The sequence below is a fragment of the Dermacentor silvarum genome, chromosome 1, assembly GCF_013339745.2.
Source record: "Dermacentor silvarum isolate Dsil-2018 chromosome 1, BIME_Dsil_1.4, whole genome shotgun sequence".
Taxonomy (NCBI): domain Eukaryota; kingdom Metazoa; phylum Arthropoda; class Arachnida; order Ixodida; family Ixodidae; genus Dermacentor; species Dermacentor silvarum.
In genome coordinates, this window is record NC_051154.1 from 209737656 (window position 1) to 209808303 (window position 70648).

At 45.5% G+C, this 70648-nt stretch overlaps 2 protein-coding genes across 3 annotated transcripts in view; both read right to left on the reverse strand.

The window, feature by feature from the left end:
• LOC119436715 (uncharacterized) overlaps nt 1-707 on the reverse strand; it is a 25221-nt gene extending 24514 nt beyond the window's left edge. For both annotated transcript variants that reach the window (XM_037703684.2, XM_037703685.2), the window contains exon 1: nt 545-707. The gene's annotated coding sequence lies outside the window, so the exon portion shown is untranslated. The remainder of the gene's footprint in view (nt 1-544) is intronic.
• Nucleotides 708-11310: 10603 nt separating this feature from the next.
• LOC119436735 (nose resistant to fluoxetine protein 6-like) lies at nt 11311-56817 on the reverse strand. The gene is made up of 15 exons (XM_037703721.2): nt 56685-56817; nt 48518-48729; nt 47575-47686; nt 44195-44279; nt 43240-43328; nt 38543-38719; nt 36576-36669; nt 34677-34763; nt 32341-32506; nt 31375-31457; nt 30943-31065; nt 23979-24099; nt 15697-15886; nt 13187-13329; nt 11311-12568 (listed from the first exon to the last, which is right to left on the reverse strand). The coding sequence occupies exons 1-15, from the start codon at nt 56815-56817 to the stop codon at nt 12317-12319; spliced, it is 2067 nt and encodes a 688-aa protein (XP_037559649.2). The 3' UTR covers nt 11311-12316.
• Between the last annotated feature and the right edge of the window lie 13831 nt (nt 56818-70648).

Sequence of the window (70648 nt, forward strand, 5' to 3'; positions counted from 1 at the left end):
GACCCAGTGTTCTTATCTTCTTGGTCAAGAACAGGAATGGCTTTCACGAGACGAAGCACAGTTGGCAGAAATTAAGCATCGCTCCCTCGTGCATTGAGAACCATCGATAGGCACAGCACAACGGCGGGATGCACCGAAAGAAAAAGACTGATCAGTTGCACCAATCAAACTAAACAAAACATCCTAACATTCGTAGATGACAAGAAAGTGCACGGCGACACCGCAACCGTACATAAGATCTTTGAAAAAGCGTAGTTTGCTCAGAAACATAGAACACCGAAAACACAATGCCCGACAAGACATAAAGTCGGACTTCAGAGAGTGCTTTCTTTTGGAGCAGGAAAGCAATCTCCTTAACTTATAATATTTTCGCTAGCGAGTAGTAAAACAATCATACTAGTTTTACATTAGAATAAAGCTACCTCTATAGACTTCCTGCTTACTACTTCCTATATAGAGCCAAAATTTAAATATAATATGCTCTCTCTCGATTGCTACAGAAGAAACATCTCTGCCATAGAGTAATGGGTCTACATCTACGCACCATTTAATCCTTGAAAAGTGGGGAGGTCAGTATCCGCCAAAACGACGTTAGGCCCGACGTATGCCAACAACTGTATTCGTCACCACGTTCGTCCGCGAAACCAAACAATGAAGGCAGAACGGACGGCAACATATTTGGTCTCGTTGAGGTTGTTTATGAAGCACGTACCTGCCCTCTCCCGACCCTACTTTATCGCAACGCGCTGTTATACTTCTTATCAGCTCCGCAAGGTGGAAGGGAGCCAAGCGCGACGGGTTGTGCAAAGAGATGCGGTTGGCATACAAGCAAACGTCGCTTCGTCCACAGCACGTGCTCCCGGGTGTTGCGCACAGGCGCGGCTTGTGCCTCATGCGCATCAGAGACAGCTTGATATTTTGACGCACCAAAACGGTAAAAAGTTACCACACGTCTGTGTCTTTGGATGTAGCGAGTTTGGTACTACGATATAGGTCTTCAGGTGCCCGGTCTTCGCACACATCACCAGAGCTCGTGTGAGGCCCCCTTGTTAGTTGGACACGGCTCTTCTAAACTGTGCAGAGCAAGAGCGAATGTTTACTGCAACCATCGGCACTTTCGGCCGTATTAGCGGTCCATATAGATTCATGTAACTGCGAAAGCAGTGACATGTGAGAGCATTTTAAAAACGCGTTATGTGATCTGACTGCGAAGAAATTTCATCGGTGGAATTTTCTGAGGCATGATATTGATAATTATTATGCTTGAAGAACCACGCGGGAGAGAATACTGGGTTTATTTATTAGTTCATCATTTTCAGAAACTTTTCATTTTTATATCGCAAAACATGGCTGCAACCACACCCAAGAACTTCTAAGTACGGTGGTGGTTATAAAAGTGTCGCTCAGGTGTTCAATTGCGGCGATTGTAGGAGAAACACAACTCGAGATATCCATGTGTACATGAGTGTTAAGATGGATCGATCCGGAATGGGGATGGAGATTCCATGAATTGCATTAACCCATATTCCACCAAAAGAGGGCTTGTCTCTAGACTTATGCTTTTCTTTTTAGTTGGAAGGGAGGTAGTTGTAACTGAAGAAAAAGGTCACCTCAGCTTGCAATCAAATCTCTGGTATACTTTTTCCAGTCCAGATATTCGTAGCTGCAGGCGTATCTCAACCGTTAGTGCAATGCGTTCTTCTAGGGTGATGTTCACGAGGTTTAGAATTCTGGGTAATGGAAATGGAAATCGGGAAAAAAAAGCAATTTTCGCAGATTAGTGCTGACGAAGTGGCGGATCTCTTCTCGCCGACGCAGCTTCTATGCTTCCAGAACCCTCGTTCTTAATGAAAAAGCCAAGTCGGCAGCTGCAGTAATTTAATCACTGTCTCTGACATCCTTCGTTTGATATAGTACGCGCGCGTTAACCCTGGCGGTATACTGTTTGAGCAATTGCCCAAACACAAATTCTTCGCATTTTATTTCTTTGGAAAAGTTTATTGACAACCTATGGATCTGGGTTTGACAGTAACTATAGATGTCATTGCATGCGTTACTTCCGAATATAGTCAGCGTATAATTTTACACTTCCACGCCACCGTAATACTTCTGCAAATTCTTTCGATCACAACACCAGAAACAACTAACACCACCAGGGAAAACATGCGCATTGAACACGCGTTTTTGTTCAAGCGTTATTCTCTGTCCTTGTCAGCTCTTTCTTGTGTTTGGCTAAAGAAACACTGCTTGGTAACCCAGAGGCACCTAGCCCAGCTTGCTATTCTTACGCATTCGATCACGTGGATAGAGCCACCGGCACGAGCCAAATCTCGCTGTGGGTGAAAAGTGAGCAATAAACAAACGCAAAATACGAACTTTAGGCGCTGGAAGTGCAGTCGAAAATATTTCAGTAACCACGACATCGAAGGCGATGCAGCTGTTGCGCAACGAAGAAACACGCAATCTATTTTTTGCACCTTGGGAGCTGCGTGGGCGACAAAACTTGTGATACTCTGTTGCTTCCATCTTGGGACGTTGGCTGGGTCGTTGCCTGGGAAACAGCGAGGAGAGACTAGGTGATGGCGTACGTGAGTGCGACGGCTGCAGATCGTAAAAGAGCAGTCGAGGCCGTCTTAACGAGTGCCATAACGAGGACAGTGAAAGCGCAAAGCTTGCACTAAGAACGACATGCCTGTGATCGAGATAAGGCGTCTAGAGCATCACCGTATGCCGAGGTCTAGAGTTCGAGGTGTGCTGCACGGCGCTGCTGTCACAATTTTGCGATGTTATATCGGCGCAAGAGGACCATCTTAAAAACAGCGTAATGTGTCAACAGATCTATGTACAATAAAGTAATATATTTTGATGGTTGTTTATAAAGTTTATATTGTTACTTGGAAGGCACGATGTGAAGGAATAATATTTGGAGCGTAGTTTGTCCCCTTCCTTTAATGTTTTCCACCGAAGGCCTCGCATTTAAAGGATGAGTTGGTAGAAATAAAAAAATGTACCTCCCTTCCTGCAGAATCTTAAGAATTGTTCCAATTTACGCAATAAATTCTCGCCGCTTGTGTAAATTCCGAACATTGAATCTTCACTTCAGGCAAGCGAGTAAACTGCATTGTGCATCTTTAAAAAATGTTTAAATTTACTGAACACTTCCTCACCCATTTGTGAATTCCGCACATTGGAGTCTTCATGCGAAGAATGCGAGAAAACAAAGTGCGCATTTGGGTGAAAAAAGACACTGAATGACATTATCCTAACATAAGACCCGGAATGCGACACTAGCGTCTGTGCTGGATGAACTTCTTTATTGAGATAAAAATAAACGGATCAGTTGTCGTCGTTTGCTGGTGACAGCTATACCCCATCTAACTTGATTATTATTATTGCATAAAATAAAGTATAAATTATTGCAATAAATTATTGAAATAAACTAAAGAACATTTAACACATGAATAATAAAAGTTTGCTTCGAAACGTTCTTGTTGAAACAAAGTGCGCCAATTAAGCAAAAATTACACACGATGCAGTATAGAGCCAATAATCGTCACAAATTATGCCATTGTCTTCAAAGAAAAGGGTACCGACCGGCCCAATTTATAATTCTGTTCCAAAAAGCATTGGAGTGCTTTCATTGCTCTGTGATACACTTTCGATGGACGTGGGCCTAACACTATGACAAATGAAGAAGGCCGATGTGAGTCAAACTTAGTTCTTGTTCTAGGCACCGTCTATGTGTCGTGTGCTTGGGAAAGCCGAGTATTAGGTGGTATACGTCCTGGTCTTGGCCGAACAAACACGTTGGTTAGGACACACTCTTGCATTTATGCATATACCCTAAGGGCCCTTGCAGGCATGGTGTGTGTGTGTGGGGGGGGGGGGGGGGGGGTGACAATACAGTGGGATTATGGTCATTATGGTCACAAACTAAAAAATAAGAAAAGCAAAGTTCGCGTGCAACGTGCATATGAAAATATAATGCAATGCCATGTCACATGAAATACAATACATATGTTGGTACAAGTGTTAGAAGGAGACGGTGTGCCATGACATTATACACGTTAAAACAACATGACTTCAAATAATACAGCTCTTATAAAAGTTGAAAAAAAATTATTACAACTCTACGTTGAACAGGTGCCTAAATGTATTAACAAGTAAGTCGTGATCGCGCTCAGTTACAGCTTCGCTCGGCAGTTTGTTCTAATGAGGAGTTCCAAGAAATAGCGGTAAGTTACGAAGCATGTTAGTACGCGCAAACATGGGCTGTATTTTATATGCGTGATCAAAGCGTCGAAACATGGGATGAGCTGGTGTGACCTGCAAATGTAAGAAAACGACGAATCACTGAAATAAAGCCTGTGGAAGTGAGAGCAGCGCGATAAGCCTTCGCTTTTATAGTCCGGGTAATTTCAAAGAGGATTTGATAGCTGTCACACTATGGAAGCGTGACTTTTTTTCCGTGATTAAGCGGGCTGCTTTATTTCTTGGTGGCCTCAAGTGTGTTAATTACGTATAAATGAGTAGGGTTCCCAATAAGGGCGGCATATGATATTTTCGAGCAAACTAGGATTATGTGTGGAAGAAGTGTAGTAGACTGGTTAGCAGAGTGCAAGTTACGTTTAACTAATCCTAGTGCTTTTGAAGCCTTGCGGGTTAACGCATCAACATCCGCATTCCATGAGAGGTTAGAAGAAAGATGGACGCCTAAGTATTTTAGTGTAGATACATTTTAAACTGCCATATGGTTAATTATGTAACAATGCGAGACCCGCCGTAGTGGCGTAGTGGTTATGGCGTTGCGCTAATAAGCCCGAGGGCGTGGGATCGAGTCTCGGCCGCGGCGGTCGCATTTCGATGGGGGTGAAGTGCAGAAACGCCTGTGTACCATGCATTGGGTGCACGATAAAGAACTCCAGGTGGCCAAAATTAACCGGAAGTCCCCCACTATGGCATGGCTTATAGTCATATCGTGGTTATGGCACGTAAAACTCCAGAATATAATCTTTTAAAGTGAAGCTTTCCATGTCTCACTGATTCGTACGTGAGCGCCGAAAACGCACTGCAGGAAAGCGAACATATACAATGGAACTATCTGCATAAATGCGCACGAAATAGAACAATGGCTGCGCATCTGCGCACACAATAGAACAATGGCGCACGACATACGTATCGTAGAACACTACAGTTTACATTCGCAGTTGTACCGATAAGAACAATGTGAACTGCAACGCCACGCTACCCAGACGAACTCTATATATTTGCATTGCATTACGCCCGTTACGCAATGCATTCCCGGCCGTCACCATGGGTAGGCCGCGGATGCAGCGCACGGCAGAAGAAGCTGCCTTACGCAAACGTAAGCGCGAGCGCGATCTTACCCGTAAGGCCGATCCCGTGTATCGGCGACTGCAGAGCCTCTGACCGTCTACAATCACAAGGCAATACTGTGCAAGTGTAGAGTCGTCCGTGAAATTGTGAATGTGTGCGTGTAATCACCGGCCACATGATCTAAAATAAAGGCTATGCAACTTAACGAAATGTGTCTTCATTCAACTTCAAGGTTCCAAAAAATACAATCCTAAACAAGCAATCAAATCACATATGCATCGCATCGGGTCACTCAGCATTTCTTGGGTTCGTTGCATGGTCGTTGACTTTCGACTTTGACTTTGATTCAATTTGCATGGGAGAAACCTTCGCGTTCAACCATCTTTCTTTAAGAAACGGGCTTTGATTGTTTTATTGCTGCTCGAGGTTAGTAGTTCTTGTAAATTTTATATACTTCGTTTTTGAGACGTTTATTTCCTTTCGCCATTGTTGGCACTAGTGGACTATTTGACTGACCTCAGATTGTAGTGCACTCATATCCTCACTGTCAATAATCTGCCTGTATAGAACGCAATCGCCGGCAAATATTCTAATTGGTAATGACAAATGGTTACTGACATTGTTAACGTAAATTAGAAATAAGGTTGGCCCCAATGCAGTACTTATCGGAACGCCGGATGTCATATCTCCATTAAGGGGTATAAAGCATTATTCACAAAAACAGATTGATAGCGATCGGACAAAACACTAGCAATCCAATTAGAAATCTTAGTGCTAACGTTTAGGGTGGTAAGTTTCATGGACGGTTATGGGGGACCTTGTCCAAGGATTTTGCGAAGTGTATAAATAGACAGAGCATCAATATTTATTTCATTATGAATGGCTTCATGAATCTCGGTTATTAGTTAAAACAATTGAGTTTAGCATGAATGGCCACGCTGAAAACCATGCTGATTTGGTAAGAAGTTGTTAGTTACTTTCTAATTGCAGATGATATAACATGCTCTAGAAGTTTACATAGTATGCTCGTTAGTGAGATTTGTCAGTAATTAGAAAGTACAGAAGGATCGCCTGATTAAAAAATAGGAGCAACGTGGGCAATTTTCAAGGCATCTCGTGCGCTTCCGTATCAATTTATTAAAACAGCTGCTAATATGTTATAAATAACAGGCCTTGTTATCTTTAGCAATTTTGGGCAGATACCATCCGGACCAGGTACCCAGCTATTAGAGAGCCTTTCAATAGCGCATTCCATAACTTGGTGATTTATAACTGTATCGTCCATAACAGACTCAAGAGTCGTAAAGCTAAGTTCGGGGGGGGGGGGGGGGGCTGATTTTTTTATAATACGGAACCAAAAAATGCATTTAATTCATTCGCAATCTCTGATGGTGAAAGGAGTACACCCTCCTTGGATATCGACACTTGGGATGACGAAGATGGTTTGGGGTTAATTACCTTCCAGAATGTTTTAGTATTTCCTTTTAGAAGTGTTATGTCATTGTTAAAAAATTATCATTGGCGGCTTCAATTTCAATTCTGCATGGTTTAGATTGCTCAGGGTAACGTTCCCAATCACCATCAGACGGCGACTATCAGCCTTCGAGTAAAGTCGTTCTTTATTTTTTTGATGGAACATTTGACATGCGAGTCCAACCATGCGCTTTGGATTGACAAGGTTACTTCATTTTTAGGGCTATACTCTTTCTTTAGTTTAGCGAGCTGCTTCTGAACAAGAAGCCAGTTTTCATTAGTGCTGCGAAACGACAAGGTGCGCAAAAATTCCAAAAAAAAGATGATAGGTTATTTATAATAATATCAACATTTGCCCACGTGTAGGCGTTGCTTACTTTCTTTAGCTTTCCTGTTGTTTTTTTGTTTTGTTTTCCAAGGTATACTCGCATTGAAGGACGTTGTGATAACTGATAGTGTCTAAAACATGAACAAGCACATGATTCGGTTCGGCGGTCAGTACATGACCTAAAATAGCATCGCCACGTGTCGGTAAAGAATCAACTTGCGTCAAATTGAACAAAGCCAGCACATCGAGAAATTCCGGGGAGTTGATCATTCCTGTACTGCCTTCGCGTTACACTTCTGCCAGTTTATTCCCGGGTGATTGAATTAATTCGAATGACTTAATTAGGAATAACAAAAAGTGTTTTGTGTAAGCAGTTCCGAGGCGGAGATGATGTAAGAGGGTGTCGATGCGTCCTGGAGCCTGAGTGTCTAGCCGCTCATGGTGTGGGTCAGCTGCTTACAAAATTCATTCCTCTGTGTTTTCTGTGAACCATTTTAACACTCGTAGTTCTGTCTTTTAAGGCCTCGTAAGATCTGACATGTGCCGGACTGGGACGTGTGAATAAGGTGAGTTTCAGAATTGTCATGAGCGGCTTGTGCTGTTGTAACCCTGCAGCTTGAATAAGTTCTTTTGGGAGAGCATAAGACTTACGGGCGTCTATTTGTCGCGTACTGGTATATTGATTACACGTGAGAGCCTCCAAAATATAGGGGATGACAATCCATCTTTGAAACCCACTAAAATACCACATGTTTTAACCCTGCCGCTTGAAAAAACTCTTGGGAGAGCATAGCTCACAGGGGCGTCTACTTGTCCCGGAGGGGTATTTTCGTTACACGTGAGCACCTCCAAGAAATCGGGGATGACGACCCATTTCCTTTGTGTCTTTGACAGTTTGATGACGCCGATGGCTAGTAAAATGGGCTAAAAGCTCCAATGCCATTGAAGAATAAAGATGACCCAACCGAGGCGCACATTATTTGTGCAACTCTGGGATGACAAATGCCGATGTTGAACTTTCCTTGGTAATTAACGGATGCATCGTGTACACATGAATAAACTTTTGACATATTTCAAATGTGAAATTAACTGCAAACCTGCAACGGCTGGTCCTTCATTTTTGCTGCAAGTGTTTTCTATTGGTCATTAATTTGTTTTTAGGTAGTTCCAGAAGCCAAGGAGGTTAGTTTAAATAAGGATGTTCAAAAGTCGGCGTGGTAAGCTGCGGAACGTACTGTTGGGACACACCATGAACTTGTGTAGTATGAAACAGACCCGCAGTGGTGGCTTAGTGGCTACGGCGCTGCACTGCTATGCATATGCCGGCCACGGCGGCATCATTTCGATGGGGGTAAAATGCAAAAACACCCGTGTACCGTCAGTTGGGTGCACGTTAGAGACCCCAGGTGATCAAAATTAATCTAGAGTGCCCCACTACGCCATGTCTCATAAGGAGATCGTGCTTTCGGCACGTAATTAAAACCCCAGAACTTCATTTTCATATGGAACGGACTCACAACGCGTAACGACCTGTTCGATCCACTGCTTGCTCAATAGAAGCAGATCTTCTAAAAGAGCTCGTTCTCTCCGCCCGACCCCCTACGCGTTTTTTTTTTTTTTTGGTGCCATTACGCATTGCACTTCCTGTACATCCAGAAAACATTTCCATTAATGGCCGCGGAGCCGCAATACTTATAAGGAATACTTATGGTGGGACCTGTTCTCCACTGAGGCGGAAACGAGCGCACACGTACTCGCACTTAAGTTCTGTTCAGCAAACTTTTTGTCGTTCTCGATCACAACAGATGCTATGGGCAAACGTAATACCCAGTCACATACACACTTAATTTTTTTCCACAATGGATCTGCCTAAGCGGATAAACAAGGCAATGTCGACTGCATCCCAGTGTATGGGAGCAAGTCCCCGCATGCGTCGCATTGATGGGACCTAGAGCACCCAATTTCACCTTGTGTGGGACAAACGTTGCATAAATATGTGGTTGTGTGCAATGTTTGTCGTCACTTATGGTTTCAGAACAGCGAGAAGCCGCCTGATACAATGCATTCTCAAGATTGCGCACGAATTTTCGGACATAGGGGGTCGGAGGCTCATACCTACTGTTCGCGGTAAGGAGTAATGGAATCTAACAGTCCATCGAATCGGCATGTTTTACTGCGCTAAGACGTTATTATCTAGGAATCAGCCAATCTCTAATATCACGCTCGAACACATCAACAAAGTAAATGAAATGAAAAAAATGTTCGCAATTAGTAGGATTTGAACTAAGAAACAAGGCGTTGTGATAGGGGCCACTTTAACGCAAAACCAAAATAAACCAAAAAATCATTGCGCAATCGTGTTGCATTGTCCGTACATCAAGTTGCACTGTTGCAAAAAGAAATTACAGCAATGTTACAAAATTGTTATAGCGGGCCACATTAAAGGTATACATCACCAGAGAATATGAAATCGCTTCTTTTGTGAAGTAAATGAAACCTCACAAGTATTGGCAAATGAACGAGTGTGCTGAAGGGCATTAGCCAATTCGATGGCCTCGGACGATACTGCGCTCTATGATGCCTGTATACAGCGATAATTCACCTGCCATGGTGGAACCTTGCATGTGCAGTTTATAGATTCGGCGAAACAAATAGACTCTATGAGCATGTTCTATCAATAACCGACTTGTTTCAGTGTTTAGTAACAGAATTTCAGATCAATGTTACGCTACAGTATGTAGACCTCTATGTTCAGTACTATGGCTTTCCTGTTTGTGTAGGCTTAGTCTGTTTGAGGGTGTAAGGGGAAGGGGTAGGGTTGATATTGTTTGCTGTCTTGGGCTAGTCAGCTTTAATGCAGCCTATCTTATGCAATATCTTTGTGCTGTTAAGGCGCAATAAATGAAAGGAAATGAAATGTTCCCATTTATCGGCAGTTACAGAACAACGACAATGACAAAGACAGTATACAACAAAAACTGCACCCTTAATCTTGCTCCACCTATAGGTGCCGATGAAGAAAGTGGAACAATATTGCAAATGCATTGGACTTAGAAGAACCTACGTGGAACGATATTAGGAGTAGTAGTAGCAGAGGCAAGAAGCTCGACCGAAGTAAAAGGCGACGCTCAAGGACATTCTTTTCACATTGATTTCAATTAGTAAGTAGGAACATTTCTTCAAATATGTTCAGCCTACCCGCCGCGGTGGCTCAGTTAGCTAAGGCGTTGCACTGCTGAGCACGAGTTCGTGGGATCGAATCCCGGCTGCGGCGGCCACATTTTGATGGAGACGAATATAAGAACGCGCGTCGTGCTTGCGTTGTAATGCATGTTAAAGAACCCCAGGTGGTCAAAATTAATCCGGAGCCCTCTACTACGGCGTGCCTCATAATCAGAACTGGTTTTGGCTCGTAAAACCCCAGAAAGAAGAAAAGCATGTTCAGTCTAGTTAGTATAACTCATGTGCGACGACATTTGTAATGTGTCTTTTTATATGTCCTGTATGTTTATATGGTTATGTATTTGTGTGCGTGTGTGTGCAACGTTTTGAGCGAGCCCACACATTTCACAGGCAAGAGAACGGCATGGCAGCTCCGATGATATGACAACGTGGCACGTTGCCAGGAAATAAAAAGATGTGGCATATGAAAACAAAGGAAGAACGTTTATTCAAGGAACTCGGCTTGTGCGTATGCGCGAGGTATGCGCACTACGTGACAGCTCAAAAAGAGTTTAGGCACAGCGTAATTACAAAGCTACGTTTAGCAATATTACAAAGATAATTACATACCTACGCACAACTTTGCATTATTCTGTGTTTGGAAGACATGGCGTCACGTGTAGGCATGACATCACGTGTAACATAGTTGCTAATGGTGTATACCTGGTGCGGCGCACTTGCGCATGCACAGCGAAATTGCTTTCCCACGATCGAAAAGTCAAGTGTTCGTGCAGGTATATTTTTGATCATTTGGCCAGGTGTGGTCTTTGGCAAAGGTTGATCGCGTGGCATCTAAGCTACCACACCGGTGGCCACGGCTCTCCAAACCACCGTGATGTGCGTCTTGAAAGGCTAGAAAGATCTTGAAAGGCTAGAAAATCAAGTGACAGTCTCGAAAATTACGGTGGCAGTGAAATAATTGCTATCCCCCCCCCCCCCCTTCAGGCGTGCGCTCTCATGTGAAACTTGTAGCCGATCTTTACTGACTACGCAAACCATTTTGACAAGAATCGTTTCAACATGTGAATGTTATATATCAAGATGTCGAGGGAGCTCGATATCGTCGGAAATAAAGAAATTAAATATTTGCTTTCAGAGCCAAGGAAGCTTAACGCACAACCCACATGTTTTGTGAACAGACGCACTTCAAGATATTCTATCTAGTGTGGTCTAAAGTTGGTGCAAACAGGCGAAAGTAACCCGACGAGTCTGCTTCTCTTCCTGGGTACTTACGGTATTGGTAAAAATGCATCTGACCTGAATGATGCGACCGCTAACCTCAACTTGTGTCGTGGAGGGCAGTATGGGTAGGAGGGTGTAGAATTACTTGTCATGGGGCTAATACTGCACTGCCAGTCTCGAGTAACTGTATTCGCAGGCATTCTGGCCACTGTGACTCGACCGACAACTTTCTCTTCCCCGAGCTCCTCTATCACTTCTCTTGCCCCCTGCCCGTTTCCCTGTCATGCTTCCTGAGCAAGCCTCGCAGCACTGATTTGAAATGTCAAAGAAAAAGAGGAGCATCAAATGAAAAAATGGGCAATATTTAGGGATGAGGCATTCGTAAGATGCTGCATGGCACACTGTTAGGAAACGATACCAAGTATAATTTTAGCCTGTTATCAGAGGAAATAAGCGATAATGTCTCTCAATATGCTGCCGGTTTATGAGATCATCGACGTTGCTGGACAAAGCCCACCGATAGCGCGATATTTATCGAATTGCGCTCGCTTTTAATACTCAGTTGAAGTATGAGCGAACTTGTTGTATGAAAAGCAATTTAACCTTTTTCTGATAGAATACCATCATTATTCGTTTGAATGAACGGAATTGCATACCTATGACGTGATGGTTGTAGGCACCATTCACTACGCCTTTAGCTGCATTACACGCTGTTGCTTCAGGTTCGGCATTTCTGAACTCCGCGATTTCCGCTCAAGTTTCCTCATCATCTAATTATTTATGTCTTATAACTTTCAAATCTTCCTCATTTTTGCGGAAGATACCTTCGCTGGTGATCAAAAACAGGTTGTGCCTCTTGTCTTGCGTATCTGCGCTGTCCATTTGTTTGCATTCAATGCTTTGGCCAGGTTTTCTGCGCCCACTGAACAAGAGCCTATCGAGGTGGCCCAGTGGTGCTTCGCATGAGATGTACAGCAAGTAACCGAGGAAGTAGCTCCAGAGAAAAACGCTGAAGAACTGCGTCACCTGCATGGACAAAAATTCAAAAGTGCCTCTTTAATATAACATAACATGGGCCGAGTGGAAAATGCGAAGGCTCAAATTAGTTGACATCAGGACGCTGAGAATGACCGCGAGTTGAATGTGCGCAGTAAGGAGGAAAGATAGTTTTGAACGCCCACATTCAAGCTACGTTGAAGGTGATGAACATGGCATGTCATATTACAAGAGGGAGGTCTGAGAGGCTTTGGCCCCAAACTCATCAGTGGCGAAACGTTCGGCAGGCATGCAATGAGCTACAAAGGAAAGGGATCAACGCAGAAAAAGGAAGTTTTGCCTGAGAAAATACGGTAAGATATCGTCGAAGTTAACCTCGAAAACAATAAACGGAGAAAAGAGTGAGCATAGTAAAGTAAAAAATAATTACCATACGTAGCAAAGATGCGCAGCTAATATAGAAATGAAAGATGGGCATCATGGCTTGATAGCTCACTCTATACGTTTGTTACCGTTAATCACGCGGTCTTTCTCGGTTGCACCACTCTTAAGTTTTTACATTTTTCCTGAGCAGGCCACTTGTTGAAAACGTCTGCGGGATTTTTAAGTCCCTGTGCCATTATTAAAGTGCAGGTCATCCTAACTTACCAGGCTGAAGTGTGAGAAGTATGTGCGCTCCCTGCAGAGATGGTTCATGAGATCGTAGAGAGGCATGTGCACCAGGTAAACAGCAAAGGCTAACTTGCTCAATGGACCAAAACCCTTCCAGCTCAAGAAAGAGTTCATTATTCCTGTAAAAGCATGTACATCATGAACTATTTAAACTGGTACACCACTGTTACTTTCATTGCTACATGAACTTAACCACTGTAACAGACAATAAACCTTGAAATTTCTCTATCTTCTCTCTGACAAGTTGTCAATTAATCAATCAAATCTATCTGTCAATATATATATATATATATATATATATATATTGAACTAGAAGAAAGTATTTTCCCCTATGTTGTCCTAGGTGTCTTTGTTTATTCGCTTCTTATATGATTAAAACATATAGGGCACCTCGGTTCCCTTTCTTCTCGTTCATTATATAACGAGGGTCTCGAATATGGCAACACTGATGCCTTTAGGTAGTATGTGTGGATTTATTGACCAGTTGCCTTCACCCAAAAAGATCACGTACTCGTGACGCCTGCGGCAGAATGGATGCTCCACATCCGCCGCCAAGGTTTGTGAGTGGTGGCGCTGGCTAACACTCCCAGGGTTAGTTCCAGTCGTAAAACATAAATACCCCAGAAAGTGGATGGGAAAGCGGCGCCGCGATAGCTCAATGGTGAGAGCATCGCACGCGTAATGCGAAGACGTCGGTTCGTTCCCCACCTCCGACCAGTTGCTTTTTCATCTATTTTCATTTCCATTCATTTATCATTCCTTTCATTCAAATTTAAGTACAAGTAACTTCCCATATGTTGTCCTTGGCGTCTTTGTTTGTTGGCTTCTCATATGATATATCATTTGGCACTAGTTAAATCTGTGCTTCATTGTGCACGGAGGCTACCAATCGGAAGAAACATCCGTACAGTAGGGCGAAAAAATGTACATTGATTTTGAGGTGACAAGATTATGAGAGCCCGGACAACCCTCCTATAGAGACACTGAGACTTGCTGAAGGTATACTTCAGGAGAATATTTTACCTGAAATGTTAAATAATAATACAAAAAAAGCTTTAGCGCGTTAACCACCCCTCCAAAGAACATTCCATCCCGTTAGTGAATCAACGATCCGTGACGACAAATGTACTCGTGTGCTTAGCTCCATATTCTGTAGAATTGTGGTTATTTCGCCTTATCCTGTACTTCCAACTTTTGAAGGTTGCATTTACTCTCCTACGGATTTCAATGTCGGAGCCACTTGGGGTAGAAAATTCGATCAAAGGCCTGAAGATGTCACAAAGCCCTAGTGCTGACCTAGCTAACGTGAAGTTTTGAAAAATAACGGCTCTCTATACGTGTCTCATTCTTGCAATACTTCAGCAATCATTGGACATCCACGAGCTATCTGCAGAATGAGATGACATGATAGTAGTCCCACTTCACAAGTGAGAGCAACAGAGGTTCTCTGAATTATAGCCCCATATCCCTTACCAGCATTTCTTGCAAAATACCCTAGTATATTTTCATTTTAGATAGTTAGTAAATCATATAGAAAACAAATTTTTCCCGTGAGCTCATCATCCTTTTCGGGAGGGCTTGTCATGCGAAACTCAATTAACTTCTTTTCATGACTTGATTTTTCCTAAACCCTTCAACAAATTGTGTCATAAATTGCTCTTTTTTAGGCCTTGTAAACTGAACCTGGATCCTCGCTTGTTTTTATGGCTTCCGCACTTCTTTGTGAAACGGTCACAGTTCCGTTGCATCAAACAACCACTTCTCTCCATTTAGCCCCGTTAAATCTAGTGCTCCCCAAATATACGTTTCAGACCTCCTATTTCTAATTTTTATTCATCATCATCATCACCAGCCTATATTTAGGTCCATTGCAGAACGAAGGCCACTCCCTGCGATCTCCAATTACCCCTGTCTTGCGCTAACTGATTCCAACTTGCGCCTGCAAATTTCTTAACTTCCTCACTCCACCTAGCTAGTGTAGGAATTTCGCAATAGTATTAGAGCTTGTACTGAGTCTTTCATTGCCAGGACTTCAACAAAATATAATCACCATCCCAGTGCGACTGTTGCGATTGAAGACCTCCTACATTGTCGGATGACCATTGCCGACATCACCCCAAACTTCACATGACCTAAACTTGCCTTCTGCTGCATTTTAACCATCGTTTTTTCGATGTTCTTACCGGAATTTGGTCGTGGGGTTAAATAAAATAAATAAATAAATAAATAATTAAATAATTATTTAAAATGAAGGGAACAGCATGTTGTAGGAATACCCAGTGCTGTCTCTTTTGCTGTAGTATTATTAAAGACAAACATCTTTATTGCCGATTCCTGAAATATATATATAAAGAAGAACTATGAAAATCTGGGAACCTCAGCCATACTGAAGCAGGTCACATCACTATGGAGTGCAGACACCACACGTCAATAAATACTGCAGCATCCCGCAGAAAGTTGATGGAATGTTTAAAACAAGTTCCTACCTCCACGCCCTGTAGAACATGTCAAAGTAATCCAGGACAAACAGAGGGACCACAGTATTCTATCGAAGAATGCTGTGGAGAGTTTTCCCCCTTCGCTTGTCGGCTCTTTCGCGCCATACCACGGGAACTTGATGAAGACGCACGTGATGCCACAACCTATACTCATGAGCCAGCAGAGTGCGGTTACAGCCTGCATATGGAAACAAAAACAAAGCAAAATACCATGAGGCACGAACGCATAGAACAGTGGTGAGGTATTCCAAAGAGACGAACGTGTGACAGAAGTCCGAAGCAAGGCAGCATCTCAAAGCTTCAGCACAAAGATCTCTAATGAGTGCACTAATGCATTTGTTTGCAGCAAGAATTTTATCGCGATTAGGAATCGTAGCCACTGGTGTGTTGCTGCCTGACCGATATCACATGGCTGGCTTAAAAAAACAAAAAAAAGGCTACATGTCTAACGATTGGTTTGGAACCAGGTTCCCTCAGCCCGATGTCGGCTCATTAGGTATCGACATTTTCTTTCTTTTGTTACCTGCTTTGACCACAATACCCCAAATAAAACCAGAAATACATGTATCAAACACACTTGACTGACATGGTCGCTCATTACACAATCGACACCCGCCTAGAAATCCTACAAAACACCCTTACCAGCTTCAATCGTGCAAACCAGCACTTTGAGATTCTTGGCACGTGAGTCGCGTCGCATGCCAGCAACTTACTGATAAAAGTTAGAGCGCGTGATATTCTAGCTGACAAAGAAAGTTAAAGCTTTACTGCCGAAAAAGAAACATACGCAAACGCGCCGTAGTTGATTCGAAGTCAGATATGCTCAACCTAAATTATATATAGTACGCAGTGGGGCAAAGCTGATTGCGGTTGGGAGGCCGCGTTTTTTTCTTTCTTTTTTTGAAGCTTTCTTTGGGCCATTCGAAGTTTCCGAAGGTCACAAAATACAACATACAACAACTGCACGTTGCCCCCGCTGTGACGTCAATCACGACTATACATCAAACTGGTTACGGAGCCTTCCTTGCAGTTAGAACATGACACTTAAGAGGGCCTTATCAGCTGCCGAACTAGAAGAATAGACCCCTCATAGGTGCAATATGTAACGAACCCGAAGTAATAGAAATATCCGAAAGACCACCTCCAATTCTAAATAAAGGTGTCTTCAGGAATACGGTGTGTCGTTACATTGCTTAAATGCTAATCGCATTGACATCGACAGTAATCATGAGATCGTTTCTATTACAAGTTCCCTTTTCTTTAGAGTAGAAAGTTGTGTATAAGGTTAGAACAATTATGCTTAAAAATTTCAATAAACGTCGTAACCTACAGTTTTTCATAATCACTAAGCAGATCCAGGCTGTAGGTGTTTCTTTTTTTCTCAGAATATCTCACTCAACGCGTAAAGCTTGCAGGCTGAAATACTTGTTCAGTCTATTGCCACTATAGCGTTTATATATATATATATATATATATATATATATATATTGATATGGGGTTTATTGGCGTTAGGTCCAGCTCAAAGAGCACCCGAGCAGTTCCAGCCAAACGCCAGCGCGAGGCAAAACCAGCGACACCGATCCGTTCGTCTTTCTCTTCCTCACTTCAGCAGCCATGCGACCACAGCGACGCTTGTGCTAACTTCGTCATTACAATGGCCCCACGAGAGAAGACTAGCCATCCTGGCGACTCACGGTGACGACACGATAGAGGGATCGTAATACGGTTTAAGCCGGCTGACGTGCACAGTCTCGCGACCACGACGCCGCAGATCGTCAGACAGCGTGAGAGGTTCGACCACATAGTTTACAGCAGATGTACAGGCGACGATCCGGTAGGGTCCGTGGTATTGAGCCAGCAGCTTAGACGAAAGACCGGGAACGTGAGGCGGAATCCACAACCAGACGAGGGAGCCGACACGGAAAGTGGTAGGGCTCAGGTCGGTGTCATGTCGATTCCGCTGGTGGGCTTGACCTTCCGTCGTGAAGGTACGGGCAAGTTGGCGGCATTCTTCAGCGTACCTGGCTACTTCTGATATGGGTCGATATTCAGAGGCGTCAGGTTGGTATGGCAATACTGTATCGAGCGTGCACGAGGGTTCTCGTCCATACAATAAAAAGAATGGTGAAAAGCCTGTGGTTGCTTGAGTCGCGGTATTGTAAGCGTAGGTGACAAAAGGGAGAATCATGTCCCAATTGGAGTGGTCCGACGCGACGTATGCAGTGAGCATGTCGCCAAGAGTGCGATTGAAGCGCTCAGTTAATCCATTGGTTTGCGGATGGTACGCGGTTGATGTACGGTGGACGACGTGGCACTCGGCAAGCAGAGCTTCGACCACTTGGGAAAGAAAGACACGTCCTCTGTCACTGAGAAGTTCTCGAGGAGCGCCATGTCGAAGCACGAAATTGCGCAGGATGAAGAAAGCAACCTCACGTGCTGTAGCGGCAGGAAGGGCGGCAGTCTCAGCATACCGGGTGAGATGGTCAACACCAACGATTATCCACCGGCTTCCAGACGTAGAGCATGGGAGTGGGCCGTAAAGGTCGATGCCGACCCTATCGAAAGGCCGCGCAGGGCAAGGTAAAGGCTGAAGAGCGCCGGTCGAGCGTTGCGGAGGAATCTTGCGTTGTTGGCATGCTTCGCAAGCACGGATATACTTTAGGACAAAGCTGTACATACCGCGCCAGTAGAAGCGTTGGCGCAACCTTGCGTAAGTTTTCAGCACGCCTGCGTGAGCACTCTGTGGGTCGGCATGAAAAGCAGCGCAGATGTCAGAGCGCATGTGACGAGGTATTACGAGAAGCCACTTGCGACCACCCGGTATATAGTTGCGGCGGTAGAGCAGGTTGTCTCGCACGGTAAAATGAGAGGCTTGACGGCGGAGCGCGCGGGAGGGCTGATTGGCGGTGGAATCCGACAGAAGGTCGAGAAGGGCAACAATCCACGGATCCTTCCGTTGCTCCGAATGCATGGACTCGACGTTGAGCGCTGAGATAGCGGTGTACTGTGCCGAGAGAGACGCTGTATCGGGGGGTAGAGGAGAGCGAGAAAGGGCGTCCGCGTCAGAATGCTTGCGGCCAGACCTGTAGACCACTTGGATATCATACTCTTGAAGCCGCAGGGCCCACCGACCGAGGCGGCCCGAGGGATCTTTCAAAGTCGACAACCAGCAAAGAGCGTGGTGGTCCGTGACGACATAAAACGGGTGGCCATAAAGGTAGGGTCGGAACTTGGCAAGAGCCCAGACTATAGCCAGGCACTCTTTCTCAGTGGTTGAATAGTTGGCCTCGGCCTTTGTGAGGGTTCGGCTCGCGTAGGCGACAACATACTCGTGATAGCCAGGCTTCCGTTGCGCGAGCACCGCACCAAGGCCCACGCCGCTTGCATCAGTGTGCACCTCCGTAGGCGCCCGGGGATCGTAGTGCCGGAGAATCGGAGGAGCTGTGAGCAGCTGGCGTAGCGTCTGGAATGCGTCATCACATTCACGAGACCAGTGAGACATGTCGGTGCCAACGGTGAGAAGTCGCGTCAAAGGTGCGATAACGGTCGCGAAATTGCGCACAAAGCGACGAAAATAAGAACAAAGGCCGATGAAGCTCCGGAGGGTCTTCAGTGACGTCGGCTTAGGGAAGTCGGCGACAGCTCGAAGTTTCGCAGGATCAGGGAGGACGCCGTCTTTGGACACAACGTGGCCCAAGATAGTCAAGGTGCGAGCTGCAAAGCGACACTTTTTGATATTCAGCTGAAGACCAGCGTTCTTAAGACATGTCAAAACTTGGTGGAGACGTGAGAGGTGCGTCGAGAAGTCTGAAGAAAACACGACGATGTCATCCAGGTAGCATAGGCAAATGTTCCATTTGAGACCACGAAGTATGTTGTCCATCATGCGCTCGAAAGTTGCGGGCGCATTACAGAGCCCGAATGGCATGACGGTAAATTCATATAGCCCATCAGGGGTGACAAACGCTGTCTTCGGTCGATCGCATTCGGCCATGGGAACCTGCCAGTAGCCAGATCGTAGGTCCAATGACGAGAAGTACTCAGCGCCTTGTAAACAATCGAGTGCATCGTCAATGCGGGGTAAAGGGTAGACGTCCTTCCGTGTGACTTTGTTTAGGCGGCGGTAATCGACACAGAAACGAATAGAACCATCTTTTTTTCGCACTAGCACAACTGGAGAAGACCACGGACTCTGGGATGGTTGAACGACGCCACGCTCGAGCATGTCATTCACTTGGTCGCTGATTATACGACGCTCCGCCGCTGAAACGCGATAGGGGCGTTGTCTGAGGGGAGAGTGGGACCCGGTGTCGATGTGGTGGGAAACACTGTTCGTACGACCCAAGGCGTGTTCCGTACAGTCGAACGAAGAACGGAAAGTATCTAGGAGAGACAGGAGTTGCTCGCGGTGCTCGAGGGAAAGGTTGGCGTCAACGCATGAATCAAAGACTTCGGTAGCCAATCGGGAGCTTTTCGGAAATGGTGTCATGGCGTCGAGCGAAAGGCCAGAAGAGGAGCCAGGCACGTCCAAACACTCCGACATGTCAATAGGTTCGACACAGCCGAGGCACTCGTCGCGAAGCAGAGTCAGCGGGTATTGGAACGGGTTGTCCACTAGCATAATTGTTGTACCAGCGGCTACGTCAAGAACGGCGAATGGAAGTGGTAGAGATTTGCGGTGAAGAAAAACAGATGAAGGCGTGAACAGTACCGAGGCGTCGGGCGCCGATGGACACAACAAAGCGACTGGTGTTGAAGTGCTTGGTGGCAGATCAGTATCGGCGGCGACAATAATCTTTAAGGGGGCGGGAGAGGCGGCAGGCAGAGTGGTGTTAACGACAGACAGAGCAACTTCGGCACGGGCACAGTCAATGACGGCACGGTGGCGCGACAGAAAGTCCCATCCCAGGATGACATCATGGGAGCAGGAAGGCAGAACAAGGAACTCAATTGTGTAAACTACGTCCTGAATAACGATCCTAGCGGTGCATGCGGCTGAAGGTTCGATGGGCTCCGTGGTGGCAGTACGAAGTACAAGGCCAGAAAGTGATGTGGTGACCTTCCTAATCTTACGGCAAAGAGTCTCACGTATGACGGAAACCGCAGCGCCCGTGTCGATGAGTGCGAATGTAGCGGCTCCTTCAACCTGTATTTCTATAATGTTTTGCGGCGATAGCGGAGGTCTTGGGCATTTCGACAAGCGTGCAGCTCTTGCCTCCGAAGCTGCAGCATTTAGTTTCCCTCGTTGGAAGGCGGGCGACGACGCATCGGCGATATCGAACGGCGACGCGGTGATGGTGAACGACGGGGGCTGAAGTTCTGACGACCGGTCCAGAAGTTCGGCGATGGGTTCGAATCAGCATGCTGGTGGGATGCAGGTACCTGTGGCTCAACGACGACGTCCTGACGCGGCAGGCGACGGCGACAAAAGCGCGCCACATGTCCCGCGATACCGCACGAGAAGCATATCGGCCGATTGTCCCGCGTGCGCCAGGGATCTTGTGGCCGGAAGTACTGAGGGGGCATTTGAGGGACAGGGAGAAGCGCTGGGCGCGGTGGCGGCGCCGAGTAGGGGAGTGTCGTTGGTCTAGGACGCGACACGACTTCAGCGTACGTCAAAGGTGCAGCAATCTGAGCTGGTGCAGCAATCTGTTGGACTGGTGGAAGGGCCTCTGCAACCTGCTCGCGGATGGCCTGCTGCACGGCCGAGGACAAAGGTTGGACAGGCTCCTGGGTGAGAGGGAGCAGCGAGAGCTGGCGGGCCACCTCTTCACGAATGAAGGCTTTGATCTGAGGCAGGAGAGACCCGTCATCAGCCTGTCCGTGAGCAGTCACCAAACTGGAAAGGGAGGCCACTTGAGGAACAGTTTGGCGGGCGAGCGCTCGTTGCCGGCGTAATTCATCGAAGCTTTGGCAATATGTGACTACGGCTGCAACGGTGGTAGGATTCTTGGCCATGAGCATCTGAAAAGCATCGTCTTCAATGCCCTTGAGGATTTCTTTAATCTTATCTTCCTCAGTCATCGTTCGGCTCACGCGGTTGCAGAGATCTATGACGTCCTCGATGTAACTAGTGAAAGTCTCGCCCGGCTGTTGCGCTCGGTGGCGAAGGCGCTGTTCAGCGCGAAGCTTTCGCACCGCAGGACGGCCAAATACTTCCGCGAATGCAGTCTTAAAGTCATTCCATGTCGCAATGGTTGCTTCATGGTTGCGGAACCAGAGGTGGGCGACACCCGCAAGATAAAAAATAACCTTGGTGAGCTTTGTCCGATCGTCCCATTTGTTGTTGTTGCTCACCCGTTCGTACGACGAAAGCCAGTCGTCGACGTCGGTATCAGCGGTGCCACTGAACACAGCCGGGTCTCGTTCACGAACGGCACCACAGGTGACTTGCACAGTTGACGAAGTGGGTCGCTCACCGGCGTCGTCTGGCATGGTCGTGGGGGTAGCGGAGGGCAGAGTGCGGCTGCGGAGTTCCAGGGCGAGTTGGTAGGATAGTTAGTATACCCAGCACTTCCACCAAATGATATGGGGTTTATTGGCGTTAGGTCCAGCTCAAAGAGCACCCGAGCAGTTCCAGCCAAACGCCAGCGCGAGGCAAAACCAGCGACACCGATCCGTTCGTCTTTCTCTTCCTCACTTCAGCAGCCATGCGACCACAGCGACGCTTGTGCTAACTTCGTCATTACAATATATATATATATATATATATATATATATATATATATATATATATATATATATATATATATACTGCAAGCACTATTCGTTCTGATGCTGTCTAACCAAAATGTGGGCTGATCCCGAAAGTAGTGAAGTCTAATTAGCGCACTACACCGGTGCACGTCCGACTGAAAAACTTAAGAACGCCCGTTCTTCTAGTCTACAATGAAAAAAAGTTTTACGCCTGAAGTAGACACTGGTGCAATCACGCTGTAGTTTTTGAACCCTAATTCGTTTATGCTGAACCCTAATTCTACAATACCAGCGGGACGAAGCTGGCTCCTGTTGGGAGGCCCCGTTTAGTGAAGCTTTCTTTGTGGCACCTGAAGGTGTACACGCTGTGGCGCATACGTGTATTACTGCGATTAAAATTCCTTCGCTATTTCCCCAAAACAGATTGTAAATAAATGCGTCTTGAGCAATACGGTTTCATTGCTACATTGCTTGAAAGCGAATCACACTACCGTTGACAGTCAATGTGAGATGGGCTTTGCGGGAATTTTGGTGCTTACTAAAACTGTTTTGTGCCTTACTATACAAAATTGGCTGTCTCATTCACGACAGCAGGTACAGAGATATCAAAACAAAAATAACGATCTCCCTGACAGAATAAACGCGGGTGGAGGTTCTGAATTGCATAAAATAAAAGTGGTTGTATGGAAACAACGCTGTGGGTGACGGTTGATAGGAGAACTAGTTAATGGCTAAAGAGCTGACGGGTGTCTCTAGAGTAAAACTATGTGCGCGACAGTATTGCGCAGACAGCTGGAGCACCTCTGCGATTGTTTACTGAAATTAAAAGTGGAAGAAACACTGCAAGTTTACGTGTCTTTAAAATTACGCTTGCCACTTTCATTTCTTCGAAATTGGGCAAACACTGTATTTTTATTGTTGTTACTTTCTTCTCCTTTTTTTATAATTGCGCAATTCCTTCCAAGATATCAGCATCGAGTAGCGTCAATAGAATCTACTGCCGTCACTCACTTTTGTTCTTTCGATTAACGCATTTAGACTTCCGTGTCATTTCGTAAGGTTTTACAAAACTATGGATTACATGCAGTTGAGAACATTCCCTTATACGTCCGAAGGCCCCGCAAGTTGATATTCCGTATCCATGGTTATGGTACAAAAACAATACCCCACTTGGTGTTGCTTGCATGAACATGTTCAAAAAGAAAACTATGTAGCCGCGCAGCTTAGTCACTAGAGCGGAATTGACAAAATATTCGTCCGTAAGAACATTTTGTCCTTGGCCGAGTGGCTGTTCACGTATACTCAAAACGTACATTTAGGAAGTTATTCGGTAGACTACGCACACTTGTTTTGTCGTTCAATGCGAAACAATCTATAATGCTGCAAAAAGAAAAGCGCACATAGAAAGCATGTTTTCGGCGCATTGGATGCCACCCCCCCCCCCCCCCCCCCGTCTTCTACTAGCCTGCAGATGCCACTTTATTTTCCGTAGACTTTCACGGTTCGCTGCCGTCATGAATCTACACGCGTCATAATGTTGTATGGGAACAGGAGGAAGAAACACGCTTCGTTACCTTCGAGAATGGAGTGCGATTGAAGCTGTCCTTCAGCAACCAAGCAATGCATCCAGCGAAGAAGCATACCGCGTGGTAAAATGGCTGCACGTAGTAAAGGTTCATTACTTTTCTCGCCGTGCTGTGGGAAAAAGGAAACAAAGAGAGGCAGGTCTTGGATGAGAAAATGTAAAAAGAAAACGCAGTTTCTAGGCACAAAAATATTTCACGTTAGGCCGCTTCGAATGCTCTCAACCGCCCGATTACTGATCCTTTGCACACACAGTTTCACACTGTCGTATTATACTTTCTTTTGCAATCTTAGTTTTTTTTACTGCTGCACTCTGGGAACACAAAGCAGAGAATAGTACACAGGCAGAAGGGCGAACTTATAACTGTATTGTTGGGGACAGATAACTTTATATTTATATGAACAGGTATCATCATCATCATCATCATCAGCCTACATTTATGTCCACTGCAGGACGAAGGCCTCTCCCTGCGATCTCCAATTACCCCTGTCTTGCGCTAGCGTATTCCAACTTGCGCCTGCGAATTTCCTAACCTCATCATCCCACCTGACTTTCTGCCGTCCTCGACTGCGCTTCCCTTCTCTTGGTATCCATTCTGTAACCCTAATGGTCCACCGGTTATCCATCCTACGTATTACATGGCCTGCCCAGCTCCATTTCTTCCGCTTAATGTCAACTAGAATATCGTCTACCCCCGTTTGTTCTCTGATCCACACCGCTCTCTTCCTGTCTCTTAACGTTACTCCTAAGATTTTTCGTTCCATTGCTCTTTGTGCGGTCCTTAACTTGTTCTCGAGCTTCTTTGTTAACCTCCAAGTTTCTGCCCCGTATGTTAGCACCGGTAGAATGCAATGATTGTACATTTTTCTTTTCAACGACAGTGGTAAGCTCCCAGTCAGGATTTGGCAATGCCTGCCGTATGCACTCCAACCCAATTTTATTCTTCTGTAAATTTCTTTCTCATGATCAGGGTCCCCTGTGAGTAATTGACCTAGATAAACATATTCCTTTACAGATTCTAGAGGCTGACGGGCGATCCTGAATTCTTGTTCCCTTGCCAGGCTATTGAACATTATCTTTGTCTTCTGCATATTCATCTTCAACCCAATTCTTGCACTTTCACGATGAAGGTCCTCAATCATTTGTTGTAATTCCTCTCCATTGTTGCTCAATAGGACAATGTCATCTGCAAACCGAAGGTTGCTGAGATATTCGCCATCGATCCTCACTCCTACTCCTTCCCAGTCTAAGAGCTTGAATACTTCTTCTAAGCATGCAGTGAATAGCATTGGCGAGATTGTGTCTCCTTGCCTGACCCCTTTCTTGATAGGTATCTTTCTACTTTTCTTGTGGAGAACCAAGGTAGCTGTGGAATCCTTGTAGATATTTGCCAAGATATTCACGTATGCCTCCTCCACTCCTTGATTACGCAATGCCTCTATGACTGCTGATATCTCTACTGAATCGAATGCCTTTTCATAATCTATGAAAGCCATATAGAGAGGTTGATTGTACTCCGCAGATTTCTCGATTACCTGATTGATGGCATGGATATGGTCCATCGTAGAATACCCCTTCCTGAAGCCAGCCTGTTCTCTCGGTTGACTGAAGTGAAGTGTTGTCCTGATTCTATTGGAAATTATCTTGGTGAATATTTTATACAATACTGAAATCAAGCTAATGGGTGTGTAATTCTTCAATTCTTTAACGTCTCCCTTCTTATGGATAAGTATAATGTTGGCGTTCTTCCAGCTCTCTGGTACACTTGAAGTGGTGAGGCATTGCGTATAAAGGGCCGCAAGCTTTTCAAGCATGATATCTCCTCCATCTTTGATTAAATCTACTGTTATTCCATCTTCTCCAGGCGCTTTTCCCCTGGTCATATCTTTCAAGGCCCTTCTAACTTCATCGCTAGTTATAGAAGGAGCTTCTGTATCCGGTTCATCACTATTTCGAATGGAAGAAGCTTGGCTGTTTTGGCTACTGTACAGGTCAGTATAGAATTCTTCTGCTGCTTTTACTATGTCATCGAAATTGCTGATGATATTACCATGCTTATCTTTCAGTGCATACATCTTGCCTTGTCCTATGCCTAGTTTTCTTCTTACTGATTTCATGCTGCGTCCATATTTTACGGCTTCCTCAATTTTTCCCACGTTATAATTTCGAACAGGTATATGTCAGAATAATCCTTACCCCGGAGCATCACACATGTGAGTCGCCATCGCTTTCATTCTCGGAGCCACGCGTTGTTAGATCTATTTCACCTGGGTTTAAGCTAATAGATAAACCACGAAAAGCCTCGACGATCACTCTGTCCATTCTATCACGTGTACCATGCGTCCCAGCTAACGTTAGCCAAGCTGCTCACCGAAAAAAGAAAGATTAAGAAAACACGCAGCAAATACAATTATAAGACCTACGGTGCTCGGTCATCAGAGCTCTGCCGACCAAACACCGTAGGTCTTAAAATTGTATCTTGAACTATGTTTTTTCCGTAACTTTTTTTAACGACCCGCCCTGGTTCCTCATTGGCTATGGTTTTGGGCTGGTGAGCACGAGGTCGTGGGATCGAATCCCGGCCATGGCGGCCGCATTTCGATGTGGGCGAAATGCGAAAACACCCGTGTACTTAGATTTAGGTTCACGTTAAAGAACCCCAGGTGGTCCAAATTTCCGGAGTCCCCCACTACGGCGTGCCTCATAATCAGATCGTGGTTGTGGCACGTAAAACACCAAAATTTATTATTTACATTTTTAACGACTTGAATAAGGCTAGCAGGAACACCATATATATGTGTATTTGGCAATTTAGTACGCGAACTGTGATTTTTTTTAATGTGGCATATACCTATTCATATATATGTGAAACTAACTGTCCAAAATAAAACCGTTGTTAGTTGGTCAACGGATCTAGTTCGGCGAGTTGGTTCAGCATTGCAGTTGCCTAAATGCGCCTAAGAGAAAAGGACGAAAGAAAGGACAAGAAACACGTAGCGCATATTTTCAACTGATTTGTTTGAACCCCTTTTGTCCTGTTATATACGCTCACAAAAGCGACACTTGAGCATGCTCACTGCGCTCATGTGATACATGAGCACATCCACTCATGCTGAGCATTCACACATGATCACTGCACACATGAGTGCAGTGAGCATGATCAAGTGTCGTTTTGTGGGTGTATATACATATATGATGGCAGGAGCTCAAATAAATCAATTGAAGTATGCGCAACGTGTGTCTTGTCCTTTCTTCTGTCCTAGTCACTTAGACCCATTTACACGCCTGCAGCGTTCTTAGGTCGCGCTTCTGCATGTGTCCTGTTCTGTTTTGGGTTCCAAAACAGAGGCGCGGTAAGAAAACTAAGAACATACAACCAAATATCGCCCTAGTCACAGCCCTTATTGTTTTGCAAGTTCTCCAGCAAAGCATTGACTATTCTTTCAAACTATTATGTGACGTACCTGAAGCCTACTCCACCAAAACTTGGTAAGCACAGTAGAGCTCACTAAAGTTTTTGTCGTATATTTTCTTGAAGTGCCAGATGGCTATATGTAGGGTCAGGTTGGTTTTAATACCGATTCCAATACACTTCTCCGCTTCACAGCTGATGCCTACACCAGACGTGCTACTCCATTTGGTTGCTCAATATGCAGCGGCCAGTTACAGCAGATAAGCTTTGACATTTTAGGATAACAAATCTGTTGACGTGTTATGTAAGCATGAAACAGCATTCACCACCAATGCAAAGATTGAAAACATGATGGTAAAGGGTGTTTTTATGACTAACATGCATGCTCACGAGTGTTGCTTCGAATCATCCTTCACAACCGTCTTGCGAAACGGTGAGCACAGCAGTGTTTCCGAGCGCACTAGAATACTGCGCAGTGACTTCACAGCACTCATTGTTAGGCGCAATTGGGATAGAAAGTGTGGCATCATTTATTCGTCTCATAAACAACGTTTCGTGCCTCCAAATCTTGCGAATAACCTGATTTACAAAGCCACCATCAATGCAAGGGGTTCAAGAAAATTTTAACAAAATTTGCTTACCATCACTATCAGAACTGTCTAGCTAGTGAAACGCGATGATGAGTGCACGAGAACGGCTGAGCACTGAGCGATCACCCAAATTCTGGCGGTTGCTTCATGCTTGATCTTCTAAACGTGCGCCTTTCGCAGAAAAAAACGATGACCACCACCTTGACGTTGATGTGCCGAGGTCAGTGTGTGCGTGCAAATAACGCCAGCAACAGATTGCCATTTGAAAAATTTAAGTGCCAAAGTATAACGGTAGTTTTACTTTTTGCTTGCAGGTATGTGATTCTCGGAAGTGACAAGCAAGTTTGTGGTTTCTGTAGCGTAATGATTTCTTTCTTTTCGCTTTAGTTGACGTGTATGTGGGTCATAGATTTCAAAACCTAAGCCTATCTTTGGCGCTCTAGTACAAAAATGCTGGAGAAGGTCGTCGAAAGCAGTTTTGTCTGGGCGTAAAGGATAATGCAGTGACCACCAAGGTCACGTGAATGCTTGCGAGTATGAAAGATAGCACAGGAAGTAGCTGTAGAGAGAGTCAGGCGCAAGGATATGGTAGTTGCCGCTAAGAAGCTTGTTACGTCTCCACCTGGGGCAGCTTATACCTTGGACGTTTCCCACGAGGCAGCCCCTTTCATCAGCGTCGCCCAGACGGCGACAGCGCCCTACACCGACGGGACGGGCAGACAAGCGTCCCAAATCGGCAGTGCGCATCCTTTGGGTGTTGCCCCGAGGCAGCGCCTTTCATCAGCGTCGCCCCGACGGCGCTACCGCCCGACACCGACCATGACGAGTTGACCGGATTGAGGCAGAGAGGCCAACTTCGAGGAATTACTACCGTGGGAACGACAACGATCTCGGTTTCCCAGATGACCACGCAGTGGCAGCAAATGCGAGGGCGAGGATGCAACAGTAGAGGCAGAGTTCGGTGAACAATACAACCCCTCTGATTGGCCGCACCAAGGTCAGCAGATTCCCCAGTCGAGTCTCCTAGGGAAGACGAAGGGATTAAACGCGAAGACCGTTGGTGCAGTGGGTGGTGTCGACGTGGCCTGATACGAACTCAGACGTTGAATATGCTCCTGATGGAGTGGGCTTCCGTGGCCAGGGCCAGTGTACATAATGTAAATTAAATCAGTTTTCTATTCCCTACTACCGGATGTATTCATCGATGGGCTTGGTGAATTCTTGGCCCAAAGGCCACCTCGATCCGCAACAAGCTATAGCAGTCACGGACGAAGCTCAGCGCCACATTCAATGCGCGCAAGGCTGAATGAAGTCCGACGGCAACAAGAGGCCTATTGCATGAAGAAGAGACAAGCTGAAGAGTCAAAAGCGAAACAGTGCGCCGCGGGAAAGCGACAAAAGAATGAATGAATCAATCAATCAATAAATAAATTCGATACAATAAGATAAAATAAGAAGCGGTTAATCGCAAACATTGGCTGTGCTCGGACCGCCTATAACCGTTGTGACTCCATTGGGATATTGTTGCCCCACAGTTCGGGTACACGAATGATGCTGCAAGCGCATCCCGTCTATGATACGCCATTGTATATATGTAAACCAGAACCCGTCGCGGTGGCTTAGGGGCTATGGTGTTGCGCTGTTAAGCACGAGGTCATGGGATCAAATCCCGGCCACGGCGGCCTCATTTCGATGGGGCGAAATGCAAAAACGCCTGTGTCCCGTGGATTGGGTGCATGTTAAAGATCCCCTTGTGGTCAAAATTATTCCGGAGTCCCCCACTACAAGAACTCCTGGCCGTCACCTAGGCGCAACCTTTAGCCCGTCCCACCAACTCGCAGGACTTACAATGAAGCTATTTCTCCTCTCCTCTCCCTCACTACAGCATGCCTTATAATGAAATCGTGGTTTTGGCACGTAAAACCCCAGAATTCCACGGAAACCGGCTGCCTCAGACTACCTTATTGGGCTACAATGTTCCAACGCTTTCAAGGAGCACTGCATATATTCGCACGCTTAATGCATTTCGGAACATCTTCCACCTCTGAATCTCGGCTCACAAATTTCATGAACGTCATACATGTATATACTTGTTATACATGCTGCGGGGTGGAATTCTACATATATGTGTATGCTGGGCGGAATTGTCTGAATCCAAGTTCAGATATAACGCTATCATATGGACGTAAAACTATGACTCACGGGAAAGGGAATTTCTATGCAGGACTGTATCTGCAACTATTATCAGAAAGTTCATGTACACGCTTCCTATGTGGTCCTGTATAAGCTTTCCAACAACCATCTGAATGAAATGGTTTCCAACGAGCACATGCTTAGCGTATGACTAATAAGGCATAGCAATCAGGCTGACGGACAGCGGTCCATGGGTGTGTTCGAGCTTGGGCGATCTCTCACAAGTGAACCGAGCGCTCTTCAATAGTCAGGTAACTAATATGTAACTTGCGTCGACATGTCTAACATGACATAGATCGTGTTAAGAAAGTAATGCTGATGTCAGTGCCAATGCAAAAACCCATGGTTGCTACGTTTCACACATGTTAGTCGTGACTGTTAGGCTAATGTTAGGTGCATGTTAGGTGAATGTCCGTCGTGACAAAGGTCGTGGAAACGTTTCAGATTTGTCCATGATCTAATATTATTTATGATAAATTAGAAAACTAGAAGAAGTAGACTAGACAGCCTCATCAAAGTACATAATTGCCTTCGTTGACTGCATCAGTGGCTTAACAAAGCGGAAACGACTTGAAAAATGGAAATAAATAATATATATATGAAACCAACCAGTGTTGCTTAAGTACATATGCAGTCTAGTAAAATATCCAATTCATAGCACCTCACAGCTGTAAAAAATTTCCACATTTAGCCGATAGCTTTCATGCTGTTACGATGCTTCTGCCTGGAATCTTCAGTAATTCCTTTGAAAACGTTACCTGAACTCCTCAGTCATTCCGATCATAAATGGAGGCAGCTCCGTGTTGTGGATTTGCAGTGTAGACAGGACACAGCTCAGAACAGACAGCACAAAAAATGCCACGCCACACCACAACTTGGACCTGCGTTCAGAGGAAGCAGATCAGAGTCACTGTTGAACACTTCAAGTGGCGTACGCAACGTGCTTGCGATGGGCTGTGTTTCCAGAAAATACTGCAGGCAGAGAACAGGAAGGGGCGAATAATTGTTCAAGAAAGCTCAGATAGCTCGACTAGAGCCGAGTTGTGAGCCTCTCTCTAGCTCGGCGCTAGGGTAAACAAAAAATGGAGAGAAAGAGAGATATATGACTGTGAGGAAGGGTAGAGAAAGGAAAGTTCAAGAATATGTAGGCATTGAAGGCACCCATACCCATGTTACCAATCAATACTTACCATCTGAGCATGAGGATGACGACTAGTGACACCAGGAAAAGCTGGAAGTCCGTAGAAACGTACCATAGGTGAATCAATCCTATCTGTTTCGAGACAGAAAAAAGGGGAAACAAAAAGAGGCGAGGGTAGGAAGGTAAGTTACACACTATAGCAAGCAGAATGCAAATACAACTGTAAATGTGTGGGCCTGACATTTGGGGGCACAAAAGTTACAAACAAACCATCAGTGGACCACCGCCAAAGGTGCTGAGCTTAGGTCCAAAGTTTTGGGTACCCATTTTAGCATGGCCATTGCATGCGCGCACGAATGCTTCCCCTAACGATTAAAAAAAGCGCAAAGGCACCTTCTGAAAATTATTTTTGTGTGATTTTGGTGTTATCTACCATGGTGGCTTGCGTTGCTGAGCGAGGTCGCGGATTTGATTTCGGGGAGCACCGGCCGCATTTGGATAGGGGCAGAATGCAAAGACGCCCGTGTTCTGGGTGCTTTTGGTGCATGTTAAAGAACTTCCGGTAATCTAAATATAATACGCAGCCCTTCCCTATGGCGTCCCTCATCATTCACTGTGCAATTTGGGGACGCTAAACCACGATTTATTTATTTTCATGTGCTTTTTTACATACCTTGTCATGACGTTGCTGGTAAACAAAGAAAATTGTGGACCCTCTAAGAAGAGCTGCCGGTTAATATGAATCTGCCGCTATTGCGTTGGATGGAAGCAAATGGGTACTGTTGCTATAACAGCAGCTGCTGTAACATTTCACACTGAGGCATCTGAACTTATGCTTAGGGATCCCCGTATACATATATATTTGCGTTATCACTTTGTTTACACTGTATCTTGATCCTCTCCACAAAGAAACATTTTACGGCCACGCCACTTCACGCATGGCATTTCCTTCCACGTGCGTCTGAGTGTTCTTTGATCCAAGATCTGACAGCCATTTCAATGAGTGACTTCTTACCGAGAGTATCTCGTGCTTGAAATTGTACACCTGAAGCAGAAAATGTGTCCAGTGAGTGTCGATCATCGTCTGGATATCTCGGTAGTACTTGTTTGTGTTAGGGCCTTGCACGGCTAGCGGTAGAAGCTGCATAGACGCTATGAGGAAAACCACTGGCAATACAACCCTGAAAGAAAAGAAGCGAGAGGCATATAAAACAATGTAAAATGCATGCACTTTTATGAACACAATATTTCTGGGGGTGTTCGAATACCAAAATTTGCGAATCGAATCGAATACAAAAATTTGAGAAAAAGAAGCTTGAAAATGAGAAACGATTGCTTTCATCTATCTGGAGCACCGTGGCATTGACAGTAATGGAGCAAGAGAACAGCCCGTTGCCAATGCACGCAGATTGCTGTGTTTGTTCAGCGAAAGAAGCCCCGATGCTACAACCCCTCACATTGTTCTCTAGGTGTGCAAACCGGGTAAAATTGCTCTTATAATAAATAAAATAATAAGTTGCATTGCGTAAATCGAGCCCACAAATTTGTATATAGGTTACCTAAAAGTGAGGCATGCACCCTTATTGAATGATTGCGAATATTTCGGCTGAAGTTATTGCACACCCTGAACGTTCATTCAGAAAATGAATTAAATTAAATTAAATTATGGGGTTTTACGTGCCAAAACCAGTTCTGATTATGAGGCACGCCGTAGTGGGGGACTCCGGAAATTTGGACCACCTGGGGTTCTTTAACGTGCACCTAAATCTAAGTACACGAGTGTTTTCGCATTTCGCCCCCATCGAAATGCGGCCGCCGTGGCCGGGATTCGATCCCGCGACCTCGTACTCAGCAGCCCAACACCATTCAGAAAATGATCCTCTGTGCAACAACCAAGGCTCTTCTACAGCAAAATCACTCGGAACAGTCATCACTTGCATCCGGCTCGCTCCTTCGAGAGTCCTATGTTTTGTTCCCAATTCATTGCCAATGCCATTGAATTAACACACATCACACATCACTAACTTGAGTGTTAATTGGAATGGCCTAGCTTGTATCGTTATCACGGTGATAGCTATCATGAGTGACAGGCATCCGTGCACAAAAGGAGACGTTCTCACTAAAAAAATTGTAAATGTTGCTCGGCTTCCCGAAATCTAAATCAGCTTCAACGGTTTGTTTAAAGAATTGGTACATCCCTCTTAGATCACTGAAGATTCATGATTTATTGTAATCTTTGAAATTTTTTCTATGTTTAATACTGGTAAGTAAATGTTTTAGCTTGAAAAGCAAGTGAGTTAATATACTTCATGTACACCAGATTTGTTGGTCTGCCATCTGATATTCCTTCATGAAGATCGTGTTCACTTAATTAACATGGCGTGAAGGGTATTATCCCCAACCGTTTCTCATGAAAACATTTTTTTTTCAAAATGCGAAGTGTTTTCAAGGCTTACTGATCTCCGGAAAGCAGGAAGTGATTAAGCAGTATATGGCAAGTAACTTTTGTGCACAAAACTGCAAACATTACTGCTAAATATGCAGAGGTGGTTGATCACGTATTTAACGTTGAAGGAAATTCAAGAGATGAGGAATGTTTTGTCAGTGGAGATACTTTTATTATAACTACGCTAGACTGCCTCAGTAGTGTAGTAACTTAGAAGCATTGCTTTTCAAAGAAGGTTAAAAAGCATCTATTTCCTAGTAAACTTACCAATACACTGAAATCTTCCTTTTGATAATAATTTGCTGTTTCTTGTACTAATGTTTTGGACAACTGTACGTTTTTTGAGGAATAAAATTATGTTACAATACAAGCATAGTATAAAAACTAGATATTATTCCGTTACAGTTATTTGAAATGTGATGTACTATATCCTTCTATAATGGCACCTGGAAGGGCAGGCGCATGGAATGTTGTCCGGTCTACGAATGTTTTATTACAGCCTTAACTAATAAAACAAGTTCTGTGTAGATTATGCCGACAATTTTCTGGTGCTTGGCAAGAAGTCCTTCTTCCTAATTTTGTTATGACCGCCTATATTAAAGCTAAAATTAACTGACCAGAACTTTCTTCGGTTTTCTTTGAATATGCAATAGTCCACCTCTTATAAAAATGAACGAAAAAATATTTTTAAGGGCATAAAGCACAGCAAACAAAAACAGGATGCCCACACACACGCCCGCGAGCGTGCTCTCGTGTGACGGGTCATCTGAATACCTTAAAACATTCATTGCTTTGATAAATAACATCAACAAACAGCTTGCACACTTCTAGTCATATTACACATCGGATGAGGCAGTTGGTGCTTTGATGCAGCGGAAGAACCAAAATGGGCGCTTCGCACCTACCGGATATATCGACGCACGGCTGCAATGGGTGCGATAAACATGGCGTGTCTTTTCTGATTGAAGATGGCGTTGGTAAGAAGAAAACCGCTGAAATTGCGAAAAAAGACGATGTGAAAGTCCTGTGTAGGTGGTACTTCGGCAACATGGTGCATTGTGTTACTTGGCAAGTTTCTCATTCTTCCGAATGAGAACAGTTCTTCTAATAGGTTTTCAATTGAAACAACAATTACGTATTTCCCGCTCTGGCTATCAAAAATGTTGATTATAGTTTCACTCGATTCTACTTTAGCTTGAGCGGATGATTTCCTGATGCTGCTTTAAGTTTCTTCAAGCGACGTCATAGTAACCCTGGGAATAGACGAACATTAATGCTTGTGCCGTTTTCGGTTGTAAGGACACGATGAATATATACTTTAGCTTAAGCAAGCGAAGATTAGAGCTCTATATCACGCAAAGCCTAACCGAGCGCGTTGTTAGAACCGACGATTTGGGGACACTGGTACTCCTGAACGGCGTGTTTCCTGCTTCGCTGCCTGAGGCTGCGTGGTCACTTGAGGCTGCGTGAGGCATTATGACGGTCACTGCACCGTGATCATCTTAGTCGACAGCTTCATTCGTACTTTTTCCACAGAACAAAGTAGGCAACAAAAACTTAAATCTGTGTAAACCCTTTGACTTTTCATTCTTTTCGTCTATTCATTCCCTGAAGCAGAGTATCGCAACCCATAAAGGACATAGATACAATATCCACAAACGCGCGCCGACTCGAAGCTCCTTTTCTTGGCCAGAGACACTACAAGAATGAACGAGCCACTGTGCTGAAAGAATGTTCCTCGCCGATTTATTTCTTCTGGTGAGAAGGGCTCGCTTGAGAAAGACGGCACAACACGATTGCGCGTGAGCGCATGTTGAAACCGCCTAATTATTAAATGACGTTGTGAAGTCGCTGAGAAAACTCACTTTAGCGCGCTGAAGAATTCATTGGAGTATATACTAGAGCATATGTACTAGTACTGGAGCATATATACTGTATACACGCTGCTAAAAATGAAAAAAAAAACACTGAAAAAGTATGGTAATTTTTGTGACGTATATTTTTGTACTCTCCCGTTTTCTGTTAGCTTGTATCTCTGTGATTTCACCAACATATTTTGTTTATCGTTGTTCTGCAATTTCACAGAATTTTTCTTTACATTGTTTGTTCTGTTAGGGGAGTAACTTCCATTCCCCTCATGACTGCAGCGTTCATGTAGCACGACAGAGTGAAATGTTGGAATCGGGTTGCAGCACTTCATACACGTACAAATGAGCAAGCTATATAGAACATATGAGATGTGACCACCCCTGACAAAACATCTGGCGCCAGGACACCCGACACCACAAGACACATCGAAGTATAAACTCTGCTAGTTTATATAGCTATGCTTTGAGCGGCATCACTCGCCCTGATTGTAGCTGTATGTTATTCGGAAATTAAGACCAATTGGCTCGTTCATGTGAGCCCCATCTACCTATACTTGCGGGGCTAGTGAAGCTGCACCCAAATAGTAAATGAGGATAGTAAAGAGGCGAACAAATCTCATTTCACTCCCATATTAATGACAAAATTTCTCCCTTTACCGTATGGAGATCAATTCCGTTAAAATAAAAAAAACCTGTCTTGCACCCTAAACAAAAAACACAATTTTTGAAATAAAATGATCTGTTTCTTCCAATGAAATAAATTTTCTGAAGTAACAATATAAATTTTACTTTATTTCTTTGTTTTCTCACATTTATTCTTTACAGTCTACAACCCATTTAGGGACATTTCTGTAAAGTCCAAGTGGAGTGATGAGTTGAGGTTCGTTTTACACTACAGAGATTACTGTCGAGCTTTTTTCAAGAGGAACAACATACCTTAGAAACATAAATGTGTCTACGGACAGGAAGCCAGCTGGTAAAATTGCAGACGCCCAATTGTCGAAAAAGAACAGCATATTCAGTCTTCCCGCTGGAAAATGGTGTATAAATTGTGGTCAGAAAATGTACTTTCATGATTATCGGATATCAATAGGCACGCATTCGGCTTGAACCGGGAATACGTGCAAGCGGTACTTGTTGGAAGTTTAAGAGTCGGTCTACGTAATTTATTCAATTGTCGTTCTAGTCAAATATATCTATATAAATACATATAAGTACAAAAGCACGTCTGAAGCTGACAGTCCGCGTGGAAACTAGTTCAGATTTGTTGATGAAAGAATCTTATGATCAAAAGAATCCCCGGCAATGTTGACTGGACGGCGATATTCCTTGGCAAAGTGTGAAGGTTGACGTAGGCGCTAGCAGTAAATGAACGCATGAAAGTGGCAATCGCGATCCGCTATAGAGCAATTCTGTCTTGTTACGGACTTTGTGGTGAAAATAAACACATGGCTGATACTGATATCTGCATAGTCGGAACATATATCAAACAATTTTCAGCACTGCAGTGGTGAACCTTGAAAACTACACACGATAATGCTTCTGACAACTAATTTTATTCGTCGTTGTCACGTTAAAGCAAACACTCTGATGATAGGGAGATAACAGCTCACGGAAAGACACAGGACATGATAAAGCCTCCTTGCTTAGTTTCGTGTGCTCTGATTTTCTTTTCCTCATGATTTTACTTTCAAGTGAAGCTTCCGAATTAAATCAGTTATTAGAAGAGATTTCGTCTTTTCGTCTTTCCCTTTGTTTGCTTACACAGTACTCAAGTTCCTCCTTTGCAGCGCTGAAAAATAATTCAAACGACAATGACACACGGAACCCGATAAGCCTAGTGCCGACGCCCCCATCCATCTATACAGCTGCTGTCTCTCTCTCTCTCTCTCTCTCTCTATATATATATATATATATATATATAAGTCATGACCATACAACACCAACAGACAATGAATCACAGGAAAGCATCGGGGAAATAATCTGTGGTTGTAATTGTAATTTAGACAATAATGATGAAAGGGGAAATCAAATTGGACAAAAATATAAATTAGCGCCTGTGGGAACCGGACCCGCAAACTCCTAATTACGCGTGGGTTGCACTACCGATTGTGCTACTGATACGGCTGTCAATCCGTACACTATCTTGGGTATTTATGTTTACTAAATGTAGCCCTGGGTGTGTTAGCCAGCGCTTCTCAGGTGCCATGGCGGGCGGATGTAGAGCATCCCTTCTTGCCTGATGGCGTCACGTAACACAGAACTTTGGAGAGCACACAAGTAGCTAATAAACCTTCTTATGCTACCTAGAGGCACCAAGGCTACCAGATTCAAGCCCCTCGCTATGAATGAACAAATAAGAAGGGAAACCCAGGGGCTCGATTTTTGTTAATCATGACCATGTAAAGCCAACAGACAATGAAGCCAAGGAAAGCATAGGAGAAATTTGCTGTGGTTGCAAATGAAGTATAGAAAATAATGAAGAAGAAAGAAATGAAATTGGACAAAAAGAAGGACTTGCTGCCTGTGGGTACCGAACCCAACCATATATTCGCACTTAATAGAAGGATTGGTAAGTAGTGGCTCACAAAAGCAGGCGCGTCGAAGACCAGCCTGTATCATCGCCTAGATGATGGCATTTTATCTTTGTAGCTGCCACTTTGATGAGATCAGCATCAACGTCTGTAGCATAACGACGTCACGCCTGTTTCTTTCGTTTTGGTTGACAATAAGTAAGTTAATAACGAACGGAACTTTTTCACAACAGTTTTTTTAAACTATTTTTGCTTAGCAGTCATGAAATGAATATAAACCGTTCACGAGTTTCAGGAAAGTAGCTGAAGCATAACTGTAAAATACATAGTTTTCTTTGACTCATGCTTAGAATGTGAAAGAATACCCACCTAGAACGTCTGTCATGCCTCCGTAAACGTGGCCGAGAATAATCCATGCAATGCTTAGGAAACGCATTCCGTTCATGAAACTAAAACATGCATCGCTTGAACTTCTTTCATCCATGGAGACTACATGCTTCGTGTTCTTCAGCACGGAAAACGAGGTCAGAAGACGGACGAGCTGTCCTGCAAGGGAAAGGTGCATTCAAGGCAAAGAAACTGACAGTCTCCCAACAACTACCATTGAAAATGTAAAGAATCTTGCGAACACTTTCAATGCACAGTATTCCACGAGAATCAAAATATACGTAAAGTGATCTTTTTTTTCGGTTTTACTTAAATTTACGTACTTCAATAGCACTAAAAATATATCCAAGAGCTCGAAATTTTGTGCCATTGGAACACGTGCTGCGTCATATACAACGTTAGGATGGATAGTTGGGCGTGTTGGTTAAGCATGATCTGAAGTGAAGGCGCGAAAACGACGACGGACGAAGAGAGAGCACACACACACACACACACACACACACACACACACACACACACACACACACACACACACACACAGGGCGCATGTGTGTGTGCTCTCTCTTCGTCCGTCGTCGTTTTCGCGCCTTCACTTCAGGTCATATACAAGATCTGCAAAGTTAAACTAATAATAATTTTAATAAAAACGCTATGCTAGCTGCTAGGCTAATTGGCTTGCACAAGTAGTTTATGTGCTAAACAAATAACTAATAAAACTTGTGAATTTTTGCTACCACGATTATGCTGTATTTTCATATTTGAAATATTAGGCCATTTCTGTTTGCAAGACAACGTCACTTTGTATGCTTCCCCTGGAGCGTTTCTGTTTTGAGACACCCAGCATCAAATTTTACAGTCAGTCAGTAAATTTCGCATTCAGGGTGGTGGATTTTGCAACAACGTCAAGCCCCCATTGAGAGAGACATCACTGCGTGTGACACATCGTTTGCAAGCTGAGCGAAGCTGATAACAGCTACGCTCTTGCTCTCGGCTGCCGAAAACAAGCAACGACTGACTTTTCCAGTTCTCTCACGTTGACGTTATCTCGCGGCTTTACGTTGTGCCAACGCCCCTGAATGCGAAATTAGCTGACAGTGTTGAATTTGATGTTGGATTATGGACAACACATTATAAGTCACTGTTGCAGTATCTTCATGAAACGGGCCTGCATGCTTACATTTAACTTAAGTGTGACGTTATGCCGCGTGGTAACTCAAGTGAAAAAAAGATCTTGGAACTGACGCACTCCAGAACCAAAATGTTGTCTTCAAGTACGGCTGTATTCACGTTTCAAATATAAACATATACTATAACTGTTACAATAAAAAGTTAATTTGGAATTTTTTTCGTAATTTTCCGTGTCATGACCCCAATTTCTTGCAAAAAGTGTGATCGCCAAAGCGCATAAACTGTCTGTGCAAGCAGATTTCGCGTAGATAGCATAACGGATTTTTAAAACGTGCAGTTAGTTTAACTTTGAGGACCCTGCATATCGAACGTACCGTTTTCATCGCTTTTTGGCAAACCAGTAAATTGACCGTAAGCTGGAGATTGTCTTGTGTCGCCTGCGACTGCATGGGGCCTATGAACGTCTCTTTTTAGGAGGTATTAGAAAGAGGACGTTACCAACTGCTCCGACACCCACGCATGCGATGCTGCTATGGACCACTTTCTTGTGGACTGCATGGTAGTTGATTTACTACGATAGCACTTGCTTGAGAGAATTAAGCACATATACCGATGCCCTATCTCTATATCTACAATACTTGGACCACACACATACACGCTAAAGAAAGACCTAGTAATGTACATATATTTGTGTTTATTCTCGTTCTTGTGACCTGCCCTTTTTTTGCTTGCATATTTCTATGCAAATAAATAAATAATAATACTAATAATAATAGTAGTTGCGGCGCACTTGGGTACACCCATCCGTGCTTCTGACATGTAGTGATCTGAATTTAGGCAAACTTCTTGTGGGTAATGCACACAGTGTCGCTTTCATGTTAGCCTCCTTTATATGCCGTGCATCTGTTCTTTTTTTCTTCTATATACTGCGGCATCTTAGTGTGATGACCTGCCTCTCCTCTTGCTTTTTGTTTTTGCTGGATGTTTACCTTTGAAATCAACGTTAGTCTTTCATTTCATTTCATTTTATTACCTTAAACGCCCCATATAGGCATTACATAAGGGGTGGGCGTACATATGTTTATTGTACATCAGTTTAAGGACAACAGAGCACAAGTTTTAAATACAACACACGTGAAAAATTACGTGTTTCAAAAATTCAACTGTGTTTTGGTGTAGCCGGTATGTGTTGGTACAACAACGTTAACAATAGTAGAGCGATGGGAAAAAGCTCTAGGGCGCTATAAGGTAAAGCTATTGCAAACATTTCAATTCCAATTCTGCAATCAGCCCACCACGATTGGTCAAAACATTTTCGGACCACTCCTAACTTCGCCTGTCTGTCATGCGACGTCACGAAAACCGCGATAGCTCCCCATCTGATATACGGTGTACACACTAATTATGCATGATTAAACCGCACAAAAGAAAAATAATTATTTCTGATTCGACGCCTTTTCACCATTAGCCCTCAGCTTTTGATCCAATGATTTCAGGCTGTATACCCACTTCGCCTGTCTGTCACGCGACCTGACAAAACCACAAAAACTCACCGCGTCAAGGGACATGTACGCGAAAAAAATGCATTATTATGCCGAACAACACTGAAAAATTTTCTGAATAGCCAGAGACTGCCCCGTTCCGAAAGGAATTGAAGATGGCTGCCCACCGATCGCTCAGGCCCTCGCTACTCGCACCTGTCGGTGAGCATGTATTTATTTGCGCATGATAAACCTTTTTGCGTGGCAGTAAAACGTTATCGAGCCCTTTCGGCACGTATACGACATCGCTCTGCCAACTCTTCCTTGCTGAGGATCCGTTTTAGCGGCATTGTTATCCTTCCGTTGTACGCCGCCGCGATTTTGGACCAGCCACCGCCAGCTACGTAAGGCGAAGCGCTTCGGACCAATCGGAGAAGCCCGCACCACCCTCTTGAAGCGGTTATCTATTTTCACTGTGCTGGCTCGGCTCTAGTCGAAACCCTCTCCACTAGAGCATGCTCCTCACCTCTTGTCAGCCAATTAGATAACAAACACCTCTCAGTGCAGGGAATGCTATTCGCTTTGAAAGCGAAGAAAGATGACCTCCTATAAACGAGGAGAGTCTTTGATTGGGTTGTTCAGGCAACGCTACGGGTCACCGCCCGATGCTTCCGTCGGTGGTTTCGTAAATTTGACGCTAGAAGATTGGAATAAAAACGGTTTGGAATAGCTTTACGTTATAGCGCCTCTGGTTCATCACCGCGAGACTGGTCAACCAGCCTGCTTGACCAACTAGATGTAAGAAGCCGTCTTTTTGTTTTAATAACGATGAAGGTCGCTGATGCATTAGTGCGCGTGACTAGGGTGCCTCTATGAGCCTGCTGAGCGCTGGCGCACGCATCGGGACACCCTCGTCACGTGCGCTAGACGCCTCTTTTGGAAACGCCTCAAGCCTCAAAGCACCGTTTATTGCATAGTTGTCGTGGATACGTTTCATGATAACAAAGACTACGCAGTGACCACTGTAGACAGCAGAGAGACGTATAAGCGTTGAAACTTCGAGAAGTTGCCGTCTGTCGGCATGCCATAGACAAGTTTGCTGCCGGCGTTGTATGGCCAGTATTCTGAGTCAGTATTCACAAAAACCAGTCTATGTATATAATGATGTTCTCGATCTAACTGCCTTGACTCTTTCAGTGAGTACTTCAAAGAAAGTGGGAAAAACCTGTATTTTGCATAGTATCTAAAGAGGACTGGAGTGCACGCTGGCAGAAGCACCCTTGCTCTTTGACCGCCGTCAGACATGCTGGCAAGAACTGTTTCTATCAGCGCCTCTCGCCTAGTCAAATACTTCTTTTTCTTTGTCCTTTATTGCCTGATTTGAGAACTTTAACACAAGAGACACAAAACATTTAAATCATTTCAAAAAAAGCTCACAGGACGGTACGGCTCTCGCACGTGCGTACCTGACACTTTTATGAAGTCTTCACAAACAGATCGAACGTTTATATGCCCGTTGTTTTTACCATAATTTGGTTTTCCACCCAGATACATCTACCCATGCAGTATCTTCCATAATAAGACAGGACCTGGACCTGTGACAGGAAGTTCCAGCCAATCCTGACTCTGGACATATTCTTAGTGTAGGTGACCGGCCAATATCAAGGAGCCCTTACCAAGGAAAAGCTTTGTGAATTTGGCCGTCTGTATCACAGGTGTGATACCCTAGTGTTTCCTCAAAATATGTGACAGCCGTCAATTAGAAACAGAAGTGATAAAGCATTAGTTTACGGTGTGTCTCCCAAAAGACAACGAAATGTTCGATAACGCGAGGAATACGTCCAATGCGGATGTCGACAGGTAGATAATGTCATCGAATGGAAGTTCACTAATAATCGATTGTGCAACGAATGCTCTGTGTTTAAATCAGATTTCCTCTATTTCCCTTTTCCGATATATTTTTGATCCCCCAAATAACTACTCCCATTACAGTACTGAATTATTTTAAGATTTAATCAGGCGCAAACAGAACCTGCAGGCGTCCTCTACGAGAATAACTTTTGCTCTTACCTTCATTTGAAGAGCGATTCTTGAGCCACAAATAGAAGTGAAAGCATGTACTTAGAAACATCATTGCCGCTATGCATGCCAGCAGGCAACTGAAAAAAAAAGAGACAAATTACCTTATTTCGCACGTTTTATAACTGTACATAAAACTTAAAGCTGTTGTGATTAGAATTTTCATGATTCGCAAAGTTTTGCCAGTTTGGACCTTATACGCATTACATGTCATACCTTAAGTATAGCTTAGGGTTTTTCAAGCGAAGCTTGTTTAAAGCACAGATTTCGGTGGTGTCCGTGTACGCAAAAAATTATCATCAGCAGCAATGGCTCGAGCATCGTCGTCTTCTTCCACAGCTGGCACGATGGCGCCCCTCGGCGCAACTCGCGAACGCGCTCGTACCATTGCTCTCGCGTTCGTCGTCGTCTTCTACAGCTGGCTCTGTTGCCGCTCATCATTCCAGCGTAGCATTTCACCTTTCTATGGTCGTAATGGGGAGGTCGCGTTTACAGGAGTATGAGCCATTGTTCAAGGGGGTGTGAGCTATTCATTGTCTTATGCGACGGATAAATTTAATTTTGAAGCAATTTAATTTTGAAGAATCACAAGCGGCAATGGCGGGCGGATGCTGCTAACCATGCCGCCGAGCAAACTCGAGACATCGAACGCAAGCGTTTGTGGTTCGACAACAACTTGTCCCTGATCAGTGTGATCCGCTCCGACGACCAGCAATACAAGTATGAATGAATGAATGAATGAACGAATGAAGAGATTCTAAGGCAGGATGAAGAACAAGGTCACATTCCAGTAAACATAAAGTTGATGGCAAAGGGGATGGTTAGGTATACAAAGGGACAAGCTTCGCTTATCATCCATCTACACAGAGTGGAAGGGCCGACAATTTTTCTTTATTCTTACATAAACATGCGAAACATCAAGCTAGTAATTTGCGACTCTACTTACATTATTCCTGCTTGTGTTGAACTCATAGGTGAAAACTCACCATTCACACAATCGCTAACGGTGACATTCAAGTTGTCCGGTAGCACTGAAAAATAACGGAGAATAGTCGGCGTTGTTCATTAGTACTTACTAGAAGGCAAGCCTTCTCACGTACTGAAGTGCTGACAAGTATATGAAGGTTAGTTTACTCATGAGTAGCCAAATGAACAAAATTCCTTTTAGATCAACAACAACAAATAATCGCAGTTTCGCCCACAAGGCGAAGCATTGATAGTGCAATCAAAGTATGAGACAAGTAAAAGTAAGATTCGTAGTTTATGGATTGTATCAATTGCAGCACATATTCGCTTACTAACTGAACAAGCGTGCTGCCACGCGCACACAGACAAACGCAGAACAGGTCAAACTCGATGACCGCGAGCAGTCACTGTGACAACGCTGGTGTCATAAAAGTGTCGGCGGCGGGGAGCGAATGCTTCACGCTGCCGCTTACTTCACACTTTCTCCGAAACTCTGATCACACAACATCCAACACTATATGCGCGCGGGAAGACAGCGCACATGACCACCAGCCATCTCGGCTCTGCCTTAGCTGCCGCAACCGCCGCCGATGACCTACAGCTAGGTCATGTTCTATGTACAATATACCTCCAACATAGGGCGCGTGGTCGCGTATGCGCGGAACCGTGCGGATAGCAATGCGCAGCCACCACCGGGCTTGAGGCGGCATGCAGGAAGTAAAGTCTTCCTGTCTCCATGAGAAGAGGGCACGTGCGCTCTCCTCCCATATCGTGTGCTTGATCATGGGACCTCCAACATTGGGTGCGCAGGAAGACAGCGCGCATGAAGCCATCATGCTCCTCGGCTCATCATCATTCACTTGCCCTCGCAACCACAACATACGGCGCGCGTGCCGCTCATTTTTATCGTACTGGAACACAGCGACGGCGAAAAATCGTCTGGAGTGTCCATATAAATGCCATTGCAATAAGTACTCCGAAGCACGCACAGCATATCTATAGGAATAATTCACGACATTGCATGGAGGCCTGGACGTCATTGGAAACTCCTTAGAATGAAGGGGTATGGGCCTCTCTTACAATAAGACAGCCGGCGGTAAAAAATTTTTCATCTTAATGTTGAACAAAAATCTTTGATGACTGTGGGAAACATCAATTCCGTGGCGTTGCTCTTGACCGACAATTGCCATGGGTTTCACATATCATGGCACTTCAAAGTTTCATTCTGCTCTGTATACGCGCACCTCCCCTGGCCAACCCACCCTGGTACTTTAGAGGCTATGGCGTTGCGCTGATGAGCACGGGGTCGAGGGTTCGATCCCAGCCGCGGAGGCCACATTTCCATGGAGACAAAGTGCAAGATCTCGCATGTGCTTAGATTTAGAGCTCTGTTAAAGAACCACAAGTGGTCACAATTAATACCAAATCCCCAACCACGACGTCCCTCAAAATAATATTGTGGTTCTGACATACAACACCCCATAATTTAATTTCGCTTACCTCTCCTCACATTGCTCCCTTAACGACTCAGAAGACAGCATTAGCCTAAAAGTCATAGCCACATACATGTCCCATACCACGGGGCCACATGAACTTGTGTTTGAATTTAAACAGGAGGTGTAAGCAATCTCATAAATTGGAAGTAAAATGTAACTGCGTGTATTATGTGTCTTTTTGCATAGCATTTAATTGGAATGATTCAAATACTCTTCGCTCAACGTAACTATTAAGTGGGTTGTACCATAGTGACAAGGTCCATATTTTTGTTGGAGGAAGCTGTTTGATTAAGTGAAAGCTTCGTTTTTATTGGTCGCTTATTGAAGTCGTGAAACAGCACACTCTTTCAGCTTCAGACGTCACACCCGAAACATAGCTGACAAGTAGGTAACGTCTACAAACATTTATACGTGCCACATTTCATGGTATCACCAAGAATGACAGAGAACGACGCTCATTCGTTCGACCGTAGCACGCAAGAGATCAATGAATGTGGAGCCGGTCGCAATAAAATTTCGGCTGTCGGCTGTCGCAATAAAATTTTCCTTTTCGCTTGTTGGCTACTCAACCAAGATGAAATTAATACAAAACCAGATTTCACCACTAATAAAATAGGATTTGATGTTTTCCACTAAAAAGTTGCAAGCTGGGCTTCTTAGTAGTGGATCCATTTGAAATTGGAGCAAGGTTTAGACACGGACATGGCTGAAAGTGTTGAGAACTGAAAACACAATGACATGACCAGTGCTGCAAGAAAGTTGCACAGCTCACTGTCCTTGTTTTTTGTTTTTTTCAGGGTGTTTTTCAAGCTTGAAACAGGCCTGCTAGTTGTTCGTCCTTGCGATAATCTTTCCTGGCCTTCTAATGACTTTCCACGACGGCATCAACATAAGACGCAGATATAGCCGTAATTTATGCATTCAAAGATGTGGATTTTTATCTTAGCAAATTAATTATTTGGGAGTAGAGCAAGACTATACCCAAAGTTTTGCAGACTGAAAATCTGTGTAGCTGAAGCTGCACAGATATCTCGAATATTTTTCAAATCCGCACTAGCTTTAGCTAAAATACTTCATCATTTTTAACAATATCAGCAGAGCAATAGATAACCATTAGTAATACTAAATGCTGCTTCTTTAATTTGAATAACCTGTAGAATACGTCGAAAATTGATTTGTCATTGTGAATTTATGAATGTTCACGCAGTCCGGCTTAACTCCAGCGTTTTCAGCCCAAAACTTTGAGCCGCAAGAGCTGTTTTTGTTTGTAGCAACTTTTATTACATCGCCGTTATAAGCCTGAAAGTTTCATCTTCATTTTTTATTAGTTGGTTTGTTAATTAGATTCTTCTTGTGCAGCAACCACGTCTGGCTTTATTGCGCTTTTTGTGGGCGCTGTTTTAAATAAATTAATAGACAGCGTAAAACGCAATACTTCTAACTTCCTTCTTTCATTGTCCTTTTGGGACCTGAAGCTGCTTGCATACACCGTTTATACGTGAATATTAAGCCAAATACCGCATTTAAAAAAACGTATTGGCTTCTCTTATTCCTGGTTAACGCGTGCAAGAATTTTTTTTTTTTTTGCGATTAATGCAAGCTTCTGTTCGGAATAATACAGACAACGATGGGTGCTTTTGATTGTGATTCTGACGCAGAGAAATCGTCCAAGTCAGATCCTTATTTACCCATGCCTGCTAAAAAGCCCGATTCTCTCCTTCTCTCTTCATTCACCTATTTATATGTTGCCTATAAGATGCCCGGGATTTCTGCATTGAACAGATTTTAGAAAAATGTATATGTTTTCGGTTCGCAAAAGAAAGAGAAAGAAAGAAAGAAAAACAAGAGTGCGTTGTTGACTTACGTGTTCTCGCAAGATTTTGAAGGTCTTGTTCACTGCACTTATCCACAATGCAGATTCCGACTCGTGCTCCCGGAGCCTTTGGGTCTACCCAGTAGCTGAGGAACTTTGGTGCCTGTGGGAGATGCGTAATAATTGAAGCCTCATCTTTTAAATATTCTTAAAAGAATTGCCGCCGTACAAATGGAATTGTTCAAATACAGCTTCCTAAATTTATTGATTACGAAAGCTTTGCGCGACTGTTTGTGCATATCATATAATTCTCGATATAAATGAAGGCGAAAATATTGTGTCGCATAAAAAATGCGTACTACATATATATATATATATATATATATATATTATCATTCTTATTTAACCAGATTTCTTAAAACGTTCGCACAAGCAGCATATTGAACTGTTAAGTGTTGGTATACCATGAACATAAGAAGAGAGGCTGTGGTGGTTAGCGGTGGTAAAAGTACAGTGTTGTATTATATTAGGCTCGCAGCACTGCAAAAATTATACAAATAACGTTGAATGCTTCTAATGGTCTCTTTGCTTTGCAACACCTATAGCAAACAAAACGTGGCTCTGTATTTTTAGCTGTTTCTGAGTGCGTACAATCTCTCGCCGCTCCCTTTCTACAGAGCCATGACACATCTACAGAAATTCAACCATAACTACATTGCACGTAATAACTGCGGCCGTGGTCGCAAACAAAAAAAAATCACTTCTGCTCTCCCTGAATATTCCGGCAGCGGGACCAGGGAAGCTGTTGCTTTGAATACCATGGCTGTACTGCCGCTTAGATCTGTCTCTTTTGTGGTGTTACGACTTTCTCGTATTGTTTCTAGAATTACATTCACTATTTTGTAAAGAAGTTATGTCGTGGGGCCTTCTGTCATGCCTTATGACTTCAAAATGCGCATGCAGACTTAATCATAATAATGATAAACTGCGTCACCCTTTTGTGGGTAATGCTGGCGGATGGGATGAGGTGCTGTATGGCTGAGTCGTTACTTGTTAGCTGAATCTGAACCATACAATAGTGGCTCCTAGTCCTTATGTGTCCATGTTGGTCTCGCTCCGCTGTCTCGACGCACTCGTCGTACGCCCCAAGATCCACCGTCGTGCCATGAAGGAAGCCTGTCGGGTACTTGCCGCTTGCGTCAAAAACTGGACACGGGGAAGGAACAGAAAAACGTAAATTTACGGAAACATCTTTATAGAATCGGGGTCGCGTGAATTCCCGGGCAAGTAATCTCAGTAATTTTTTGCAACTGCGGAATAGAACGGCATGTACTGCTGCGGCCCCTCCCGACGAAGCACGGAGCTGTAGCGCTCGCGGCAACCGGTCCTTGACCACGGCGGCGGACTTGCCGAACGTTTCGAAGAAAACGTTCTGCAGCACTTGCTTTGTCTAAAAGCAGCGTCTCGCGGCTCGGATGATGGAGTGATCACCCGAATGTCGCGAGCCTCGTAGTGACACACATACACTTACCTCTATATATACGAACTGGGTCTACGATACGCGGGTAATTTCGTCACACTACAGAGCCATTTGTCGGCTGCTCCTTCACAGCAAAAGTGTAACTGGGCTGATTCATTGAGTGCATTCTTGTAAATGATCTGTGTAGCTGAGAGGACAAATGAAGCCTAGCGGAGCATGCATGAGTGGACGTATGATTGGTCCCACAACGCATTGCATGGAACACCGAAGGCGTCTTTCTGGAAGTACTATTTGAAGTTTTGAAGAATTGATTCAAGCAAGCGCTGTACTTTCAATCTTTTCGTGACATGCTAAGCGTTATAGAGGCATAAAGAAATGTGTGGAAACCATCGACGATGATTTACAATGTCATTTCCCGCATCAAGTAAGTGATAGCCGAACGCTTCTAGAACGCTATTCACTTTAATAAAGAAATGATGCGCTTGAAGGCGTTTATATACAGGGTGTTCATCTTTAAGTTTTACGGAACTATTTAGAAATCGCCTGTGGCAGGTAGCATACTTCTTATCATTGAGCTGGGTTATTCAATGAGGCGGACATTAGTAGCACGAGAGATCGAAACACATATTCCACTAATTAACAAAAAATTCACTACTTAACTTCTTACTAATTACTTTAGGACACATATTGCAATTTACGAAATGTAGCCGGTGAGCTTGTCAGGCGTATCCACTTGAAAAGAATTTCCAGAATTACACCAGTTTGGAGATAGGCGCCATCAAACTCGCCGTAGAAATGCACTGTTGTTCCACTTACTTTTTTACCAAAATGTTGTTTTATACATTGAAGCACAAAAGTAACTGGAACGCCCATGTAATTCGTCCCACACTTTGGAAATATCTTGAAACTTATGTCATCCTGGAAATTCATTTTAAGTGGAAACGTTTCGTCTTGCAAACTCACCAGCTATAATTCGTAAATTGCAATATGTGTCGTAAAGTAATTAAATAAGAAGTGCATTAGTCAATTTTTGTTAATTAGTTGAATATGTGTTTCGATTTACTGTGCTACTAATCTCCGCTTCTTCGAATAACCCAGCTCCATGATAAGAATTATGCTACCTACCACACGCAATTTTTAAAATTTCAGTAAAGCTTAAATTGAACACCAGGTATATATATATATATATATATATATATATACAGTGAAGTAGACGCGCGTATGAAGCGGTTTATTGACGTTTCGACCGGGGTCCGGCCTTCATCAGGCATGCAGGCCGACCCCGGCCGAAACGTCAATAAACCGCTTCATACGCGCGTCTACTTCACTGTGAATATTTACCCGGACCCAGAATCGCTTTTTTCTGGTATATATATATATATATATATATATATATATATATATATATATATATATATTGCCGCGAGGACATAGGCAGTGTTTGTTGTTTCATTGCGTCATTACAAAGAGAACAAAATTATTAACGAGTACACTGGTAGCGTGGTGCTGGAGCCCTCCCGCCTGCAGGCGCCACAGGAGACAGGTTGGCGGGAAAAGTGGAGGGCTTTCCTCCCAGAAAGCTCCACCACAGCATCTAAAGCTACAGAGGCCGCAAAGCTCTCGCTCGACAGCACGCGGCGGCAGGCCCGGCCATTCGCTTACACGCACAACTCTGTTACGTTAAACAGATGATGTTACGAGGGCTCCATATCTCCAATGCTGCCAAATTCTATCCTTCGCATTGTTGCGCATTGCCTAATTTTGCAACCTCCGCGATAACTCTGCGTGTTCAATAAAATGTCACGAAATATTTATTTTGATTTTTCAAATTCTATATCTAGAACTCATAAGTTTGCGAGCAAGTATTTCTTTTTTTAGAAAGTTGTGAGAAGTATTGAAGCTTTTTTTTATCTAATATATTTACTGCTAGCGTTCCGTGACGAACGCACCCGGCTACTAAGCTGCGCGGGAGCCCAGAAGCGCTTCGGCGTCTTCGTATCGGCGATTGAAGTCCGACCAACGAACACAGACCACCAACCAGCGACCAGTGACCCCCAGCCACTAATGACCAACTACGAAAACAGGCGAGAGATCTCGAGAAAGCTAGTCGCTTTAATTTGAAACTTGCGCAGGGACGTTTTTCTTTCAAGGGGTTCACGACGGGGCAGAAGGTCTACGTGATCACTCGACAAACTTGAGTAAGGATTGCAGCGACAGAAAGTGATACCATCAGTGCAGGAAAAGCGTAAACAATTCCGCAGTGCACCAGTGGGTGTTTGAGGATTTTGAACGCGTTTATTGTATATGAAGGGCACAGGAAATCGACGATGACGAGCACAACATAAAGATAATGGTATAATGTCATTGGCTTCTCCTCGACATGGCGAGAAAGCGGGCAAGAAGGTGCAGAAAGATCTCGCGAGAGATGATTTGATATAAGCGGCGCTGCAGGGTAAGCCTACATATTTTTTTTAATAACATGTCGAGAGAACGAGGACGTGATGCTTATCTCCTGCGAGGTCTTTATCCGCGTCATTTCCTCTTCCGTTTATAAAGCACGAAGGCGAAAGTGCGAGTAAAGTGTTAGTAAATACGCAGACTGCAACCGTCCCGATTTTCGACACGAGGAAGTACGCATTCGATTCAGTTCGAACGAGATTCCACCGCAACGAATTCTAAAAGCCATGCCCGGTACTCTATAAGTTATACCACCCATTTCTGCTTAGTTGCAAAATCTGTCTAGGTAGTACTGCTGACATGGAGAACCAATATTTTATGTTTTTGAAACGGGGTTGGGGGCAGATTGGTAGCAGCGAAAGTCGTCAGGAACTAAGCGTTGTGATTTGTAGCCTAATTATCATACCTCTAAATATCGACTCTACAAAGCATATTGCATTTGTGCAAGTGACGGCCGTCACTTACCAAGACATGCTTATTTAGGATAATCTAGGGCCCTTATTTAGGAAACGTTCTTAGGCTAGGATTGTTCGTAAGAGCAAATGCCAGCCAATCCTGATGCTGGACATAGTATTAGCGAAGGCAGTCAACCCATGGCAAAAAGCACTTAACAACGAAAACCTTTGTGAATTCTGTTGCTGAACCCGGATTCACACATAAAGAAGGAACTCTTATGCCAGAATTGTTCGTAAGAGCAAATACCAGGTAATCCTGATAATGAACACTCTATCCGCGAAAACGATCGACCAACTGGCAAAGAGCACTTACGCTCTGATACTTTCGTGAGTTGGACCCGTGGAAACCAGCTCCAGTTTTGTGACATTCATCTCCATGACAAAAATATTGAATAACTTCGGTTATGTTTACCCAAAACTACTTAAGGAAGGGTTTACGAGGAAAGCATGCGTAAAACACCAATTGCACCCCATGTTTCGTGAACAGATATATGGAACTGTAGCCTGCTCAAGGATTGCTGGCGGACGTACGTGACTACACTGACTGTTTTCATTCACGGATTGAAAATACGCCCTATAAATAGCCTTGGTGAACAGACCTTTCTTAAATAATAGCGGAAGAAATTGTCAGTAAACAGTGTTCCTCAGAGTCTTATTGACACGACAACTAATATAGTGTTGCTGGATGATGTGTGTATGTAATGCTTAGTCTTTATGAATGGTTTCTCACTTCGGAATGAACACGCGCACAAGCCAAGCTGTTAGCTATAAATCTGACCACTGAAAAGAAAAGAAAGAAAGAACGTGCGCCGACTGAGTACATCCAACCGGGAAAGTGGCTTATCTTTGTAATAGAAATGGTGGTTTAGTTATTGGAGAATTCTGCGGATGAGAGCGCAGCTGAGGTCGAATTGACAAACCATTCCAATCGCAGGAGCCCCATGCATTGGCGGGTCACCTTCACTAATAATATGTTAGCTATCACGATGGAGCTGGAGAGTTCTCTTACACGAGCTGGCTTGGCGTACGGTCTCATTTGCGAATGCGGGCCGTATTTGTCAGTCACTATAATGTTACCGCGCTCTGATACGCCATAATTTTAGAGTCGCCTTACCGGTATGTTCTATTCTAAAAGGCACAATTGTGTCACCCTTTGTAACGCTTGCATAAGCACCAAGCTATCTATGCCTGGCACAACTAAAGCAGATGATTGCTGACTGAAGCGCACTGTTAGGGAGAACAGGCACAGAGAAGAGCATGGGTGGATGACCGGTGAAACACCGTAGTCGCCAGGTTACACATTAACAAACCAGGGCCCCATCTGTTCTAAGACACACACACACACACACACACACACACACACACACACACACACACACACACACACACACACACACACACACACACAATATATATATATATATATATATATATATATATATATATTGTGTGTGTGTGTGTGTGTCCCAGCTGTCACGCAGCACGATTTAAAACACGACGAACGGCGTTACACGAAGCAAACCTAGTGCGTATTGTTTCCAGTGCAGTGGTGTAGCCGCCAGTGTTTTTTCCCTTACTGAGACTTAATTCATCATCATCATCAGCCTATATTTTATGTACACTGCAGGACGAAGACCTCTCCCTGCGATCTACAATTACCCCTGTCTTGCGCTAGCATATTCCAACTTGCGCCTGCAAATTTCCTAACTTCATCACCCCATCTGGTTTTCTGCCGACCTCGACTGCGCTTCCCTTCTCTTGGTATCCCATTCTGTAACCCTAATGGTCCATCGGTTATCCATCCTACGCATTACATGGCCTTCCCAGCGCCATTTCTTCCGCTTGATGTCAACTGGAATATCGGCTATGCCTGTTTGCTCTCTGATCCACACCGCTCTGTTCCTGTCTCTTAAGTTAGTCCTAAGATTTTTCGTTCCATTGCTCTTTGTGCGCTCCTCAACTTGTTCTAGAGCTTCTTTGTTAACCTGCAAGTTTCTGCCCCATATGTTAGCACCGGTATTAGCACCGGTACTTAATTATTTGTGATTAGTTATCTAACTCGAGAAGTACTGTCCTAATTATGAAAGTGCCAATGAGAAAGTTGTAGAGCATCATGAAAAACTCCCGATACAGCTCTCCGTTGCTCAATACGTGCTACATAAAAGTGTTTTTCCGAGCGTGAAAGAAGCCCGCAAATACACGGAAAGTGCCTCGAGCGGCCAGTCGTGCGGCAATTCTGCGTGTATTCGCGGGCTTCCTTCACACTCTGAGAAACACATTTATGTAGCAAGTATTGAGCAACAGAAACCTGTATCGGGAGTTTTTCATGTTGCTCTACAACTTTCTCATTGACATTTTCATAACTAGGACAGTGCGTCTCGAGTTAGTTTATTAATTACAATAATTAATTAAATATCAGTAACAAAAAAATTACTGGCGGCTACTCCACTGTACTGGAAACAATACGCACTAGGTTGGCTTCGCGTAACGCCATTCCTCTTTTTTTAAATCGTGCTGCGTGATAGCTGGGACACCCTGTATATATGAACGAGAAGAAAGGGAACCTAGGCGCCCGATTATTATTAATCATATCATAAGAAGCCAACAAACAATGACACCAAGGACACCATAGGGGAAATTACTTGCACTTACTCATTGAATTAAAGAAATGATAAATAATGGAAATGACAATGGATGAAAAAACAACTGTCCACAGGAGAGGAACGATCTCACGTCTTCACATTACGCGTGCGATGCTCTTACCATTGAGCTACCACGTAACCGTTTTCCCATCCACCTTCTGAGGTATTTGTGTTTTACAACTAGAACTAACCCTGGGAGTGTTAGTCAGCGCCACCACTCACAAACCATGGCGGCGGATGTGGAACATCCTTTCCGCCGTAGGCGTCACGAGCACGCGATCTTTTTGGGCGATGTCAACTGGTCAATAAACCCACATATGCTACCTGAAGGCATCAATGTTGCCGGATTCGAGTGGCGGCGCTGGCTAACACTCCCAGGATTAGTTCTAGTTCTAATACCCCAGAAGGTGAATGGGAAAACGGCTCCGCGGTAGCTCAAGCGTAAGAGCATCGCACACGTAATTTCAGCTATGTTTTCCTTGGTGTCATTGCTTGTTGGCTTCTTATGATATATATATATATATATATATATATATATATATACATACATCCCGTGGATCCGGTTTGACTGTAGCAGAACAGAAGGAAGTAATTGGCACACGGACAAAAAAGCACCCTTACTAACGCTTTGGCCGTGACTATGAGGAAGGCCATGCCACGTCCGACACATTATAAAATACGGTTTTCCGTACGTGTGCCAATTATTTTCTTCTTGTTTAAATGTATATATGAACAACAAGAAAGGAAACCGAGGGGCCCAATTTTTATTGTCACAACCACATGAAGCCAACAGATAATGAAGCTAAGGAAAGCGTAGGGGAAATTATGTGTTGTTATAATTGAAATGTAGAAATTAGGGATTGGTAAATATTTGAAATTTCGAACTAGAATCGAACTCTACACAATAGCTATTCGCATTCTCATTCGGAAAGGAACCATTCGCTATTTTCGAGTAGTCGAAACTGACCAGTTGTTCACCAAGAGCTGAATGTTAGTCTGGTTACTGTTCTCCACCTGGCTAAACAAAGTACCACAAATTATCGGAAGTGAGGCAACGACAAATGTTTTACAAGCAATGCAGGAACAAAATGGGCAGTGCAAGCTTTGTTATTGGTTTCGCGGGGAAAGCCTACATGACACATGTGATTTGTGCTCTTATTTAGTGTTTCCGAGCAGTTTTATATTGTAGGCTACAGCCTGTGTTGTTTTCCTTGCACCGGGTCCTTTAAAAATGCCTACGGCACTCAAGTATAAGCAGCTTTGTTTTTTTCGCCAACTATTTATTGCACATTTTGGAAAGCTTGTCGCACAACAGACGATCTTGCTCCAAAAGCTTGTGTGGCACCAGGTTCTAAACTTGGTGAGAGGCAGGTCATGCACTTTTTTATGCTAATTAGTAGTATAGTTTGAAACTGGTCCTTTGTCACAGATTGTTAGCATTTTTTTACACTTGTCAGTCCATGAATGGTACCTAAAAATACCGAAATAAATATTCATGCTTGAAATATATGTGTCTCCTTTGACTATTCAATATTCAATTCGATATTTGGTACTTACTGTTCGCATTTGATTCGTATTCCAAAACGTTGATATTCGCCCATCCCTAGTGGAAATGATAAGCTAAAGGGAAATGAAAGGGGAAGAAGAAACAATTCACTGCCGGTGGGAGAAATTCCGCTTTGCTGACGGCTCTCGCTGAAAGGTAACATTAAGTATCTCTATTTATCCACGTGTAGATGTTTCAATTTGAGCTATGCAGGCAGTAGTTATCCCTATAACTTAAATTGCTACTACTTTACTATTATAGCAGTACCGAAGAAAGGCAGCGCTTGCGTGATAGTATGCGCAACATAGATGTGTTGCCCATTACGTCATGCAAGCTGTGGCTTACTTCTAAAGCTACAAGCTACAGTAAAGTCTCTGAGGCCGAATTCACGAAGCTTGTCGTTCGTAAGGGCGCTGCTTCCTATTGGCTGGTTCGCCATCGCTAATAATATGTCCAACGTCACGACTCGCTGGCATCTGTAGCGTAAGTACTTTTTTGTTGTGTGTGTGAGATATGGGGCGCTGGTTTTGCGCGATAAATTATGTCGAGTCTAGACTGAAGTGAGAGGATACGTCACTTACTTCTTATTGCCCACGGTTCCAGGTTTCGTAAACCACGTATCAGCCTCAGGAGGCCTAGGCTGCATGGGAACGACAAGTCTGCCGCCAGGATTTTCTGGGCCAGTGGGTTCGAAGGATCAATCACGGTGTCCATGATCCCTCGCAGAGAATCCTCAATGCTCAGCGGGGGGGCTTCCACCTTGGTATGGCCACCATCATCAGTTATAGTTAAAGCACTACATGAAAGAGCCATGCACACGAGCAACGCGACGCAGATAATCGATCGCGGCGTTGAGAGCGGCATCGTGAACGCAAAATTCCTTTGGTCCAGCGCTAATGGTCACGATCACCGCGAACGCGTTAAGAGTTGGACACGTTATTAAGCGGTATAATAGGGTGGATTACATAAACGGTTATAAACGTATGGCACTCTGGGAGTGCGCAAGTTGACCGGCGGTAAGCCGTGATAGCTCTGAAGCGAGCGGAGACACCCGATGGGAGTCGTCGTGAATATTGTCGAGCGTCCTTTCTGCGCGAAAGTCACCGACTCGAGTGAGTAGCTGAAACAGGCTCGCTCCCTGTTGTAGACTCGATTGGCCACGTGACCGGCGGCGCAAGATTTTCGTAAGGCGTATTATGCACTTGCACTAACAATGATTTGCTTCTTCGGTTCGCGTACTGCTTTCTCTTTATTCATTTCTCACCCCGCCCACCACTCCACATGCTAGCACCCAGCAAGGTGAAAGCGCTGCTAACTGCTAGGCGCAAGCTTGTATCGCATCAATCCCGCTCCGTGACGTAAAGAGCCTGCAAATAGCCACCCGCGTCCCTCAACGTAAAACTCCTGTTTTGAAAAAGATCTACGTTGATGTAGCCTAGCACTCTCTCTCACTCAGGCGCACGTCTTCTAAGGTCAACAGCCCACACACTTGGCGTTTTTGTTTTTCACTTTCATTTTCGCCTCGTACTGGCGGGTTTGTTTGTGCATCCTGTTTATATCAAGGGCGCAGCCGAGTATAGTTCGTAGTATCTTCGTGGGTTGGCGTCAGTCCAAGAGTCATTTCGCGATGCTTTTTTTTATCCTTTCGTCACGATCATGTTTCCTTCTCACCCGCAACGCCCCGGGCAGATTATCGCAGCTGCTCATGCAATAAACATGAGTCGGCAACCTGGAGAGCGCTCAAGACCTTCAGGTATAGTTCAACAACCTAAGGTGTAACCTTGAACGCATTTTCTTTCTCTTGATATCGCTCGCACATGGAAGGAGAACACGCCTGTCTTTTCCGGTGACGCATTGAGCACTAAAGGTCACTTCCGAATTGCAGCTGAATGAGCTGAGTGGCGGCAAATGCTTGCTACATCGAATCCCTTGGCATCTCACGGGCGGCGTGCAATAGTGACATTAAGTGGTAAACAGCTGCGCTGACGAATTTCCATTAAGAATTTGTGAGTAACTTCCATCAAATATTTGGCCTGATAATACTAAAAATACATTGGAATTTCAGTGAAGATCGTCCCAAAATGTCAGAAAGACTCTTTTGGGAAACTGGTGAATGGAATGCCACTGAATTTACGAGCTAATATTGAGGGAGAATTGCTCGAAAGTGGTGCCTTTTTAGGACTTCTGCTAAGCACAGAAAGAGAGAAAGCAAGGAAAGAAAAGGTAGGGAGGTCAACCAGACGAGCTTCTGGTTTGCTACCCAACACTGGAGGTAAGGTAAATGGGGAAGAGAGGGGGAGGAAAAGCGGGAGAGAGTGAACACTGCGGGCACGCAGTAAGATGCCATCGTGGGACTAAACTATAATTTAGGCCGGTGTGCTTCAAGAACTGCACTATAGTGCGCCAATAGCTTTTTGCGCCGGCGATGAATGCGACCACGGACCCTTCTTTTTCTTTCTGGGGTTTTACGTGCCAAAACCAGTTCCGATTATGAGGTACGCGGTATTGGAGGGCTCCAGATTAATATTGACCCCCCTGGGGTTCTTTAACGTATAAGCACACGGATGTTTTTGCATTTCGCCTCCATCGACATGGGGCCGCCACGGCCGGGATTCAATCCCGCGATGTCGTGCTCAGCAGCGCAACGCCTTAGCTGACCATGGACCCAGCATTTTTCTATTCAGAAAGTGGTCTCGAGTCCATCCGGTTTAAGGTTACCCAGAGAGAAAGGCAAAAGACGTCGTAGCGAGGACCGATACACAAGAGGCTCAATGGCTTGTTCGCACCTACAGGAGTCGCACGTCGGGCTATCGGCAATTCCAATTCGATAAGAATAAGCGTTTGCAAGCGCCACTATCACCTATAACGGGTACAGGAATGTTGCTTCACAATGTGAGAGGCTATTGAGAACTTGTAGTAAAGGGCTCAGGTTACGCAGCTGCTAAGCAGACACGACTTCATTAATGCTCGGTTTCCATTTCGCTATTTGCAACATGTGCCGTAAAGTTAATTAAACAAGTTGTAAATTGTGCAAGATGATTTCTAAATTTGTCAATTGTAAGGTAACTTGCGCCTCTTCTAGAAATCCACCTGAAACGGCACAAGAGCGCTGTTCCTCCTGCACGACTTTTGATAGTGCGTGTTGTAGCCGCGAGGGACGAGGCAGAGCCAGAGTGGCCATGAGTGGCGAACAGTATAAACGGTTTTAGTGCGTGAGTGCTGAGCCAGAATAACACGGAGCGCCCGGCTCACAGCGCTTATAAGGCGATGAGCACCGCGCTATCAGCGTGACGTTACACAGGCTTCGCATGACACCACACTCCTTCCACAATGGTTATGGCCTGTACCAGTCGGGAGGTTTCCTTGCGCGAGTACTGTGTCGAAGAGTCTGAGCACCTAGAGGGGATGCAGGTTCTTGCAGAGGGGACGCCGGTGCGGCAGTCTTGGCGTGGACATGGCATTCCGTTGTCCCGAGGGAGCCGAGTCTTAGGGTGGCTCGAAGCTTGGAGGCTCCAGCACAGGAAAGGGGGGCCTCGTTGGAGACGCTTCCGGCAGAGGGTCTGTAATTGAACTGGGCACGAAATAGGGAGGTTCACTGGGGCCTTGTTCGTCACTCTCGAAATAACGTGAACGTAGACTGTAGATGCACGAATCTGTTGTCGAGTCCTACACGCACAATGTAGATAACGGCACTGCACCTTTTTTCGATGACACCTAGCAACCACTTGGGCTCACCTGGACGAAGACCTTAGACCAGAACGCTTTCACCCTGTTTATAAGCTCTCCACAACCCTCTTTTTTCGTTGGCTTTGCCCTTCACTTTGCCAAAACGTTCTTCCATACGTCTCTCCAGGTCTGGCTGTAGCATAGTCAGGCGAGTGCGGGGCGTCCACGACAGGAACAATTCTGCTGGTGTCTGCCCCGTGGTTGTGGTTGGCGTGTTTCGGTACCTAAACAGAAATAGGTCTATGCGATGCTGTAGGGTCTTGCTGACGTCCGATGTCTTTTCGTCGAGAATGTCTCAAGATCCCGTTTCACCGTCTGGACGCACCTCTCGGCGCTTCCATTCGACGCAGGGTGGTACGGCGGTGTCCTGGTGTGCCGCACTCCGTGAACTGTGGCCCGTTGTAACTTCCTCCGGAAGGCCATACGATGAGAACACCCTGCGCCGCTTCTCGATGGTCTTTTCGGCCGTTGTTGAGTTCGTGACGAACACTTAGACCCACTGAGTGTGCATCCACCAGCACGAACAGCCATTTGTCTGCGAATGCGAAATCCAGGTGTATTCGTTGCCATCTGCAGCTCGGCCAACCCCAAGTTTGTAGTGGGGCCTTCGGTGAAGCGTTCTGCGTCAACTGACAGGTACAGCAGCTTTTAACAACACTTTCAATGTCTTGGTTTAACTGAGGCCACCAAACATAGCTGCGCGCGAGAATTTTCATACGCGTAACTCCGGGGTGACCTTCATGACAAAGTGCCAATACTCGTTTGCGCAAACAGTGCGTAACAATTACTCGATTTCCCCACGTAACGCAATGCTGATCTACAGATAGTTCATGCCGACGAACAAAGTACGGGGTTAATTCGCTATCAGTTACATGCGCAGGCCAGCCATTCCTCGTGTACAGCAAGACTTTCGATAGCACACCATCCGTGCTCGTTTTCTGGCTGATCGCGTCAGCAGACAACGTAAATTCATTGACAACCGAGAAAAAGTGAACGTAATCTGAGACATCTCGATCATTCGCCAACGGCAACCGTGAAAGCGCGTCAGCGTTTCCCATGTTGCTGCCTTTACGATACACCCATCTGTAATCGTAAGCCGCTAGTAGCAAAGCCCATGGTTGCATACATGCCACGGACATTACTGGAACGGGCTTGCCGTGTGCCAGAAGGGTAGCTAATGGCTGGTGATCCGAATAAATGACAAAACTACGACCAAACAGGTACTTGTGGAACTTTTTCAGCCCAAAACGATGGCGAGAGCCTCTTTTTCGATGTGAGCGCACACGATGTGAGCTTTGCTCAATGCCCTGGACGCATTGGGAACAAACTTTCCATAAAAGTTTATCAACCACAGGTAGGCTCTCAACTGTGCCTCGTTTTTTGGTGCAGGGGCCTCAGTTATAGCTTTTACTTTTTCATCTGACGGGCGTATGCCCTTTTCATCCAGAACGTGCCCCAAATACAAGACAGACGTTAGAAATAACTTGCATGTTTCTTTTTTAAATCGAGAGAGAGAGAGAAACAACTTTATTTAAATTAAGACCGTGCTTGGTCACTGTGGGTGGAGCCCCTGTTCCAAGGCCCCACTGGCTATTGCGGCGCGCCGGGCCTGGTCGAGGGTCGCCAATTGGCTTCCCAAGTCCAGTTCGGAGAGTCGCGCCTCCCAGGACCAATTGCTAAGTGTATCGTCAAGTAGCGGCGAGACGGCGTCTGCCGGACGCTGCGTGCATTGATAAGTGATGTGTTCTAGTGTCGGGTTGGAGTCGCACCATGGACATCTGTCGCTGTGTTTGTTAGGAAATATTTTGTGCAGTCTATGTAAATGTGAGTAGGTGTTTGTCTGTATTCGGTGCCAGTCCCTCGCCTGTCGCCTGTATTGCTTGGGGTGAGGTGGAGCTTTGGTTCGTCTTCCTAGTCGCTGTGCCTCAAGTATGTCTCTCGGTGTGCTGCCGGGTGTCGGAGAGGCGTCCGTTCGATCGGTATGTATCGCGGCTCGGCCTGTTATACCTCGAGCCAGACGATCCGCCCGATCGTTGCCTTCCACTCCGGTGTGCGCGGGACACCAGGTTATCCCGTGGTCCATTTGGAGGCTTGGTCCTAGTATGCGAAGGACCCCGGCCGGTAGAACTCCCCGAAGGAAGAGCCGACAGGCGTCTTGCGAGTCTGTGAGTATATAAGCCGACTGGCTCTTGGCCTCAGCGTCTCGGATGGCTAGGGCTATGGCCGCGGATTCCGCCGTGGCACTTGAAGTCGTGCGTACGGACGCTGCTACGATCGGTCTCCCCCGGTTTGTCGCGACAGCCACATAAGTAGGAGTCGCTGTCTCACCTCTGGGGTATAAGCCCGCGTCAGTAAAGTATGTGTCTGCATCCTCCTGCCTTTTGCGCAGGATGGTTGCTCGGGCTTGTCGCCGTTTCACGTGGTAGTGAGGGTTCATGTGACGTGGGATGGGGTTGATATGAATTCTTGTTCGTAGATCACGTGGCATAAGTATGGTCTCGTCTCCGCAGAACTGTGGCGTTAGAGGGTATCGTAGTCGTGTTAGCACGGAGCGCCCCTGGGGTGTTGCGTTTAGTCTTTCGCGCTGGGCCATGAGTGTGGCCGCGGCGAGTTCTTCGTATGTGTTCATCATGCCCAGCTCCGTGAGACGGTCAGTGCTCGTGTTTTCGGGCAGGCCGAGTGCCGCCTTGCAGGCAATCCGGAGCAGTCGATTTGCTTGGTCGATGTCAGTTTGTCGGGCCGCTTGGAAAGGAAGAGCGTAAGTGATTCTGCTTATGACGAAGGCCTGTACTAATTTCATGGTGTCTGTCTCCGTCATTCCCTCTCTGCTACGTGCTATTCTGTTAATGAGGCTAGTAACACTGCGAACCGTGCGCTTGAGTTTGGACAGGGCGATGCCGGCACTGCCCGTTTCCTGTATATGCATTCCGAGCACTCGTAGCTGCTGGACTTTTCGGATGGGTTCTCCGTCTAGAAGTAGTTGTAACGGCGGAGCTCTGTTGGCTTGGGTTCTGGGTGGTCGAATATGGATGTATTCTGATTTGCTCGGTGCGCATTTCATGCCGGCATGTTTTGTGTATGATTCGACCGTGTCTAGGGCTTGCTGAAGTGTGTTTTGTCTGTCCCCGTATGAGCCTTTGGTCGCCCAGAGCGTAATGTCGTCGGCGTAAATTGCCACGCCGAGATCTTCGTCTTCCTGTAACTGTAGGGCGAGCTTGCGCATTCCAATATTGAATAGGAGCGGAGACAAAATTGCACCCTGAGGCGTGCCGCGGCCCGGCAGTTCATATGGGAGTGACCGTGACGCTCCGAGCGCAATTGTTGCAGTGCGGTCACGCAGAAAGTCCTGAATGTAATGAAATGTTCTTTCTCCGCATCCGACGTCCTCAAGGCCTTCTAGTATGGCGGAGTGAGATATGGTGTCAAAGGCCTTTTGAACGTCAAGGGCGAGCAGGATTCTGTCTAGGCTGCCCGGGGGAGGGCTGAGGACCTCGTCTTTTAGCATGAGGAAGACGTCCTGTGCAGAGACTCCCTTGCGAAAGCCGAACATCGAGTCGGGAAGAAGGCTGTTACGCTCGAGGTGATTCTCCAGCCGGGTGTGCACGACTCTTTCAAAGAGCTTGCCCATGCACGATGTTAATGAGATGGGCCGCAGCTGTCCGATCTCTCGTGGTTTACCAGGTTTTGGGATCATGATGATGTTGGCCGATTTCCATAGCGCTGGTACCCGACCTCCTTTCCTCCAGACCTGATCGTTGAACAAATGCACAAGCTGTCCGATGGCCGTGTCACTGAGATTGCGAAGCATCGCATTGGTGACGCGGTCTGGTCCTGGTGCTGTGTTCCTTTTGAAAGTCTGCGCGGCTGCGTAAAGTTCTGCGAAGGTGATGGGGGCGTCTAGATCTTCGTTGGCTTCCCCATGGTATTCTCTGGGTGCTGTTGTAGGTGTTTGAGCCTCACCGGTGTAGGTGGTCTTGAGTTGTTGCAACAGCTCAGTCTCCGTCCCTTGGTACTTTCCTATGAGTCGGCGCATGACATTAGCCGTTTCCGTGCGCGTACTGGTCGGATCTAGCATGCATCGCAGTATGGCCCATGTCTTCTTGGTGCTCAGTGTGCCTCTGAGGGAGTCACAGAAGCTGTACCAGTTGTTGTAATTGAGTGTTCGAGCGTAGGTGTTTGCTTCTTCCGCCAGTCGGTCGATTCGTCGCCTTAGGTTACGATTGTGGCGCTGTCTTTTCCACCTCTTGCTGAGACTTCTACGAGCTTCCCAGAGATGGGCTAGGTGGTTGTCTATAGCCGGCGTGTCTGGTGTGGTTTGGAACTCCTTAGTGGTGGCATTATAGAGTTCCTTTAGGAAATTACTCCATCCTTCTGCCGTAGTGGGTGTCGAGGGGGCTGTCTGCTGGCGTTTTCGGTATTTCTTCCAGTACGTCAGCCTGGCCGTCCCTAAGGCTAGGCGGACCTTCGCCGTGTTCACCATCGTGCATAGGATGTAGTGGTCACTGCCTAAGTTTTCCTCGAGGTTACTCCAGCTAACACCGTTGTCATTGTTGATAAAGGTAAGATCCGGCGTAGTGTCCTGAGTCACGCTGTTGCCTATCCTTGTAGGATCTCCCGGGTGTGTGAGCAGCAGTAACTCGTGGGCCTGGGTGGCGCTGAGTAGATTGATTCCCTTGCTCGTATCTCGCCCGTACCCCCACTCGGTGTGCCATGCATTAAAATCGCCAAGGAAAATCAATCGGTCCCGCTTTGAAAGCAGTGTGGATGCGTGGTTCAGGATTGTCAAGAAGTCGGCCTTGCGTTCGCTAGGGGGACTGTACACGTGCACTAATACACATTTAGGGCGTCCTTTCTTGACCGGCCAAATTGTGACTATTTGATGGTGTGTTTCGACCCCCGGTATTACGGTCGCGGTTATGGCTAAGTCTTTCCTTGCCAGGGTCGCTACAGCTGGGTGATCAAGGTCGACGTAAAGACGATAACCACCGGTGGGTTTCGGTGTTTTCCCGACCTCTTGCAGGCAAATGAGGTCGGGTGGGACTAGCGCCGCCTTGATGTATTGTGTGAGTGTAGCGTGTTTGTTATGTAGTGAGCGACAGTTCCACTGCCAAATAGCAAGATTCTCTTGTTGTCTGGATGCTCTGTTAGCCATGTTGGGGAGTGCCCGAAGTTGCTTCCTCAGTCTCCGTGGTTACGATGTATTTGACATACGGCTCATCGTCGCCAGTGCTAGATTGCCGCTTGCGGGTCCTCTTAACGCCTTGAAGAGACTCATCCACATATTGCTTGAGTTCTTGGAACTCCTTGTACATAGGTTGTATCTGTGTCTTCATATGTTGTTGTAGTTCCTCTTTCATCTGAGCGAACATGTCGCCCATTTGCTTTGTGAGTGTTGTTTGTAGCTCCGCGAAGAGTGTCGCTGGTGAAATTGGTGATTGTGGTGAGGTTTGTAGAGGGACCCTCGCGTATTCGAGGTCTTGTGGGTGTTGTTGCTGCTGTGTGGATGGTTGGGGTTTCTGCTGATCCTATCAGTGCTGTTAACGATTCCACCTGGCGTTTTAGTATTTCAATTTCATGTTTGGTGCTATCTAAGTTAGCTTTGAGTTGTTTGTTTTCCGCGAGAACGCGCTTATATTCTTCACTCTGTGTGATGGATTTGGTTGTGGAGGACGCGACCCCCGCCCAGCTTACCTGTGCCAGTGTCTTCTGGGGAGTCCCAGCACCATGCGGAGGGGTTAGAATCCCTGCCAGCTTCTTCACCGGAGTCCGGGAACGCTCACGATTCTGTTTCGGTTCGTCTGTCTTGGGTGAAGCAGGGACAGTCAGCTGCGGAGATCTTGAGCGGGATCTGCTTCTAGTTGCTCTGCTGCGTCCTGTCTTATCCTTGTAGTATTCTTCTTCATCCTCCGAGAAGAACCACCGTGGTTGTTTGGCCCCCTGCTGTCGATATGTTCGAGGTGTACGCTGTGGTAACTGTTTCAGTCGCTTGTTGCAGCTTCGATCCCAGGTGGGATGAGCCCCCCCGCACGAGGCACACTTAGGTTCGCATGGGTGTCCGTCGGTTGGATTTTCAAGTCCACATAGTTTGCAGATGCGGCGGTCGGGGTTGGGGCAAATATCCGTACGATGCCCTTTGTGGCGGCATATCTTGCAGACTTGAATTGTGGCGCGGAAGGGGTGGCACAAAAGTTCCCCTCCGTAGTAATAGACCATCTTAGGTAGTATGGGCCCACTAAAGGTCAAGGCGGCACTCTTGGTGTCACCTATCATGCGTGCCTGCACGAGTTCTACTCCATGCGTGCGTACCCGCATATTTGCAAGCAAAGTCTCGGGTGGGGTGTGTTGCGGAATTCCGTGAACCACCCCTCTTAGCGCGTCTTCTCCTGTCGCCGCATACACTTTGACGGCGTAGGCATGATCATTGATCGTGAGGTTTCGTAAACCTCTTGCTTTCTCAGCCACTTCCTGGTGCTTGGTGGAAAAAATAGCTATGTTAGATCCCGGGTTGATTCGTAGGATGAAATGGTCCCCGGAGAATTGGTGTTGACAAGCTTCGATGATTGCTGTCGCAAGTGTGGGTGTTACGATATTCCGCAGTGGTAGTCCCTGGTGCGGTCTTATTATGATTTTAAAGTCGTTTTTCGGCAAGGGTGGGAGTTTAGGGAACTTTTCTTTCGGTCGTCTCGTGGTATTGGTTTCCGAAGAGTGTTTGGGTGCCGCATTGTCGCGTTTGCGTTCCAATGCTTGTTGTTTGCGCTGACGCAATGTCAAAACCGTCGGCCAGTCGGCCCCGGTGTCGAGCAAGCTTGAGGGTTGAAGGTTTCCATTCACCTCTTCGCCGTGGTTGTGCACGATCGTAGGTGTGCATGGTCCCGTTAGATCCATTCGGTCGTCGTTTTCGACTGGACGAGATCGTGTTCCGGTGGAATAAGAGTCTTGCGCCCCGCCTGTGGCCATGGCTAGACCAAACTCTGGAGCCGGAGCCCACGCCTCCGGCGCAGCCGCTACCACCGCGCCAAGCTGGCGGTAGGCCTAGCAGCCCCGCCGCGTGGTACTGGCCTGTTTCAAATCGCTGCTGCCCGTGAAGACGTCCCAGGGCCGAAAGGTCGGTCTCCACTGATTCTTCGTAACTTCACGGCTCCGTCGGTCTGCGTTGTCGATGGGTCACGATTAGGTTTGCCACCGCAACATTGAAAAATACGGAGCTCAACACGAGCCAGTCTACACTCGAGACTTCGTCGTCGTCGTCCTTTTTTTTAATCGAATGCCTTTTTGCTGAAAGCGCGACAGCACATTCTCAACTTTATGGAAATATTCCTCAAATGTAGCCCCTGCTATCAGCACGTCGTCCAGATAGCATGCTACTCGATCAAGTCCTTTCAATACATCATCCATGGTTGCCTGAAAAATCGAAGGTGCACTCGTAATGCCATAGCGTAAGCGCGTGTACTTGAATAACCCCAAATGTGTATTTATCATGACTAGCGACTGCGCCTGCGGATGCAATTCCAGCTGCTGGTGGGCAGTAGATAAAGCCAACACAGTGAAATATTTTCAACCGTCCATTTTTACAAATAAAGCCTCTATCACGGGAAGGGGATAATCAGTTCTAAGGCATGGATTTAGTGTAACCTTGAAATCCCCACACACCCTGACCTGGTTGTTTGGTTTAGGCACAACTACTAGTGGCGTCACCCATTCACTCTGCTGAACTGGTACTAACACTCGTGTTTTCACGAGATTCTGCAGTTCCGTAGACACTGCTTCCTTAACCAAAAATGGTACCGACCGCGCTTTACAAAAAACGGGCGTGCTGGCCTCTTTAAGTACTAATTTTGTGGCACTGTTCTTGATTAGGCCCAAGGTAGGCTCAAAAATCTTAGCATATTTTTCAAGCAACAACGCCACTTTGTCCAAGCAAACCCCGTGCACACTAGCCCAGTCTAACTTAAGTGCCGACAGCCAGTCTCGTTCCAACAGCATAGTGTTGGTACCCTCGTTGGTTTTCACGACAACTAGCGGAAGTTGCTTGTGCTGACCATTGTGCTCGACCGAAACGGTAAGCTTCCCAACTACCGTCAGCGGAGTGCCTCCGCAAGTTTTTAGCTTAAGACTGCATGGCTCCAGGGGCGGATCCAGGTTTTTTCTGAGGGAAGGGGGGGGGGGGGGGGGGGGGGGGGGTCAGCTTCTGTCATTATGATGATGATAGTAGCCTTTCTTATTTACCGAAATTCACCGTTCTGCTCACGACAAACCCGCGTTTTATACGGCTAGAGCAACAACTGTAGCCCGCCGTGGTGGCTCAGTCAGTTCAGGCGTTGCGCTGCTGAGCACGAGATCGCGGGATCGAATCCCGGCCGCGGCGGCCGCATTTCGATGGAGGCGAAATGCAAAAACGCCCGTGTGCTTGCGTTGTAGTGCACGTTAAAGGACACCAGGTGGTCAAAATTAATCCGGAGTCTTCCACTATGGTGTGCCTCATAATCAGAACTGGTTTTGGCACCTGAAACCCCAGAAAGAGGAAGAAGACCTGTAGCGAAGCCAGGTATCGGTTTCTCCGAGCTTATAGGAAAAGGACGTTACCCAATACAGCCATGTGCTTGGCGGCTGTGCCTGATAATACAGGGTGTTCAAAACTAAGCTTTATGGTTTTCTTAAAATTAGGCACTGGGAGGCACGCGAAGACCACCTGTACAAATTAGTTATGTGGCCAGGGGGGCATAAAGTGAGATGATAATTATCGCTGTGAGCAGCCCAATTAACTAAAATTGAACAATTATTTTTGTCCACTGCAGTAAGTGGGTATGTTTGTATTGAAAACTTAGAGGCAGTCGTGTTTCTACACAGTATCAGTCGGAAGAATTCTTCTAGCGCGTCCGTGCTCCGAGATATCCGACTCCAAATTTCAATTGTCGTACTGCGCAGAGTTATCGAGTCGACGCGAGAGCGGTTTATGCTTTGTGTTGCTATGGAAGGGAGGCATTTTGAACATTTTTAGGGCATTCACATCTTGATGGGTGAAGTGTTGTCATGAGATTTGTGCATGATAACACCAAACTTAAAGCAGCAGTATGAAATATTCGTTAGCATAGCTCAAGAGGTTTCTGCTGTTGATGGTGCAGTTGTTGCTCTTGATTTCAATAAAACTTACAATACTTGGAAATCAGCAGTCACTTTATTTGCGTAGCCCAGGCAAGGACCATGCATGCCCGGTCTTCTAGTCACCATTACGCACGAGCACTGCCCTCCGGCTTCTCCGCTCGCGCCATTATCTCGGCATAGCAGCTGCCGCCATCTTTACAGGCTGCGCGGTCGCGTGTTACGACAGCGGTTACGGGTTCTTCGATTTTTGTTCATTTCACCAGCCGTGAGGGGAAGGGGGACAGTTATTATCTTTGTCAATGCCTCCGCCCCGTTGTCAGACTAAACGCCGCACGCAACAGCCGCGTCACATCAGGGAGGAGCTTTGCGCCGATCCTCACTCTCTTGCAAGTTGCATGCGTAATCGTGCGAACGACCATTAAAATTTGGAGTTGGATATCTCGGAACACAGACATGCTAGAAGAATTCCTCCAAGTGAAACTGTGTAGAAACACGACTGCCTCTAACATTTGAATACAAACATACAGACTTACTGCAGTCAAAAAAAGTTAATTATTCAATTTTAGTTAATTCGGCTGCTGACAGCGATAATTATCATCTCACTTTGTGTCCACCTGGCCACATAACTTATTTGCGCAGATGGTCTTCACGTGCCTCCCAGTGCCTAATTTTAAGAAAACCATAAAGCTTAATTTTGAATACCGGCCGGCATATCTAGCCTGTATTGTTTCTTAAAATAAAATTTGGGATGATCTGTTGCAGGTTCGTTGTAAATGCGCAAGCACGCGTCCGCTTGCAGTTCTGTTGGGACACCTTGATTTCCTTAAGATACTTTTTGTTGGGCTCCCATCTGCTCCCCGTTTCTCAAACCACGCGACGCCATCCTAGGCCCGCGCGCTGGCGTTGGCCGCTGACGTCACGCTCCCCCACTTCGCAGACGCGGCTCGAGGCTTCGCCCCGCTCCGCGAGAACGCCCACTCAGGTAAATGGATCCGGTGGGTTTTAGCCTCCCATGCTTATTGTACGACAATAAAACTGCGAAGTTACAATGAAAAACTTGTAGCGTACGAACGGTACTGTGCTCGTGCTGGATATTGTCAACGCGTAACTGTGATCACAATGAGTGCTACAGTTAAAAAAAAAAAGTTGCCTATGCGTAGTTCTTAGTTTAGCTGTTAGTTATTATTTATATATGAACACTTCAGCGAGAGATCTCTTTCATTAAGCAGGTTGGTCGCGGATCCGATGACAGCCGATGAGGCAACCTATGACACCTCGAGGGGAACTAAGTTAATCAGGCGCGAAGGCGCTTGCGCGCACATCGGCGTGCTTGGCAAAAGGGACGCCCCCTCGTTCATTCGACACCACCTACGGGACGAGTAAGGCACGGCCGGCGCCAGGAGGTCCAAGGTGTTCATGAGAAAAAATAACTACGGCAACTTCGCGACACCACACCCCTGCGGAATACAACTAAGCTTGTGAGCGAGCTAGCTTTACTTCTACATGACTGCTACCACTGGTACTCGCGAAAAATACTTTTGAAGAATGCTGGTGGCCATATTTTTTTGCGACAGGGCCATCCCCCTGTCAGCGAGGGGGCGATGCAGAAATCTGAGGGGGGGGTCAGGACATCCGGACATCCCCCCTGGATCCGCGCCTGCATGGCTCTTTGGGTAGGCTGGGCCAGTACTTCCTGTACAGTGACTCTGGTACAATT

Coding starts and splice junctions, on each gene's coding strand:
- LOC119436735 (XM_037703721.2), bottom strand. CDS start 56,817: ATGGACACCGTGATTGATCCTTCGAACCCACTGGCCCAGAAAATCCTG. Junction 34,764..36,575: donor GACACATTTATGTTTCTAAG/GTATGTTGTTCC, acceptor TCGCAATTTCAG/CGGTTTTCTTCTTACCAACG. Junction 31,458..32,340: donor TCAAGCACGAGATACTCTCG/GTAAGAAGTCAC, acceptor GTCTCGAAACAG/ATAGGATTGATTCACCTATG.